The sequence below is a fragment of the Anabrus simplex genome, chromosome 1 (assembly GCF_040414725.1).
Source record: "Anabrus simplex isolate iqAnaSimp1 chromosome 1, ASM4041472v1, whole genome shotgun sequence".
Taxonomy (NCBI): Eukaryota; Metazoa; Arthropoda; class Insecta; order Orthoptera; family Tettigoniidae; genus Anabrus; species Anabrus simplex.
Window position 1 is genome coordinate 999,310,130 of NC_090265.1, and position 72,089 is coordinate 999,382,218.

At 39.9% G+C, this 72,089-nt stretch overlaps 1 protein-coding gene across 1 annotated transcript; it reads right to left on the reverse strand.

Moving 5' to 3' along the window:
• Window positions 1-3,135: 3,135 nt before the first annotated feature.
• Window positions 3,136-58,452, reverse strand: LOC136857884 (RNA-binding protein MEX3B). Its single transcript, XM_067136919.2, has 2 exons — window positions 58,117-58,452; window positions 3,136-8,714 (listed from the first exon to the last, which is right to left on the reverse strand). The coding sequence occupies exons 1-2, from the start codon at window positions 58,367-58,369 to the stop codon at window positions 7,516-7,518; spliced, it is 1,452 nt and encodes a 483-aa protein (XP_066993020.1). The 5' UTR covers window positions 58,370-58,452; the 3' UTR covers window positions 3,136-7,515.
• Window positions 58,453-72,089: the final 13,637 nt, after the last annotated feature.

Below are 72,089 nucleotides of genomic sequence, written 5' to 3' on the forward strand. Positions count from 1 at the left end.
ATAATTGTCTGAACTAATTCAATGATATAGAAAGGAAAGGATACTTGGAATAATTAACACAGGTCAGTTACAAATACAATTTATTTTCTAGAGAATCATTCCTAGTGAATCATTTATTCACAAGTCTGAAAAATAAAATATCAGCAAACATGAAAAAATTAACATACATTATCTTTTAAGTACTCTTTTTTACCCAAAAAGGAGGTAATATGTTGAACTTCAAAATACATTTGTTCAAAGATTATCTTACGCACATTAAAACATGTATAATAAAAATATATGTGAAGAATTTTGCATGGAACTATCTAGGTATTTAGGCTGAGTATATTGTTCTCTTTGGGTATAAACACGTCTCCAAATAAACAAACCTAGGTATTTATGATTTTTAAACATTTTTCAATAAATACTTAAAACTTTTTTGTAAAATATGTGAAACACACACACACAACCCTGATAGTTCTGGATTTGAGTTTTAAAAAGGGAAAATATTTTCATTTTATACTGAGCATATGATGGGGAATAATCTATAACTTTTAATGTGGTAATTCAATAGATATATGTTATGAAAGAATGTAATCTATATGTGAATACGAGTGTAAATATATATATATATTTTTTTATATACGTTACTTACATACCATGAAGACAAACACTTCTTACCAGACTCACAATAATAAGAATAGGTTTAACAGACCTGCCCTCAATCTGTTTTATTCACAGATTCTATAAAGGGGAAATGGAGTGCCCCCTCCCACATTCTTTCTCTCAGACTATTATGAAATTTGCCAGTCTCATGAGCCAGTAGTACATCAACCAGCCTTGATTACAAGGCAAAGGAATCAGGAAATCTTTTCAAGAAACATTACCTAGAAAACTGCTTAGTGGAATGGTAGAGAAACTCTGGGAGTGTTGAGCACATTTTACTGGCTCATGAGCAATGGAATGTAATGAGGGGGGGGTTGAGTCCCCTTCCAGATTGTGGGCAGATTAGCCCTTCAGATCAAGATACTATAGAATTTAAGAGATAAAACAATGCTAGGCTTGGGATCTTTAGTTTTTAAAATATATATATTCACTTTATTTATTTTTGGCACCCGATTCATTTTAGAATCTGTGGTTTGAGAGTTACATACAGTCAGGTCATTCCAAAATGCACATGCATCCCATTCACTTAAAATACTTTGCATAGTTTTCTTTTTACTGAAAAACTAAGTTTACTTATACAGTTATCCCAAACCCAACTTTAATATCTCATTTATATATATAAAAATTAAGAATGAAAAATGTGATACTGCTTCTTTATGAAAAACTGTTTCTATACTCCTTAATTATATTAAATCTGAACAAGCAAACTTTTCTTGCCACAACAATGCACCTCAAGAACACATAAGCCATTGCTTTATAATTTTTTTTTCCTCGATCTAGTAAGTTACATATCTAAGAAATACCGTGATCAGCATTTTCTTTACAACCACGACAGGGAAAAATCTTAGCATAGGGGAAACAAGGGCAGAATGGCCAGACAATCAGTCTAATCAAGATTCTAATATCTCGACACTAAATTATTGCATACAGTGGTTTGAAGACTCGGGTGTTCTGGTCACAACTGCCCTACCCCACCACCAAGTTGTCAAATACAAAATACAGGACAATCAACACTGACTGCCCAGGAGAGTCAGTCAGGCTATTTTGCAAACAGCACAACCCTTTCTCAACTCTTCCAAAATCTGGGATAGTGCAAATATATATTAACTATATTTTGTATTAACTATGCTTCCATAAATATAAAAATGTTTACAGTACTTTTTTAAATGGCCATTTAAGCAGAAAATAATTGACCCGTCTTTGCTGTTGGCGGATGTGTTTTATCTTTTTAAATATATATATTTTTCATCTAGATGCTTCCTTTAAAAATGTGATTTGTGACATGGCTGCTTCAGAGGTGGTGGCTGCAAGAGACATGCGTACTCAACGTGTTTTCCATTCACTCGATAGTGAGGAACATAAAATCACAAATCTCTCCAATTCACAATCATTGGCTTTTTTTTTTCCATATTTATTATTTTCTATCTTATTATTTTTCTTCAAAAAAACACATAATCAGTCTTTCAAATCACAGTAAAGCTTTGATATGGGTATGTGTGTGTGTATTTGTTGCTGTGCTAAGTAAAAACTAAAAACAAAGCATTCAAAACAAATGCACAGGAAATAAAAATATAATATATTAAATGCCTGATATTCATGCATGCCATTCAAGCAATTATCTGCAATAAACAGGGAAGGAAAATATTTCTTGACCGAAGTCTTCTTACACAGTCACCTGCTAGTTTTCAAAACCATTTTAAGCCGTTAAAACCATCTTTCTGTCTCGATCCTAATTATTATAGTTCTCGGTGGGTTTACTGTGATCAATAAGCTACTGACCAACGAACTAAGACAAACAAAAAACAAAAAAGTTCAAATTAATCAGTAACTGTCCATTTTGTTAACACCTTGAACCAATGCAAGGAGCATTTCACTTATTAACTGAACTTCCCATATTCTTTTTTCCTAGCCAACAGCAAAAAGGTCTGAGAATTTCCTGTCCCCTGTTATAAGGCAGCAATATAATACAAAACACTTGCCAGAACTCCTGTGGACCTTGTGTTTTTAAAACTTGGCTTTTCTGACACTCAACAGTACATGAACATCGCTGTGGCAGAGCCGTTGCAGACACAGTTCCAAATTACAACACTTTGCAAACCCACTTAACAGATTATTTTCAAAATTGTCACATTTATATAAAAATTATGCAAACATTAAAAATGATATCAATTCAAAATTTTAAAAATATTACTTCTACTCTATGTATTATTTGTATTTGATATTAATTTCAATATGTAAGTGTATAGATAATGTGCCTACAAATATTAATGCTTCCCAAAACTATGAAATGAAAGGGACTGGTTTATGAAACACCATCCCCTGTCAGCTTGGTATAGTGACACTTGTCAGTACTGGCCAGGCCTATCTGGTAACCAACATCCAACTATAATCTGGACCTTACATGGAGCTGCTCACAGTTTAAAGGACATTGTATGCAGTGTTGTGAATACAATACCTTTATTCTATCACATCTTTATTGTTTGAGTTAAATATTTGAATTGATACTGCCAAAGAAACACACATTAACATAAATTTAAGTACAATACACATATACGAATCTGTAAGAAAAACAGACAAGATTCTTACGAAAGTCCAACTAGAGCTGCTCATAGAATATCTCAAGATTATACAATACGGAAGTAACGTTTATATAAAAAAATAATATTTGGGAATCAAAGCTACAAAAATATTATGCAGCATGTCAATTTTTCAAAGAGCAATTTGCACCTTTTCATTTTTCCAGATAATTTCAAGGTCACAACTCCAGGGATGCTCTGCTGTTAACTCGAACCACTAAATTAAATGGAATGAATACTACAATCGTTTTAAAAATGAGTGGGGCACAATTATATCTACAGTCAGTTTTCATCAGTCGAGACAGAGAAAAAGGTATAAACTGGTCAGAGGAAAGATTTAAACCTAGGTAATGAAATAATTAACTACATTTTTAATGGCATTCTAAACTATTTGTTAACAAGCAACTTTTAATCTCTATATATAATGACAGGAACTCAAATCATGATAGAAGGAACCACTTTGCAAAAGAGGCAGTTGTGGCCTTGACACTAGTCAACAGGAAGCATATTAAAAAAAATAAACTGGATCTCCAGGATTCAAATTAACACAAAGAAAACACAGCCCTGCAGGTGGAGTGTTTCAAATCAAAGAAACCACTTCACACCCTTAAAAATTATCAATACAAATCTAATGGAATTAACACACAAGGCTACATCAGCTGCCAAGTGGATATTGCAGAACATACTGAATGTATGTCCTAGGAAAAATTAGCAAAGGCTTTTTTTGGCATGCAGCATTAATTCGAAGAATCTTGAAACATTTAAGTATATATTATAAAACAAGACTTTAAAATTGTTATAGAGAAATACATATATTAATCCAACTGTAATTTTAAACTATCTTCAGTCCAGGTTCTCAAAACACAAGATCTACACTACAGTATACTTCTTTGTTTTTTTGTAACATTCTACACACTCACACACACAACAAACACACTAAATAGAAGTATCTTGTTTATATGTTATTATAATGCTGAGCAGGTTTCCTTCTTTGATAACTTTATACTAACGCCAGAGACCAGACTGCTGCTCCATCTATATAATTATTGCTTTCAGAGTTAGAAAAAAAGGGTTCCCTAACATATATAAATCTATATTATATATATATATGAATTTTGCAAGGCAGACATGGTAATGGTGATTCAGTTGAAAAAGCCACAACATTGCTGATTTTCTCCTTGTACAGCAGCAGTGTGGTCGTCTGCAGACTCAGTAGCGAGTTAACAAAATCAGACGTCTAAGATTTTATTATATTATATTATAAATAAATGTTATATATGTATATTTGTGCTTCCATGATGGAAAACACCATATTAACACTTCAAATTCTTTTTTAAATATATTATTATATATAATTAGGCCTGGACCTTTTTACACATTAAGAATGATAACAATGCTAAATGTTGACACCTTATCAGTCGAAAGCTAGTTGCGTGTACAAAGTTCTCCTTTGTATAGCAGAGTCTCCATAACACTGTTCTCTACCATCAAGTCTTCTCGGATCCGTTTGTTGACAAGTCAAACAAGGATATTTTGTTAAAGAAATTTGCTAGAATCATTTACATCCTTAAAGCATTGGTTGCATTTTGTAACAAATTAAATTATTTGCATATGGAGATCCTGCCCAATAATTATTGCAATGAAACTAGTTCCACTCTTTGATTAAAAAGTTAGCAGCACTATTTGTCGGAGTTCTACAACTCTGTGATCAAACTCCATTTATTCGCATCGATCTTGAAAAATAATCAACTTAATAATATTCAAAAACATAATCAAAACAAAGCAAAGCATATATATGAAAAGTACTCTTCATTAGAACACCTTGCAATGTCAACTCAAAACTTCAAAACCCTGATTTTTCATTAAAAAAAACTACAATGAAATATAAAGGAAAATGCAAAACAGGGAGGTATTTCAACACCTCCAGGAAGACCAAAATAGAGCTTTTACTTCGAAAACTCAAATCGAATCCAAGATGGCCACTGCAGTCTCAAATTAAAAGGTTCACTCTGAGCCTGTCACATTTTGAGCAGACTAACATAAAAAATAACTTCTCCAGTGTCACTAATCTCTCTTTTATAGCTACATCATATATAATATATAGTATAATATATATATAGGATCATAATAAAATAGAAAAACACTAAACTACTACTCTGAATGTTTTTTAAATCTTGTGCAAACTTATCAAGGGGAGAAAGAATTTGCCATAGTATACCACTTGCGATTGTTCCTATAGTCAAAAAGTACCTAGAAAAAATGCAAAAATTGTCTAATATAATGCTAAGCCATCATTTTACGAGGCTGCTTATAGATTATGTATTTTATGTTTTTTTAAAATATAAATACATGTGAACACATCTCTCGCATTGTCTATTTTAATAAGATGTGTGCTACAGAAATGTTTCTCCATTATTCTCAAACTCTGGCACTAGACTTCTAATCTTCACTTTTAGACCTGATATATAACTTCTGCCTAGCATCAAAATACATAAGTTACATAATGTATAACACCCCAAAACTAGTTTACATATATTATAACTATCATTGAAAAGGTAAAAAAATAAAAATGTTTAAGTTACAATAAGAAATAAAACAAAATAAAGATATTGTACATTTTACTATGGTGAACTTCCTTATCTCCTTTGTCATTTGATAATAATCTTACACTGGTTACAACTACACACATACGAAAAATAATATACAATAATTTGTAGAACATTAATAATAAAAAACAAATACTGAAACTTTTGTGAGGCACATCGCATCTCGATCCGGCAGAGGACAAGGGTGGCAATTAGTTACATTATTATTTATATATTATAAAAAATGTCAAGAAAGAACAATTACATCTTAGTACGCAAGACCCCTCTCACCGCCTATCCCGGGACTGCGGAGGGCACAATCTTGCAGGTTGGAGGGAGCCAGATGGGGAATAATTGAGCAGTTTATATTATAAATTAGAATATATTCTTTAAAAAATTAATGCGCGCACAGGATGTATTAGGGATATAGATCTTTTTAAAGTTGTCTGGCTGCATATATTTAACATACCGCACGAACTCTAGCAAATAAAACTTGTGCAAAAGATGCAGACAACAAACTTCTCACCAAGCATGGTGCTTAAAATGTAAAGATTACTCTAGATAAATAATTTCTTAATACTCTCAATAACTTATGGCTATATCACATGACAACAGAACAAATAACAGTGCTAACAAGGGATATGTCTTCAACTCCTCCTTCATCGTTAACATCCACAGATAATAACAAGGAATGCTCCATTCCACATTACCATCTACACACTTCCCACGAAAACAGTTCAGGGTGATCATAATATAACGTATGATAATAATAATAATAATAATAATAATAATTAAATAATCAGTTTATTGATCTCCGCCCCCTTTGGATACAGAACGGGCCCGACAACCGCTTTTAAGAGTGGAGGACACGACACTGCAACAACAGCAGCGCCGCTGATGGCAGTTTTAAGAATCACAGCCAGAGCTAGTGGTATTCCTGTCCTCTGTCCAACCGAGTGCTTGTATTTTTATAGTATTTTATATTACTTTTATTATCATTTAAATAATGAGAGAATTGCCTACATATTGGATTGGAATTCCCGCACACAAAAAATACAAGAAATAAAAGAAAAATCTCCTTAAGAGACATTTCTAGTCAACATATTTGTCTTTTTTTAAGATTTTTCACTCTGTTAAATTCTACATACACATCCACACATACACATAATACAAAAATCTAAATCTCGTTAAAATATTTTATAATACTCTTAAAATGTGATATCAATATTATCAATATATTATGCACTCTTCATTGAGATGAATGTTTATGCCATGAAATTACTCATGTATGAAGGTAGGGTGGGAACAGTGGCATGCATTATGTTTATTATGGTAGTCATCTTTCACAGAATGTACCAAAACATTGGTTCAGGGAAAGAGAAAATCACACCCATACATTCAAAAACTAAACATTCAAACAAAAATATAGTCAACATAAAATATAGATTTAAATAATTTATTCTTTCGTTGTATAAAATTTCTCTTTACTATATATGTCTCCCCCATCCACTGGCACCGGTACATTCTGTCAAAGCATATAAATCTCCCTGTGTGAGAACTATGGTTTTTAATTGTTTTGCTTCACTGAACACATCACAGCATTCACCGCAAGCTACTGACGAGAGCTGATAAGCAAAAGCATTAAAAACCACAGTCATCATCAATAACAAAAATGCTACTGTACTTTATTATTTATTATGGAGTGAGGTTTAGGAGAAGATTCGGATTGCCTGCCCAACAGGTACCTGGCACACAGGGCAAAGAGGTGGTTGTTCTCCCTCGCTACACAGTCGAGTGGCACAGTCCAGACAAAAGAGATTGTGTCCGCAGGGCACAAGTGCTGCATCTACCTCTCTTTCAGAGCACACTAGACAGTCGCGACGCGTGCCAGTAGCCGATCCAGCACCAGATCCTGCTCCCACCAGTCCACCCAGGCTTCCTAGGCTGGTCAGAGAGTCTGTGGGGGAAACAGATGCCGTTGGTGAAGGTCGACTCGTAATGCCCGTCCCCATGGGCACCGAGGAGTTACTGGAAGGGAACGACCAAATGCTGGAAGGTGCCGTCGAAGTTTCAAACGAAGGCGAGTCGCCGATACCCTCATCTCTGTCCAAGCTGCCATTCCAAATGGAGACAAGATCGCTCAGGCGTCCACCCTGACCGCCCGAGCCCGACGAGCTAGAGGAAGAGCTGCAGGAACCTGAGGAAGAGAAAGCCCCCGAACTGCCCGTCGAGGATGTCATGGTAGGAAACGACAGTGGGAGTGTTGGTGTATCACCTAAAGTGGCAGATGTGGACGTGGGAGCAATACTTGTATCCAAGTAGTTGAACAGAGAGCCCAGGCCAGACTTGTAGAGGGAAGCCAGCAGATCCGGTGAGTCATCGATGATACTGTTTCCGCCTAGCAAACTGCCCAGTCCTCCCGTCGTACCCAGATTGCCTGGGACATTTCCAGCACCTGTGCGCATGGCGATGTGTGCCTCGATCTCGCGTCGCGCAGTCTCCACGCTCTCGGGCAGACCCGTCACTTCAAACACTGGCTCCTTGTCGCGCGACGGGGTTACGATGTAGGTGTGCGTCTGGTGCTGGATGCGCTTAATGGTGGCGCCTTTGGGTCCCACCACCAACCCCACCACGCGGTACGGAACTCTGACCTGGATCGTCACGTGGCCCGGTACATTCGCAGGCGGACCTGGAGGCGCAGACGAATTAACTCCAAGCCCTCCACCACCGAGGTTATTCTTGCGAGATGCCCGGATCTGTGAGAAGTGTTCCGCTGCAGATAAGATTTCTCTCTTCGCCTTGGCTACATCTTCCTTCCTCCCCGTCACCACGAATACAGGCTCCTCGCCGCGAACTGGTGTCTTGATGTATGTGTTGGTCTTGGCACGCAGGGCTTTGATCTTGCAACCTGTAAGCACAAAGCAGTGGGATCAGACAAAGCGAGTGGCACGTCCTTCAGCGCGACCACAGTCCGGAGCCTCACCTTGGCACCGGACTTTCAACTCGCGATGGTGCTCGCCCACCTCCCACAACGCGCCTGTACATCGCGCTGGCTCGCCCGCCAAGGTCAAGCATTGTCTGAACGTCACTGTCCCCAACAAGGGGAAAGTTTGCGTGAATCTGTGATAAGGAGATCCATCCAGTAAGAACACAGAGCTAACTCCTTAACAGTTTCACGCTCACTAACCCCCGTTTTAAAAGTGGAACATGGGAAATATTCAATGAAATGAAGTTAATTTTCTTTATCAATAAATGTAAATAAAATGAAACTGATTAGCAAAAACGTATTTGTAATTTTTGGGTGAGTCTGCAGCGAGCCATTAAATAGTGCAACAAATTAAACAACAAAATTAACTCAAGGTCAGGGAACAGAAAGAAATGGTAATTACTAAAATAACATGTTTAACAACCAAAACAGTAATAAGCACAAATAAGTACATTTTAACATTTAAATATGAATGACAACAATACTGCAGAGTCAGGGGGAAGTGTAAAGGCCAAAATGAATGCCATGGGAATCTCCCATTCAGGTTCCTTGCATGACGAACGGCCCCAAATGAAAAAAATAATTTCAATACCAAGATATAGCTGTTCTCTCCGAAAACAGACCGTCAGAAACATACTGCGCCTACATTAGTGTACCAACAGTACAAAACACAAAAATCGTCGAATTAGATTTAGCCCATATGAAATGTAACAAGGAGCGCGCGAGTTTACTTAAATCTTTCGTACTATGCGATAAACTTCACCGTTTCGACAATCTGAGAAAAATATTTTTTTTTTGCTAGGGGCTTTACGTCGCACCGACACAGATAGGTCTTATGGCGACGATGGGATAGCAAAGGCCTAGGAGTTGGAAGGAAGCGGCCGTGGCCTTAATTAAGGTACAGCCCCAGCATTTGCCTGACGTGAAAATGGGAAACCACGGAAAACCATCTTCACGGCTGCCGATAGTGGGATTCGAACCTACTATCTCCCGGATGCAAGCTCACAGCCGCGCGCCTCTACGCGCACGGTCAACTCGCCCGGTAGAAAAAGATGTAACAACGTTTAATGAGAATATCGCACCCCCGCTTCAGAAGTGGCAACTCAAAATTTGTCTATTTGTTGTTAATGATGCAGCCAAAACGGGGAGTTGTCTCCTTATTCAGGTATAACGACATCTCAAATTGCAGTAATTTTCGACAAGTGGCAGTAGTGCGTGAGAAGTCGCAGAGGGTTGGCGCGCAAAGTGTGGTGAGGTGCGTACTATTTCGGAGCCTTCGTGCGAAGTGTGTCTTTCAGATTGTTAGCTAAAGGTGTCATTTTTAAAAATAATTACGTATAATTGCGGTGAAAATGGTTCTGAAGTGAATGAAGTTGTAGGGATGGGGACCGTTTCGAGTTGATTTAGTTCTGAAGCCGGAAGTAAGGACCCTTATTCTAATGGTTTTTATTTTCCATTTGTATCAATCTGAACACGAAACTGTGAGGTCTGCCAGGACACTGTTCAACGAAATATCAATAAAATAAAATGTTTGTGTACTTGCTGTGGTAAGTGCCGAGCAAGATCTTCCCGATTGTGTTAATACCTACCTCACCTCATTTCCTCTGGTACTTATTTGTTTTGCTTTTAGTAGCTTGGGTTTTCATCTCTCTTGAAACAATGTTGTACATCGGCATTCAAATAAAACTACCGATTCTTCCGTAAATGCCTACGGTTACTAATAACACTTAACTATTATTGTATCTTACCCACCCAGTCCGCCTGGTCTTACTATATTAAGATTGAAGATGTCAGAACGGAGGAGGGATACACTTCCGTTCTCCAGTTGACTCGTAATTTCTTTCTTTTAGTTTCGTATTTCAGGATTAAATACACTTCGAAGTTGAGGCTCAACTCAAAATGCCGATCAAGAAGCATCAGGATAGAAATGACAACTTGCCTTCCCCGTCCCACCTTAAGGTTGATGAATCTTAACAAGTTGTGTCACAAAGAACGACGTTAGACTCACGCTACGGATATTGAATGAAAAGTGAACGTGAATTAATTACTTCACCACAGGCATTTCAATTTCAAGCGATTTTGTCTTGCCTTTTATTGACCATTGGTGAATTCTGAATAATCAATAAAAAATATATTTAAAAAATTGGTGAATTCTGAACCGAGCTCGATAGCTGCAGTCGCTGAAGTGCGGCCAGTATCCAGTATTCGGGAGATAGTAGGTTCGAACCCCACTGTCGGCAGCCCTGAAGATTGTTTTCCGTGTTTTCCCATTTTCACACTTGGCAAATGCTGGGGCTGTACCTTAATTAAGGCCACGGCCGCTTCCTTCCCACTCCTAGCCCTCTCCTGTCCCATCGTCGCCATAAGACCTATCTGTGTCGGTACGACGTAAAGCAATTAGAAAAAAAGTGAATTCTGAGTTGTCACTTCTGAAGCGGAGGTGCGATATGATTTGCAAACGATCTACTAAAGCACAGAATGTGAGGTATGTGTCTATACAAATGAAAAAAATCTGTATGAAGTTAAAAAATTCAGTGTTCTATGAAACTATCTTCTCTTAGAAGAAAGAACGAACGTGGACATGTGATAAACTACAGTCCAACAAATTTAGGAGCCACATAGAAAAAAATCAAAATTCTATAAATACTACATCCGACTGCAACCATAACCTCTGGTACACATTTGTCTGGAGCCTGCACCCGCACACGCTGCGAGCTGCGTGACTGAACATAGGTCAGTCGAAGACTTTCAAGTACACTGCCGGGGGAAGCCATAGAAAGGGCCTGTCCGGAAGAGCTGGTTCACATCTAAGAAAATTACATCCATTTCTTCGATACCGTTTCCACCAACATACAATGTCTGTCTCAGTTTACGGAATGAAAACGCAAACATATTCCCGAACACCACCACCTTTTTAATACCGAAGATTGGAAAAAATTCAGTTACAAAGGGCCTGAATGGTACTGAACGTGGTACAGTAAGTAGTAGTAGTAGTAGTACAGCAAAATAGATATCGAAAACACTGAGGAAAAAAGAAAATTCCAAGTTCAAAACTCACAGCTAAACAATACTCAAGAAACATGAAAATTAAAACATTCACAGTGACATCAGGAAGATTAAACGTTCACGGACACATGAAAAGATTGAACCCTGAGACTGACAAAACAAATACCTAGTCGAATTCCAGATAATACTAAGTATGTATACATATGAAAAGGATCCGTGAAAAGAAGAACAATCTTAGCAACTGGCAGGCATCACACAAGAAATCCAAAACAAGATTTTTTTAACACCTATAATTCACAAATGGCATGTTAAAGAATACAAACCGAAGAAAACAACCGGAACAACTTTGAGCGAAGAGAAAAAAGAAGCCCAAAGCAAAATTATAAAATAAATAACAAATATAGACAACACGGAAGGCAAAGAAAACTTTGTACTTTGCGTAGTCCTAAATGGACTTATCCATACATAACATTCACAAGGAGAGGCAACTGAAAGTTACAGACACATTAGCAGGTGCTGCCGTGCAGCTGGACTAAAGAAATGCTTACTCTATTCCCGAGTGACGGGGATTAGAGCGCACGGCCAGGGAGCGTAGCGAGCATGGTTAGCGGTAAGCGTACGGAATGTATGTTAGGTTACGAGTGTTCTTGTTGAACAAACATAATTAGCGTTATCAGTATTACATTCCTGCAATTTTTGAACGTTGAGGTAGGTATCCGTATACTGACTTATGGTAATGGACAACGGGTATTTCCAGTTGAGACATTTCTCCTAGAGAATAAATCTTATGACAGAATCGCTCATAAATTTCTGTGTCGTTTTCCGTGGCGCTGCAATGACTTCTAAACAATTCGAAAAGAGAGCACTACAGAAGAAGGTATTGACGAAGGAAAAGCTTGCAGATATTCCAAGCAAGAAAGTTTGTTAGCCCGAAGAAATATATTCACACCGACTGGCTAAGGAGTGTGGTATTTCACAAAGATCGGCGTTACGGGGACTGGAAATGCTACACTTTTCCCCATAAAAGTGTGCGTGGTTAATCATTTAAGCCCACGGGATCCAGCTGACCGCATAAATCTCTGTTGATGGATGCTGCAATATCTCCACGATTGTATTGTCTATCCTTTCCTTCAATTATGACTGACGAAGCTTATTTCTGTGGGTGTTGAATTATCAGAATTCACAGTATTGGGACACCGACAATCCTCATGTAGTGCATGAAATTCCTCTTCACGATCAGAAAGTCTTGTGTGGCATTATTGCACGCAGAATTAGACCTACTGTATTTTCCATTATGGTACAGTTAACTCGGAACAACGTAATGTGCAAAGCATACTGCAGCCGTTTATTTTAAATGTTGACTGAGAAGAAAAACAGTACCGATATGCCTACTTACAGCAGGATAACGCCACTGCCCATCCGGCTCATCAGTCAATGTATGCATTAGAACAGGTGTCCGATGAGCAAATAACCTTAGTCGTAGACTATGTCCCTTTCGTTTCCCCTGATTTAAGTGTCGGCGGTTTTTATTTGTGGAGAACGAGCGAGTTGACCGTGCGGTTGGGGTTGCGCAGCTGTGAGCTTGAATTTGGGAGATAGTGTGTTTGAATTTCACCGTCGGCAGCCCTGAAGGAATTGCGGGCAATCTGTTCCCCGGGATCCCCTGCATAATACGGCAACTTTTCGCCGCCTCGCCCCCTATAATCTCAATAGTCGTAATACAGGTCTTTTAAACCCGAGACTTGTGCATCAACTTTGACGTTTCGTTCGCATTAAAAAGGTATCGCTACCGCCAACTATGCTCTCCCCAACAGCTTTATATAGACTTGTAACAATGCCGAGATAAATTTACCGAATGAACAGCTAATCAGTGTAATTCACCTGCGTTCTTGTACACGACTATATGAATGGCATGGCGTTCAATGGATTTTCTAAGTCTTAAAAAATCAGTCAGAATCGAATCTGTGACCTTCGACACAAAAAGTATACATGCTAACCACTCAAATAACGGTTCCGTTAGTAAATCTATACACTACATTTTGAACATCGGCATCTGCTCCATTCAACCAGTGTTATCTACAGTATAGGCTATACTGTATACCACAATGAATAATGTTATTGCTTTTACGTCCCACAAACTACTTTGACGGTATTCGGAGAACGCCGAGGTGTCAGAATTTTGTCCCGCGGGAGTTCGTTTACGTGCCAGTAAATAGACAGGCACGAGGCTGACGTATTTAAGCACCTTCAAATACCACCGGACTAGGCCTAAGCCAGGATAGAACATGCCAAGTTGGGGTCAGAAGGCCTGCGCCCCAACTGTCTGAGCCACTCAGCCCAGCATACCACTTTCAGATGCTGGTAACGATTCTGTTGGGACTATAACACATGACGCAAAACGCACGTAGGGGGAAGTGAATCAATAACAGAGGAGCTACTTGGAATGGGGACTACGCCCCTGCAGTGAAGCATAACAAGCAGCTTCCTCTCCGACAGTACCCACCGCTGCTCATAACATACTCAAGTCAACGATCCCACCACCTAGGAAATACGTATGGGTCGCTGCCAATGGAGGTCATTAGCCGCACCGAAACTATATCATACAAATAACGAGATAGGGAGGAGGTGAAGGTTGTACCGCCCGGCAGCCTCCTACAGAATGAGGCACAACACTTCCGTTTACGGGAGCGCCCACACATCAAAAATAAGCTTTGCAAGTATTATGACGCACCAACTAAAATGAGCCCTATGTTCTTCGTGTTATTTATAAAAGCAAGGAACACATCTCTCGCAAGTACCAAAGGGGAACATAAGCCGTACAGCCCAAACGGCCGTTCACACATTCATATATCAGGTTAGTATCCGTTCTCCCCGCTGGAAGTACAGTTGAGGAACTCTAAAAATTCGTAAATATCCATGAAATAGAACACACTTCATTTCTGAGAAACAGGTTTTTAAAACATTCGCTAACGACTGGTAGTCCGGTGCCACACGTAACAGAGCTAGGGAGATCGCCAGTTCGAGCATAAAAGAGCAACGGTAATAATAATAATAATAATAATAATAATAATAATAATGTAATAATAATTTAAAGGTGTGTTTCTTGCCTTATGATCCGGCTTTTCGACTGAATGGTCAGCATAACTGCCTTCGGGCCAGGGGTTTTTAAACCCTATCGTTCGACGATTAGGTGTCTTTTCTTCTAAACATGCATCTTTTTATTTATACAGAGCACATCACACTACCAACCACCACAGAGAGACGCAATAGCGAAGACATCCCTCTACGTGAGAGTGGGGGTCAGGAAATGCATTCGGCCCTACAACCGGGCCTAATTCACATATAGTGTGCAAACTACAAAATGAGGCCACGAATAAAAAGATTGCCTTTCTATGAATTATTAGAATGAATTAATGTTTGGAAATAACTCTAGGATATGGAATTTGACTATATTTCAGAGTAATCCACAACTGCAGCATTTTACGGCTTAGAGAACCATTTCAACAAAATTAAAGTTTTTTTTTTTTTTTTTTTTACAACAAACTTCCTGAACGTTTGAATTTACTGCCGACTTTGCTACACAAACCTCAAATAAATGCACCTTTCAGCATGTATATATCTGGCATGCTACAGAGGCAGTCACATAATTAGTTCTATAAATACGTTCAAAAACATCCAATACTGATGAACATTGTTTTACTTTCACATAAACAAATCTAGGGGAAAAGATGAGGAAATTACATAGCTCGAGCTCTCGAACACGTGTGAACATTCGCAATACGAAGTTTCTTACATACATCATCATTATAGACCGTTATGCCTTTCAGCGTTCAGTCTGCAAGCCTCTGAATTTACTAAATGTCGCCACTAGTGCTGTGGCCTCATTTAGTTATATTCCTCTTAAATCGTTAGAAACTGAGTAATCATCCGTCGTCTTGGTGTCCCTCTACTTCTCTTACCTCCCATAACAGAGACCATTATGCTCCTAGGTAACCTATCCTCCATTCGCCTCACATGATCCCACCACCGAAGCCGGATGATGCGTACCGTACAGGTGGTGGTGGTGGTGATTATTGTTTTAAGAGGAAGTACAACTAGGCAACCATCCTCTATATAGCACTAATCAGAGAAAAAAAACAGAAGGGGTCCGACACTTCGAAAAATGAAGGTATCGGCCAAAGGAAGACAAGGGCCACAAAGGGCGTGAAAATGAAAGACTCCCTAGCCCTCGCGAACCTAATAGCGTCGGGGTCGGAAAAGAACAAGAGTTGACCAAGGGAGGTCGGATAGGATAGATGAAAGTGAGGAGCCTGGCACAAGTTGAAGCAATGCCAGGACTCAGCTAAGGGCCCCGTGGTCGCCAACCCACGGTCCAAAGTTCAGAGCCCCTGGGGCCCCTTTTAGTCGCATCTTACGACAGGCAGGGGATACCGTGGGTGTTATTCTACTGCCCCCACCCACAGAGGGGGCGTACCGTACAGCTTCATCTATCGAGTTCATTCCTAACTTAGCCTTTATCTCCGCAATCCGAGTACCCTCCTGCCATTGTTCCTACCTGTTTGTACCAGCAATCATTCTCGCTACTTTCATGTCTTATTTCTAAATTGTGAATAAGGTATCCTGAGCCCACCCAGGTTTCGCTCCCGTAAAGCAAACTTGGTCTGAAAACAGACCGATGTAAAGATAATTTGGTCTGGGAGCTGACTTCCTTCTTACAGAATACCGTTGATCGCAATTGCGAGCTCACTGCATTAGCTTTACTGCACCTTGATTCAAACTCACTATATTACCATCCTGGGAGAACACACATCCTAAATACTTGAAATTATCTACAAGTTCCAGCTTTGTATCACTAATCTGACATTCAAATTCTGTTGAATTTCTTACTGACATCAATTTAGTCTTCGAAAGGCTAATTTTCATACCATACTCATTGCGCCTATTTTCAAGTTGCAGGATATTAGACTGCAGGCTTTCGGCACAATCTACCATTAAGACCAAGTCGTCAGCATAGGCCAGATTTCCACCTTCAGCGTAGGGCAGACTGGTTACTACATTTTCACCTAACTGAATCCCTCTCTGCCATTTTATACCTTTCAGCAGATGATCCATGTAAACTACGAACAACAAACGTGAAAGATTACAGCCTTATCTAATCCCTGTGTCCCCCCTGTGGGTGGGGGTGGTAGAATAACACCCACGGTATCCCCTGTCTGTCGTACGAGGCGACTAAAAGGGGCACCAGGGGCTCTGAACTTGGGAGCGTGGGTTGGCGACCACGGGGCCCTTAGCTGAGTCCTGACATTGCTTCCACTTGAGCCAGGCTCCTCACTTTCATCTATCTTATCCGACCTCCCTTGGTCAACTCTTGTTATTTTCAGACCCCGATAGTATTAAGAGTTTGTAAGTACCCTGAACCAAGAACTCATTCTACCATCAATTCTCACTGCAGCCCAATTGTCAACATAAATGCCTTTGATTTTAATAATCTACCCTTAATCCCATAGTCTCCCAGTATGGCGAACATCTTTTCCCTCGGTACCCTGTCATATGCTTTCTCTCGATCTACGAAACGACCTGACTATTCCTCTCGTAGCATTTTTCAATTTATAATCACCTAGCTCTTCCTCGTTATCTACCCTTACCAGAATATCGCTTACTCCTAGGGCCTGACCACACCATGAACCAGTTGTTTATTTAAACTTTTCGTGGGAAGGAAAGTTATTTACATTGATTTTATTCCACTAAAAAACTACTTCGACGATTATGGAATATCGAGGAGACGCCTGCAATGCATCGTATGAAAATAAACCTTCGCAGTTCATGTGTGATCAGGCTGTTACCCATTTCCGAACATGGGAATTACGGTGTTCCTAGACTAACAACCAGCCTTAATATTATTAAATTATTTATACCGAAGACTGGGATTTCGGACTTTAAATTACACTATCCCAGTATTCACTCGGAATGATAGGGACATTCTCAGAAGAGTTACAGTGGTAGGATTCGAACCTCGGATCTCTAATGGTTCTACTGTGCAATTAACCGCTTTACTACGAAGGATACATTCAGGGTGAAAAATCCAACACTGAACTTCAGTAGACAGCATAAAGTTAGAATCATCCATGCTACCGTACATCAGATTCAGTTGATTAAGAATGCACCGAAATGAAATGGCGTATATGGCTTTTATTGCCGGGAGTGTCCGAGGACAAGTTCGGCTCGCCAGACACAGATCTATGTTATGACGCCGTAGGCGACCTGCGCTTCGTGATGAGGATGAAATGAATACTACACATACACCCAGCCCCCGTGCCAGCGGAATTAACCAATAGTTAAAATTACCACCCTGCCAGGAATGGAACCCGGGATCCCTGTGACCAAAGGCCAGCACGCTAACCATTTAGCCACAAGATACGAGAGACTCCAATTACCACAATAAAATTAAGTGGACAGAGGTAGTGGTAAATAAAGCAAAGTAATTCCCATACAGGTCAAGAAAGCCTTCGGAGGAAAGGAAGGTAAGGTTTCCATTATCTGTAACCTCAGTACGAGTGCAATTGAGTGGTTAACTATGCCCGTGCTCCTTTTCCCCGAGAATTAACCAGGTACACACGCCACGTATCTCTTCAGAAGTGGAACTCTTACTTGTTCTTGGCGGGGAATCGAATCCACGTCCTTCAGGCGAACCGAGGACGCTTTTACCACCTCGGTCAGACAACCCTTCCAGTGACAAACCACAATAATAAATACGATTTTCGCTCATATAAAACGAGTAGGGCCTAAAGAGACTTTCTCATGATATAACGAGACAGACCCTTCATTAGTGTGAGCAGCACTGTTTTCAAACACACAACTGCACAATATGTTTTAATTCCCGCATGGGAATACAAGACCACAGCAAACATGTTTCAGGTCGGATGCAAGGAGAAAAGTTATTTCGCCCCACCCACACTGAGAAACAGTGCCGAATCGCAGCTGGTCTCACTAACCATTCATAAACTTGGGTTAGTTGCCTCTCGCCACTTCATATCCCCTCTCTGAAAGGTAAGTAAGCACGGCGACGCCGTTGTACTGTACTAAACTTACCAGACGTGATAAAAATAAAAGGGCGCTAAGAATATCAATCCATAAACTTTACCTATATTTTAAACAAAAGTTAAAATACAACTGTGTTCGGGAGATAGTCATTTCAAATACTAGATTCTAAAGAATTTCGTACCACTGTACATAAGTACACTACAGGCAACTATTGGATGTTTTAGGGATTTCTTTTTTTGTTCATCAGTCCATAGACTGGTTTGATGCAGCCTCCCATGCCTCATAACGGCATATTTAATTTCTACACTAGTATGGCATCCTACATAGGCCTACTTATATTCAAGTCTTGGTCTCCTCTAGCCATTCTTACTCCCTGCACTTTTCTTAACAAAATCAACAGAAATGTCCTGGTAGTCTCAACATCGAGTCCTAACATCCTATCTACTTGTTTAATTATGTCAAATCGTCCTCTTATCGGCGATTTTAATCAGCACTTGTGATCCGATCTAACCATTCCACCTTCAGCATTATCTTAGGTTACCCACCTTCTTTGTTCGTGGGGTATTAAAGTAAGTCATTTGCTAGTAGATGGGAGTGTTTCCCAACCTTTAAGCAAGTTGTAAATTTAGAACCCATTATCGTATGACATTAAGTGAAGAGCACAATTTACTAGATGGTGCATTTGAAGAATTTATTCTAATCTCATGGCACTTTTATTTCTTGATGGACGCAGTATTTTTGCTTCCGTTTCTTGGTACAGGCCAGAGCAAAATGTAGCTTCCACCGAAGTCCCAGCCTTACTCATGGCAGTGATAGTATTGGAAGCTGCTAAGTAATGATATTCAGAGTATGACTAGTGTCTCTTAGTGTTATGAAAAGTGTTATGTTAGGACTCGATGTTGAGACTACCAGGACATTTCTGTTGATTTTGTTAAGGAAAAGTGCAGGGAGTAAGAATGGCTAGAGGAGACCAAGACTTGAATATAAGTAGGCCTATGTAGGGTCAGTCATTCTGGCCTAGTGAGGAAAGCGATGATGAACTACTGAACTTCTCGTCTTTCCTAGTGTGCCCCATTTTGGTGTCGCCGTCAGCATAACCTGTTGGTTCTATTTGAGGATCCAACCAGCCTCTGGGATGATCTAACAGACATGGCGCTTAGACCGTATAGACTGGCTTCGTAGCGTTGTCAAGTCATCTACGATCAAAGTTGCAGGAGCGAATCCTGACGCAATGGATTGGATTTACGAGGCCTTACATGCGAGAGACTCTTCTCAGTTAACTTACCGATACTTCGCCATGACTGAAAGATCGTATAGTTTTATTCATCTCTCTTGCGAACAGTGATTGCTATTATCTGATTCTCAGTACAGTGAACTCAGGTGGGAAGTTATTTTTTTCAGCCTGTCAATCAGCGCAGAAAGAGTTAAGAGAATACAGCACAGGTGGATAATTATGCGTACTGAATAGAAGTAGTTAACCCTTAGTGATACAAAGTGGCTGATTCACAATGGTAAAAAGCTATCGTACGAATGTTATTCGTACAGCACCTATTCTCCCTTAATGCAGAATAGATGAATAACAAGATGCAAATTTAGTCCAAGTACGCTTTCGTCCCAAATCGGTTTCTGCTCTCGCTGGTAATAAGAAGTGTACAACAAAAACAAAATTGTGTAAAGAAACTATCTCAGGGGCAACGGCAGGGTCAAGACTAACTTACGAGTACTATACACACAACCGGTGATATTTCAGAGATGTAATATTAAATCCTTAGTACTTTCCAGTAATACAAATGCAGATTTGCATAAAACTGTTGAAATTTGGTGTGCTTTATGGATTTAGTATCACTGTATTTTATGAACATTCGTTATTATACCACCACCACCAGTTTTACATCCTACTAAGCACTTTCACGGTTTTCGGTGACGCCGAGAGCCTGAATTTAATCCCGCAGGAGTTTAACGTGCCACGAAGTCTACCAACACGACGCTGGCGTATTTGAGCACCTTCAAATATCACCGCACTGATCCGGGATAGAATCCACCAATCTGAGCTTAGATGGCCAGTGCTCTATCGCCTGATCTACTCAGCCCGGTGCATAAATATGCATTCGTTAAATACTGTATTATTCTCTTCGGCTCCATGGCAGTGACCAATATCTTGGGCTTCGGGACACGGGGTTTGATTCGCAGCTGGATAGCGAGATTTTAATCACTAACGGCTAATTTCCTTGGGTCGGGGACTGGGTGTTAGTGCTGTTCCCGCCATTCCTGTAACTTACGCAGTATATAAAACTCTTCTTTACCACAATAACACACGGTTTCCAATACATGGCAGACACCTCCCACCCTTACCGGAGGGCTGCATCTGGCTGTATTATTACAAACGTATATGCGGCGTTGTTAGCAAAGTGGCCAGCGGGCAAACGTCCTGTGCTTTTGGAAAACCCACAGTTGGTCAATCTCATGATGGAATGATGACCTATAACAGAACCCTGGTGTACATCTCATGTGTACAGTAGTCAAGATTCAAACTTTTGTGAGTTCTACAACGTTTACAAGGATGTCTACATTATGCTACTAGTAGAATTGATGAAGCGTTAATTACAACTGTGCCACTTAGTACATAGCACGAAAATAATGAAATTGACGAGGCAGTTGAGACCACACTATACCATCATTCCAGAGACAGGTAATCCATTTTCGGGATCGATAACCAGTTGATGTCATAATCTCAAGAGATCGTTTACAGTTGTAAACAAACGAACTGGTTAAAAAAAAAAAACAGCTGAAGTAAGAAGAATTCACGGAAGATTTTATGTTTTATGTACGAAGACAGCTTTGCCAAGAAGCTAATTTTAGATGGCTGCCTCCTAACACCGTGTCTTGCCCAAAATAGAACGTCGTTTTTATGAAGAGGTTAGGGAGAGAGAAGTCCCTACCCAAGAGTCGATGACTATAATAGTCTGGATCTCTCGAAGAGACTCTTCTGTTCTATCATTAAGTACGGGCAAGATGTTAAAATGGCCTATTCTTGTTTTAAGTCAGGGAGATGAAAAAGATAAGAGTTAGCGTCACTGTATGGCTAAAATGGATATCAGTTACGAGAAATTATCCACGATAACTGTGTGGGAGCAATTAAGCCGGAGTTTTCACTCTTAAAAATAATTACGTAGCGTTCGGTTAACAAAATGAGTAATTCACACGCTTAAGGCCTGTTTTCACATGTATGACTGTGCTGCGACTGTGCTTCGACCGTGCTGTGTCGTCCGCAATCGCCAAACAGTATATAAGAAACTAAAATGAGTAAGTAGTAGCCTACCCTATCCAAAAGATTCGTTAATTCTCCATGTCTTACAGTTCCACTACCCGTATTAATGTAGTTTAAAAACGTCTAAAATAAAACATGAAGATCATTCCCTAAGAAAACCATGGTTGGGAATGTGAAAAAAGCACGCTGTAAAAAAACCTATATCTAGTGGACTTGAACAACAACTGCCGACATCGGTAACAATCTGGGACCGTGCTTTCGATATACTTGTATTTTAAGAAATAGCTATACTACACCATGAGTAGTCACCTAAAACGTTCAAAAACTAATTGCAGTCGTGGAAAGAAATATGCAAGCCGAAGGAGTATTTCAAGAAGACTCGCGTTCAGCCACTTAACTCTCTCAAAAGAGAATGTACGTCACAGGGAATCAATCCCTGATCACTAGGGTAGAAAATCAATGACCTAACATTACAGTACGCATGCGCCCCGTGTACAACAAAGACGAGTTCAGCTCTTAAGCAAACATGAAGGAACCAAAGGTAGCAACCAAAAGAATTGCAAAACTACAGTAACCTACATACGACATGGGTAGACCTGGATTACAATGCTAGCGACGATTATGCCTTAGATCCTATTTCGTGACAGTATACCGCACTACTAGGATACCGATAAAAGTTATATTTACGAGTTACGTAACTTCTAAACCAGGTACCATAATTTGTAATAACTAGCATTAAAATTTGCAATCTATGACCTTTCAAACGATCACACTATTTTTTCTTTTGGTTGCATTCTATATTCGTACATAAATTTTGCACTAGTCAAAATATAACGATTCAAGCAAAAATGCAAACTCGTGCTCTCTTATTCCTCGAGGTGATGCAACTCGTTTCAGGTACACCCCCAATGGAGGCGAGCTGTGTGCAACTTAAGCAGCATACGATCCCTCCTGACAATACAAAATCTCGGGAAGTACCGAAAATCGAACCCACGCCTCCAACGACTGCAGCTAATAGCGCTAACCGTTACACTCCAGAGGTGGACACGACAAACGTTATGCCCGGTATCTCAGATTCTTTAGTAATGCGCAAAAAATAAGAAATATTGGAGGAAGTAATACCACAACCACATACTGTTTTAGACCTGGATACCTAAATAGCAAACTCCGAAGAAAAATTCATGCTACTAGCCTAAAATTTTACCCAGAATCCGAATCGTGGACAACAAACAGAAAAAATGCACAAGTTGGCCAGGATTTGTACGTCACCTGGATAGCATGCTAGCGACGATATCGCCGTGCTATTATGCCTTGGATTTTATTTCGTGACAGTATATCTATTGCGAGACAAGGCTGCAGTTTGTCCCCTCCCCTTTTCAGCGTGTACACAGAACAGGCGATAAAGGAAATCAAAGAGGAATTTGGAAAAGGAATCACAATCCAAGGAGAGGAAATCAAAACTGAGATTTGTCGATAATATTGTTATTCTATGAGAGTCCGCAGAAGATCTGGAGGAACTGCAGAATGATATGGACTCGCTCTTAGAGGAGTACAAGATGAAAATAAATAATCAAAGAAATAAATCCAAAACAAAAGTAATTGAGTGCAGTCGTATGAAGTCTTAAAAGGAAGTAGGCCTAGATGAATATTGTTACTTGGGTAGCAGAATAACTAATGATGGCAGAAGTAAGGAGAACATAAAATGCAGACTAGCACAAGCAAGGGAGAGCTTTCTTAGGAAAATAAATTTGCTCACTTCGAACATCGATATAGGAATTAGAAAGACGTTCTTGAAGATTTTTCGTCTGGAGTGTGACAGTGTACGAAGTGAAACATGGACGATAACTAACGTTGAAAGAAAGAAAGAAAGAAAGAAAGAAAGAAAGAAAGAAAGAAAGAAAGAAAATAGAAGCTTTTGAAATGTGGTATTACAGAAGAATGCTGAAGGTGAGACTGCGAGATCGAATCACAAATTAAGAGATACTGAATCGAATAGGCGAGAGGAAAAAGATTTCGCGAAATCTGACTAGAAGAAGAGACAATGATAGGACACATCTTAAGATACCCAGGTCTTGTTCAGTGAATTTTTGAGGGAAGTGTAGACAGTAAAACCGGCAGGGTTTTAATACGACAGATTAGAGTAGATGTAGTAATGCAGAAATGAAAGTGTTAGTACAGGATAGGGTGGCATGGTGTGGTGCATCAAACCAGTCTATGGACTGATGACCCACATTATTGTCTGACACTTTCATCCCGACATCCTGAACAATTTCTAATGGTGCCTGGGCTAATCCCACAATATCAGATAAGCTAAGGTCAACTGGCCAAGGACTCCGATGGCCATCCGTTGTTATCGTTTGCAATGCCGCCATTCTCTCCCTTTCTCTCTGCCGTAAATTGAAACGGAAATAGCTGCTAGATTTATACTCCCTTCCATTCTCCACTCACAATCCATCCACTCATCCCTCATCTTTTCATCATTAATACCCTCCTACCATTGTTCCCGCCAGTCTGTACCAGCAGCCCTGGCTGCTTCCGTGCCTTTTAACTCTAGCCGAGACAAGAGATGTATTCATAAACTCTTTAAATGGCGACTTTATAGAAAACTTTGAAATTTAGGAAGGAAAGTACAGTAATATCTTAAATGCCATCACAGTTGCAAAATGCGCACGAGTATGCTAATGACATTTTATTTGCATTTCTGGCTATCTCGTAAGAGAAGATACACGATCCCACGTGCAGAGACTTCCATTTTTCAGTTATGGGCACTGCTGCTATAATTTAAAACTTACGGGTGGTCACTATCTGCTACACGCCGATGTCTCTCAAGGCTGCCTCTCTGTTTGGCACATGTTTTCATTGCAGGGAATGTGTAAGATGATGATGCTGCTTTTTGTTTAAAGAGGTACAACATCTAGCACAATCCTGAATCGATGATGCTTGTCTAAAGGGGCCGAAAATCCAGGTCACCGGCCCCTCATGATAGTACTTATCGCTAGAAGTAGAACCATGGTATTTGTCACGTTGCGGCACTAATCAAACGTAGCGTAGACTCGCGGTATTCCACACATTATGGTACTACTCACAGGTAATGTAATACGCACATGTAACGCAAACCTATGATGTTTCTATATAGGTGTACTAATCACAGGGACTCTTACTATCCCGTGGTGTTCCTCACATAGTGGGTACTAATCATAGGCAATGCAGACCCGTGATGTTCCGTATGTAGTGGTATTAATCATGGGTATTGGAAATCCCATCCTCATTCACACACTGTTGATACTAATCACCAACCTCTTGTGTACCTAACATAGTGGTACTACTCGCAAGTAAAGGCGACCTATGATGTTCCCCGCGCGATGGTACCAACTACAAGTAGTTTCATGGTCTTAATTCGATCATCCTTTGGTCGACCCTTTTAGTCGCCTCTTACGACAGGCAGGGGATACCGTGGGTGTATTCTTCGTCTGCGTCCCCCACCCACAGGGGGTTGTGTGTTTGGTCCACGAGATCTATTTTATTTCGCTCAAGTCCGCCGGCAAGCCGGTTAAGACCCCCCCCCCCCCCCTTAACGCCACCTGAGACGCGCCACGTGGTCGTATCACCTCTCCCCCTGCTGCGCCAGCGTAGTACGTTCATGGAAATGTGTAAGAAAATATGGGCATCGAGTACGAGTCAATAGGGAGATTCTGCATTGCTTTGACCATGCATTATCGTATCCTTGGCGGCTGCAATGTCGGCCACACGCCGATGTTTGTCGAGATCACCTCCCGCCTGACGCGATTTGGTTCCAGTTGAGTAATGTATTTATTATAGCAAGTGTACATGGATCGCCGCGGTGTTAAGGACATATTAAGCAAAATGCCGTTACTTATTATTCCTGTTGATTAAACTCCTGTAAGCAAGCAATTAGGATAGTAGAGCTCCATTTCAACAAACTGTCCGTAGAATATTTCGGAAGGCCAAGAGTTAAGAGGCAAATAAAAGCGAAACAGCCCCATCCTGTTCTTATGATAGGGGCACGAAACCTACAAAAAAAATTATCCAAATTCACCACGGAAGTTATTTAGATATTAAGTGCAACGTAGCCGGAATCTCAAGAACGAAAGACCTAGCGGAAAAAATAAAACTCCCCACGCGCTGATTGCAGTCCAGCAATCAGAAAATCCACCTGCGAGCGGTTATGGCAGTGCAGAGCACTTGCAGACACAAACAGTTATGGGCTGAATATTTCTTAAGTCTCTGGGTACAAGCAGGACTGAAAGGAAGGAGCACATTATCACGTATTTATCGACTATAGTCTGTATCAAATAGGAAGCTGCTTCCATTGCGGTCATTTTTTTAAGTTAAAATATTTTGGCCTGCTGTTTGAAAATCCATAGCCTGTTGCCAGTCATTCAACCGGGTCAAGAATGGAATGAATGACGCCCCCATCTAGCGGCCAGGATAGAAACTGTGCCGGCTGCCAAAGCCTGTCTCACTCCTCTGGGGCAATGATTAACGAATGGCAGATGAAATGATATTGGAGTTGCTGGAATGACAGGGAAAACCGGAGTACCCAGAGAAAAACCTGTCCCGCCTCCGCTTTGTCCAGCACAGAATCTCACATCGAATGACCGCGATTTGAACCACTGAACCCAGCGGTGAGAGGCCGGCGCGGTGCCGCCTGAGCCACGGAGGCTCTTTGGCCTGATATTTAACGCAGTGAAAATTTCCACGGAGCGCAACACATTGGATGGATGGGATAACGCCACAACTTAGCAGCCGCTTGACTGGACAATTCCGAGCAGCTTCTCGAGGCCAAAAAACTTAGCCATTTGAAAATATAAATAATATAATGTGGTTTATCTTCATTTTGACAACAAAATGGTAGACTTACAATATATGCTTTTAGAATAAGTTTCTGCGGTAACGTTCGCTACAAATTGCCTTAAATGCTACTTCATTTTTCAAATAAAACAAAATTATGTTATTGATGAAATGAGGGCATGAGAGAAAGAACTCTATAAATTTGAGTTATTGGTACCACATCTTTCAGTGTGTAAAATAACAACCGTAGGCTTCCTCCCTCCTTTCTAAAAAAATCTTGCTTAATGTGAATTGCTCATCTCACGTTTATACTGCGGCAATGAACTATGGCAAGCAGATAAAAGAATTCATGAAGTACGCTACTTGTTCAATAGCTGCGCCTGTTCTGAAGCACGTGTTAGTTCCTGTATGTACAACATAACTGATAGTGAAGGAGAAATAATTGAGTAGTAGTGAGGAAACCAAAAATAAATGATAAATCGAAAAGAAAAAGGGTTTAAGTATGTAGAAACTTAGAATTGAAGGACATCAACCAGTGCCAGCTAATGCGAGCTGGTATAAATACCACGAATTTATATGAACTGAAAAATAAGACATTCTGTGTTTTCTGTAAAACTGGCTACTATAATGCACGGAATGTTTTTTATTTGAACTGATGAGTCGGCAAGAATGCAGTAGCATTTACCCAAAATAATTACAATCCAAGAAAGTACATACAGTCATAGTAAGAAGTATTCCTACACATAATACTGGAAAAAAAATACTTAGTACATTCGTCATGTACGTTGTATAACATCAATAGGTTAGCTTTCAGTACACTATGTAAATATATATCACAAAACAAAATTGATAGAAGTCTCTGTTATTAATACAAAAATAAATGAAAATACCACGATTTCAAACTCATAAAAAGTATTCGTACAGTCCGGTTTTACTTTCATTCCCCACTGATTTTAGTGCACATTTAGTATTTTGCTGGCAATTCTTTTTGATTTTACAATGGCCTCAAGCCGTCTAGGCATTGAATGAACTAGCTTGGAGGTGAAGGTGGGCTCAATCTTACCCCATTCTTCCAAAAAGAGCCATTTTCAAAGCTGTCTTTGATGAAATATTTCTTGTGCTCAGTCTCTTTTTAAGATAAGCCCACACATGTTCAGTCGGATTCAGATCCGGGGGATTGGGAGGGGGGGGGGTGTTACCATATTTTTGGGTGTGTGGGTGTGTTTTATAAAATCCACAATCGTGTATCAAGGTCCGTATACTTTGGATCATTATCCTGCATGAATACATAACTATCCAGAAGTCCCCATTTTTCGGCACTAGATGCTAGATGTAGCTTCAAATTTTCAATATAGTATTTACGGTCCAACTTATGAATTCTAAGGAACCTACTCCAGCTGAGCTCATGCACCCTCAAACCATTTAAGAACCTCCACCATGCTTCAATGAAGGAAGCAGACTTTTTCCTTCGAGTTCTGGGTTCGTTTTCCTCCACACCTTTTTGCCATGTTCTTTAAAAACAGTGAACTTACTTTCATCCGCAAATATAACTCGATCCCAGAATTCTAGAGAACCATGCTTATAGTCTGTAGCATATTGTAGTTTTTTCTTCCTATTTGCTGGGGTAATTAAAGGTTTTCGCCTGGCATTTCTACAATGATACCCATTCGTATATACAAACTTTTGAATTGTGGAAGCACAGATATTAAGTTTTTAAATCATTTCCTAGTTCAGACCTCAGTTTTTCAGCACTGATTCTAGGATTTTTCTTAATTTTCCTGAGGATTAGTCTTTTAGTTCGATCGTCTAGTTTGTACGGACGTCCACATCTACGTGCATTTTTGAAAGATTTTCTCTCACCATAGCGGCCAATAATTCCCTGAATTGTAGAGCTTTGTCTCTTAACAAGTTTCGATATTTCCGAGAGCGATTTACAGAAATTATGAGCCCGGATTATAATTCTTGTCTCTTCTGCTTCTTTCATTTTGCGGCCCATCTTACTGACTGAATGTATTACTTGTTTATAACGACTGAAGCACAACTGACTTTGGACAAGGCGTGACCTTTACTGCTTACCTGCGTTGCAAGGGATGCCATCAAGGTCTTTGATGTGAAGATAAACGACCTGTACGATTTTTATGCACCTATATTTCGAACTAATTGGATGGTACGTTTGTTAAAACAAACATATCTAAAGTACTATTGTTATTTCCGGTACGTATTCATATTCTTTCGCGAAATACCGAAATACAGAAAAGTAGTGAATTTCTAGCAGCTTATGGACGAGTCAACTAAAAAAGACGACACTCCTTAACGTTTATAAGGCGTACATATTTCCCCCCCCCCCCAATGACTATCTCAAATATTCTGTGAAAAATTCCTATCTTACAGGAAGAAAAATTAATAAGGTACTGAAATATTTTGTTTACCATGGCATTAGTTCCAATAAGGGATTTAACTGAAGATTTAAGCACCTTGTGTGAAGGAACAAGAAATCTATAGTAATCGGGTAATGGTGAGTTTTGGGTAAGTAGGCCTTACTTAGACTGACAGGTAAATGGCTAGACGGATGGAAAGATTGAATGATAGCCTTTTTCCAATCGATATCTTAATTAGTTGGAGGAAAAAACTTCGTTAAAAAAAGTAGACGGTTAAATGATTGAATTACATCCTGTAAATAATGTTCCTGAAGAGATGGAAATGTATACTTTGAGACTGCGAACAACAAAGTATATGTTAACAGGAATACTTTTATCTTTATTAGGGCAAACACGAAACTCAAAATATCTCTGTTCCATCTAACTCTTGCATAGCTCACTCTCTCTCACTCACTACCTCAAATGTAATGTATACATTTGAGAGTAAGACTAGTATTTTATTACTAGACGAGAGACGACGTACAAGTTTGACGCTCGTTCTTCCATACATACAAGAATCCACTCGGTTTTCGTGCCAGGAAGTGATGGTGATTGTTTTAAGGGGAAAAACAACGTGGCCAACAGGGTCGTGTTAGGTAATGTACAGCTGATCATGGTAATGCATTATGTTGTAGCTGAAGAATTCAAATCCCCGAGAAAACTGAAGCAGAACAGTGTTGTCAGTGCAGTCTACGCTTGAAAAACCTAATACCGTACATAGCAGTGCTTTGGGTACTAAATGAAGAACTGTATTCGACTCTTGAATAGAACAACATTTCCACGTGGCGGGCACGGCCTTGTATCATCGCCAGACCGCGCTCCAACCAGACACTCATTGGTATGTCCCGGCTGTTCCCCGCCACATCCGGCGGTGGCTCCGTTTACCTTGCTCACAAAAACCAGCTACTTCCTCCCATGCTTATGTCTCAGTGGCAGAAGAATTTCAGTAGCCCATATTCTTCTCGCACCAACGCATTACCGAAGTAAAAGAAGTTCAGCACACGCATGTGAAAGTGACAACAGTTCTGACCATGTTTAAACAAATAATTACTTCAAATTTTAAATCTTTCTGAACACACTTCACTGGTGTGCGCCCAGTCAAGGCGTGCATGATGCTCTCAGAACATCATGGTTTCGATTCCCTGTCCACTTCCGGAACGATACACGAGCCTAGGGTTACAGCTTATAACAAATACTGTATTTTACCATGATTAATTCCCCGTGGGAGGGGGGTGCCTACGGAATTTATGGCCATAGGCGAAGCTCACTGCTATTTTCCACATAGACTTGAGGTTAATGAAAGCCTCGTTCTCCCAATCCTTTCATGACTTACGTGGCCACTGCAGACGTGGCTTTATATTAAATTTTAAATTAAACGTGTTCCAAGATTTGTAAACATTCTGTGGACCATAATTGTAGGGTGGTATTTTTAAGCCCCTTATTGCAGAGAGACTTCATTCTTTTGGACTATTCACTCTACAAGGCAGCGCATGTCTTCGTGAACGTCCGTTTGTACTGGCCTGCACTCATAAGGATTTTTCTTTCTTCTCATCCTCTCCTCCGAACTTTTCGTTCCCAGACGAGTACTTCGCAAGGCCAGCAACAAAGTACATTTGCATGTATCTAAACCACCCAGACCTCGACAGTATATGGGAGTTCGACTCATTATGGAATGAAAAGCTTTCTGCTACACGATCCGTACCGCGAACCCAACTACCTCGAATTTATATCCTCATAATAATCTAAATCTCCCAATGCCTAGCAGAACATGATATAGCCCGACAGTTAGTTTTAGCTGTCTTTAGCTCGTTTCATGAACTTGAACTAGATATACAAGTCATCAGTTCCATGTGGGTCATGGTTTCTGGAAGTCTGCTGCAGTGTAGCGTTTAACTGTCAATATTCAAGTCGATAACTAGGAATCAAGTGAGACTTGAAAGGATCGCAGCCTTTTCATCACACTGAATATTTCGCGGAAGTGGAAGAAGTCATAACCTAGAATTGAACTACTCAAAACAATCTATCCTGTTATGTGTATGAAATAGGTATGGGAAGAGGTTGCAAGTCTTTTTCCACTCGAGACTAACACCTTATTTATTTCAGTTCAAAATATCTCCAAAACCATCGGCCAGCTCCACATCCTACGCTAAAGCCCGTACTGTAATATGGCACAAGAACAACACACCCCCACATTCTTGTATCATATTGTTATGAAACTAGGCAAGACCTGAGGTAACCTGCATATCATATTACGTGATTAATTCTGAAGTTGACGTACGATTACAGAGCTAACCTGTTCCTGGCAGTGATACACACAAGGCTTCTTATTCTAGACCTCCACATGTTAAAAGCTCTAGGACAGAAGACGATTTTAATATCATTGATTATTTGATGGACGTACTGAAGAAGAGTACAACTTAATCGAAAGTCCTGCGGGCTTCCTTACGATGACTAAAAATTGCCGGATATACTTTGCTACCAATGTTTTTATATTTCTATACTGGTATGTGTACTAAAGTCGACAGATTTTCGAAAATGTGTCGAAATTCTACTGGATGGCTACAAGCATCGCGGCTTTCAACTTGGGCTTTCTAGTTGTCTCACAGTATATTCTTTAAATGGTGCGGCTATGAGGACCATTTAGCTGAAATAGCTTACACTTCAAGTAGAATTCATTCAAACTTGAGCCACCAGTTCCAAGAGTTCCCTGTAGGTAAATACCGACATTTTTCAAATAAAAATGACGCATAACACCAAAATGAAGAACTAAGCCATACAATGGACTAACTAGAAAACCAAAATTGCTTTGTCCCTCCATACTTTCTAGGTAAATGCTGGCATAAAACGTTTAACAAGTCTCCACACATTTCTACATTTTCGTTCGTACGATCACTTCCTCACGATTTTATTTTTTACCCATCTTCGAAGCCAAGTGGATTGCATCTAAAGGGACTGTTTTTCACTCATAAAATAGAAAGTCATAATTCATCTTACAATAACATTAAAACAGAAAATGAAACCATATCGTAAGAGAAAAGGGACAATAGTGGAATAACAAAATCTCAATATGGTATGAAGAGGAGCGCATTAACAATAATTACCGACGATAACATAAAAACATACGGTATATAAAAAGAACTATTCTACAAAACAAAATTCTGTAATTCTCCGGCCAGTTAACCAACATCCGCGACTTTAAAATCAGCGTGATAGAAAAGGTCCGTACATTTGTGATATGAGATTGTGGACCAGTCTGTAGCGCCCACAGCGTTCACCGACGTATGAACTTCAAGTTGCTCCCACTGCAGCTAAAACAAATGTAGGTTAGCTCATTATCCTTTAAACCTAAGCACTCTGAATAGGTTGACGAAAGAGAATTAAAAAAACCTTCACTGTTGGAAGAATTCCAATTTGGACGAGTTCAGAATCAAGACTGGGGCCTTCTTACGGAGAGTAGCGCTAATACAAGCCATTTAGAGAGAAAAAAGCGAAAGTTATTGGTCGGCTGGCCAGGTTTCATACGCAACCTCAGACTCGCTCGACCACTTCGTGCTGTATTGGCCAAGAAATGGACACGAAAATTCAATATGCTGTATGACGAGAGGGATCAACATCGGGTGCAAAGAAAATTAATGGCTATCTTTTAAGCCCCTCCTTATAGAACTCAAGATACCGCTTAACTATGCGCAAACCTTTCAACGACCATGTTATTGCAGTAGTTTATACACTAAAAAATCCGCTGCCAATGAAGTGTAGAAATACACAGTAGCTGATCATCCAGTTGTTCTGGATTGGATTTTCAGCTTTTGACGCCATTATTAGCTTTCCATCCATATCTCGCTACTTTCGTACGCACAAATGTGCACAACAATTCTTCCCTAATTTAGATAAAATTGGGACCAGAAACATTCGGGCACCTTAAAATACCACTGGACTGAGCCGGGATCGAACTATGGACTCGAAAGGCCAGCACTCGACCACTGAGTAACCCAACACAGCATACTCCTTTAAAAAAAAAACACGTCCTATTAAGTGATTTAAACAAAAGCGACCCATCAACTATAGCTACTTTATAAGATACGCAATACTTTTATGAAAGCAAAATAGACAAGCACAAGCCAGTAACTGAACCACTCTGCTATCTCACCTCCTATACTTGCATGACATGGTATGAAAAAATAAAACTGTTTACACCTTGTTACTAATCTAATCATTAGCCCCTAACAAAAGAGAACAAGCCAAATTCATATATCACATGTAATAATTTCAAAAAGATGTTTAAAATCTCAGCCAAATTCTCTAAAAATCAGCTCACAAATCCTTCCTAATTTAAGAATGAGGGTCATTACTTCAAAGTCAATACCCAAGAAGATTGGGAGTATATGGCTCATTTATATTAAAGATTAGAAACTGAACCTATTAAACCAAAAATGCTTAGGAATAAGAATCTATAAAACTCGTTCAAGCAAACAAATCGTGTGCTACCACAAAGTCTACTTACTGTATATAAACGCGGTAGTTCTTATGCGATACGTAGCAACCTATTTATCACAATGTCAGGACTCGCCAAATATTGGTGAGTGCATTTCAGATGAGTACCGGACAAAACAAAGACTGAGAGTTTTCTTCAGTTTCCTTCCTCGACTTTTCTTCTCTGTAATGGGCCTCAATACTCCACTTTATCAACGCTAAGCATTCCGTGCCCAAACATTTGTTAATGATATATTGTATAAATGAAGTTCTGTAACAAACTTCGTAAATACAATTAAATAAAAACTGAACTGAGAATCACTAACATCTGTTTGCAGCATAATTCTGAGTTATTCACTAAATATTTCTTTACCGTCTCATTTTGGGAACTTAGAATATTACTATCAACGGCCTTTTATATGGGCGTACGAAATCAGTCTGTTAAAGTGTGCTGTCTTCTGGAGTACTTAATTAAAACGGAGGGACTGTGGCCTTCAGAAGGCAGCTATTGTAGAATGTGTGTCATATTTTCCGGAATAATAAGATGTCACGAAATAATACTAGCTTCTCAGGAAATAGAGTTTCAAATTTCACGGGCAACCGAAAATGTCCGTTAAAATCCACGACAGAGGATAACTGAAAATGTAACAAAGCTTAATAATTTCAAATAACATATAGTCTACATTGTTCGTCTATGCGATGAACTGAATTGGATATAGCAAACTTACTTCGTATGTTCATTATGAGGACGAATTAAAAAAGAAAACTAATTTGTAGTTTGATGAAGAAATTCCCGAATAACAGGGGCGTGATTACTATAGATTTTAGGATCGATAAAAACTACCTTACTCCTCATCTTGCCTAGTACGCCTCATTTTAGCTCCGCTTTCGGTTGTTGCGGTTTCCCATAACCTCTGCTAGTGCAACTTGAGGATCGAACCAGCCTTTGGACTGAACCTAACAAAATGCACTGATGGAGGTCCATTATTGGAGTTCTCATGCATATCGTTTATTTACAAATTGATTAAAGCAATAGTGTACCTTGAAATTGAGTTACGCTTTCTATTATAAGTAGTGAAGATCATCCTGTGCCACCAGTCACGGTGATGGTCTGGAGCACTGTCCTCTAACCTTGAAACTGCAGAGCCCTTAGTCCACATCATGCACAGGAAGAAGACTGCACTGACCTAATGCGGAGCGGAGCAGAAAATAATGAACCATCGCTACCAAATTATGGCTGTGATATGTAACAGACTAGCGGAAAGAACGACACTTTACAACGATTAAAAAACCGAACAGCACACGGGCTGAATCATGGCAATACAATCACAAATATACAAAACTATACTGTAGTATCGAGCGAGCTGGCTGCACGGCTCGTCCCGTGTACCAGTTAAATTACATTCGGGAGATGGTGGGTTCGAGAACCACTGTCGACAGCCCTGAAGATGGCTTTCCATTGTTTCCCCCCCCCCCATTTTCATACCAGGCAAATACTTTGGTTATACCTTAATTTAGGCCACTGTCGCTTCCTTCTCAGTCCTATCCCATCGTCGCCGTCAGACCTGCGAGTCTGTGCGACGTAAGAAAAATACTCTAGTATACTACTGAACAGTGCTTAATCTGAGACTTGTGAATAGCAAAAATAATTTGGAACTGGCATTTGTTTTATTCATAACCCTGTAATCACATCTTCTAAACATGCAATAACATTTTGAACCACACATGAAATATACTTTCCAAACAAATAGGATTAATCCTAAGTTCAAATCCCACAAAGGCAAGGCGACACAAACTGACTACTCACTGCATTCTCAGAAACTGTTTTTTCAAGCAAGTCTGCAATTACATCAATGTCGTATTTATATGTGCAAGCTTTAATCAGTGCCGAAGTTCAGACAGCATAGGGAAGACTATACATACAGTTGTACGTCTGGAGATCTCAAACTCGAGACGACCTGGAAGAATCCACTCTCATCCCCGAAACCCTCGGTAGACATTCACTTCCCACACTGGAATAGTACAAACAGCAGAGTCCATTTCCAGTGCCTTGATAACCATATAGGAGCTACTCAATGAACACAACGTGTTCAGTTAGTCTAATACTTGGATGAGAAATTCGGTAAATCAATATAATTAAAACCAGTATTTTTAATAGCGATTACCTCCACATAACGGCGAAGATATCTTAAGGCAAAGAGCATTTCTTACCAGGAAAGGTCGCAAATAAAATAGTTGTATTACAAGTAGTACTGAACTTCATGAGGGGGCTGAAACAACTTAACCAGGACCCCCACAGCAGTCCCCTCCCGTTAACTATTTTGTAAGGCAACTGGCTACCCTCCCAACGGAGTAACGGTCTCTCAACAAAAGGACAGCAAGCTTTCATTATGCTTTCAAAACGTGGCAGGTGAAGAAAATTCCACACTGCATACAACGCACTTACAAAATCAAATACACAAGTGCCGAACAGCAGTGCTAAATCCTTGATATCACACATTTATGGTATGTCTATACATGTTTATTAATACTTGTTCTGTTTCGTATCTCGTCACAAAATAACGCCATTTCAACTAGAAACTCTTGCTCTCTAGAATAAAAGCTAAACACTGCAACCGTATTTGCGGGTTTACAAGCAAACCACGTTGTCACTGTTTCTTTGACATTTTTACACCACTATGTGATTTTGTCCGCTCTATTTACTGGCGAGACACATTTAATCGTAGGTCTTTTTGGTCACCGAAAGTTGTAATTTTCATTCAAATAAAACATCAATACAATATCGGCTACACAGCACTATTCTAGATACTCTTATCAATCCCACTGATAAAAAAAAATATTCTTGAGAACAGATATCGACATGAAAGACAGAAAGCCTTCAAATCTCTTTCACATACATACATACATACATACATACATATTCATTATAGACTGTTATACCTTTGAACGTTGTCTGCAAGCCTCTGAATTTACTGAACGCTGCCCCAAACAGCTATTTGTAACTAGTTTGGTGGCCTGGCTTAGTTCCATACCTCTGATTTCTAAATCGTTAGAAACTAGAGTCTAACCATCGTAGGTCTGTTCTCCCTCCACTTCTCTTACCCTCCATACTGAGTCCATTATTCTCCTACGTTAACGTATCATTTTCCATTCGCCTTACATGACCCCACCACCGAATAATAATAATAATAATAATAATAATAATAATAATAATAATAATAATAATAATAATTTACATCTCATTAACTACTTTTACGTTTTCGGGATGCGCTGAGGTACCTCGCAGAAATTCTTTTATATGCCTATAAATCTACAGCAACAAGCTGGCGCGTGTGAGCACATCAAATATCACCGGACTGAGTCAGGATAGAACCCGTCACCTTGGGATGAGACATTCCTCGCAAACTTAATATTATCATAGGTAAAAACTTACTTGTGTCAGGCTCCTCGCTTTCATCTATTCTATCCGACCTCACTAGGTCAGCTCTTGTTCTTTTCCGACCCCGACGGTATTACTTATGGAGGCCTAAGGAGTCTTATTTTCATGCCCCTCGCGGCCCTTGTCTTCCTTTGGCCGGTTTATGCGTACAGCTTCATGCATTGAGTTCATACCTAACCTAAAGACTTGATCTCATTCCGAGTATCCTTCTACCATTGTTCCCACATGTCCCAGCAATCGTTCTCGCTATTTTCATGTCTTACTTCTAACTTATGAATAAAATATAGTGACTCCACCCAGCTTTCACTCCCGTAAAGCAAAGTTGCTCTGAAAAGAGACTGGTGTAAAGGAAGTTTCGTTCGGGAGTAGACTTATTTCTTACATAATACTGGTGATCGCAACTGCGAGCTCACTATTAGCTTTGCTGCACCTTGATTCAATCTCGGAATATCACCTTGGAAGAATACATATCCTCTATTTGAAATGATCTACCTGTTTCAGTTTTGTATTCCCAACCTGACATTCAATTTTCTTAGGTTTCTTCCCTAACATCAATTTATTCTTAGGAATGCTAATTTTAATACCATACTTGTTGCACACAGTCTGCCATTAAGTCATCAGCATAGGCCAAACTGTTTACTACTTTTCCACGCAACTGCTTACCTTTCTGCAGATCTATGTAAACTATGAACAACAAAGGTGAAATATTACAGCCTTGTCCAACCCTGTTTAACTACCTTGAGCCATGAACTCATTTTGCAATAACTTTGTGGCCCAATTGTCATCATGCCTTTTGATTCCGTGTTCGCCTGTTTTCCCTATGGGTAGGTAGTATCCCCTGCCTGTCGAAGAGGCGACTCCTTTCCAGGGGCTCTACACTTGGGAGCGTGGTTTAGCGACCATTGTTTCCCTAGCCGAGTCCTAACACTGCTTCCACTTATTGTGCCAGGTTCCTTACTTTCAACTTTCCTAACCGACCTCCTTTGATCAACACTGTTCTTTTCAGAAGTTTGCGAGGCCTAAGGAATCCATTTTCATTTATTTACTTTTGCCGATACGTTCATTCTTCGAAGTATCGGACTTATTTCATTTTCATTCTGATTAGTGTTAACAGAGGATGGTTGCCACGTTGTATATCCTCTTAAAATAACCACCACCTTGACTAACTGTAATAACTTCCCCTAATCCCGTAATTCCTCTGTACGTACGGCTTAACATCTTCCCTCGGTACTTCCCCTGTCTAGATCTACAAAACAAATAACTGTCTAATCCTCTTGTAGCATTTTTCAGTTATTTCCTACAGTTTGAACACCTAGTTCCAAGCAGCCTCTCTGTGGTCTTAAACCACAATGGACTTCAACTTACTCTGAACCATTGATGGCACCCTCCTTTCAAAAATGTCACAGAACACCTTGCCTGGTATAATCAATTAAATTCCTTGATATTCTTGCAATCCTTCCTGTTCCCTTGTTTGTAGACAGGTGCAATTGCTGCTTTCGTTCCGTCAATAGGTAGTATTCTATGCTAATCCTACTTTGAAGTCATTTCATCCCCGCCTTCCCGCTATATTTCACTATCTCAGGTCTAATTCCATCTATCCCTGCTGCTTTAAGACACTAGTTTATTTACTAATCCTTTCTACTTCCTCTAGCGTAATTTCACTGCTGCCATTGTTCTCCTCCCCGTAACCCTGTTGTTCCCAGCTTCAAGAACAACAAAAATGTTGAGAAGTTTCAAAATACTCCTTCCATCGATTCCATTGATTCTCCAGAATCTATTGAGTTCACTTGATTTACCGAAAGCACTTAATCCCGCCCCCCCCCCTTAAATTTCTAGGTAGATAATACGAACAGCACTGCTTAAAGAATGTCGTGGCAGTTTCACAGCCCCGTTTGAATATAAAAACGCTTCTGCAGGTAGCTGTATTACGTATTTTGTGCTACAGTGAAAGCACATTACATTCAATTACAAAACAAAATAGCTTGTTACATTTAAGACGTGTGTACAGCTCCATCATTCTCACTGTGATGGATTGACATTTCTATTCTGTAGAGAATAATTTAGTCACCTTACTACCTCAGAATCGAGTGCGCTCTCTTAGTGCACAGGCGCCGCACCGGTACGGTTCACTTGAGGCTTATCTGTCCTCTCTCCGAGCTGCGCTATATAACGTAGATTGCCAAGCAGCACCATGACCCTTCAGAGCGGGAACATGCCGGCCACTGAATTAGACGAACCAAGAAATACCGAGAAAACTTTCATACTTCTACAGCAATCGCTTTTATTCGACATGCAGATGTCTTGCATAATTATCACACTTTCATAATACATGTGATTTCTTATAGAGAGAACACTTAAGACAGTTCATTATCACAAGAAATCTCATTGAAAAAACAACTTCATAGCTGCTTCAAAAGATGAAAGAAGAAACATTAGCCAAATTAGATTTCCAATTCCAATCGCCGACATAAGTAGATGGACAGTCAGCGGTACAGCATTATCCGACACCCATCATATTGTAATCCAGGCAATTCCAGTAATTTTAAACATCCAAAAATGGATTACACAGCGAGATGTACATACAGTAGAATGTAACAGAAGTAGTCTCGAAACAACTGAACGGAATAAGACCAGTTAAGCGGCAACCATGTAGTAAACTGCTCATAAAACATTATGGATGGCGACCCACACAAATTACTCCAACACAAGGAGGCGCGTCACGTAAAATTCTACATAACACAACATGAAGAGCACACCGAGTTAGCAATACACTTATCCTAAAACAGACTCTGCATATAGAATATCTTCTTATAGTAAATTTAGGATCTTGGAACATTATTTACAAGTACAGAGATGCCAACTTTCAAGAAAGGCAATTCGTAATGCAGCCGCTAAAGCGGGGGGGGGGGGGGGGTAATTTTTTTTCTTTTTTAGAGATCTTACAACAGTTTGGAGTTCATATTAGCGCGGGATTCAGTCTTGTTCTTCCTCATCATGCGCATCTGAAATATTGCGGCTACACACACTATAAAAACACGTGTGAATTAGATTTTGAGGAACACAGTGAACAGGGCCATTCTTTCGAGTATTCCTCCCTAAATTTTTGAACTATTTTTGGTTTATTACTAGCGTCACTAGTCACGGTAACATAATCAGACGTATTTTCCTGCACAAGAAATCGCTTCATTATTTCAAACCTTTCGCATTTCGTACACACGATTACCATATATCCCAGAAGAGCAATATATGTAAATTTGGCAACTTAAATAGTAATAAATACTTCAACAGTCACGCACACAGTATTCACAATTAAACGGAGTTTGTCACCACTTTGCCGCCAAAACAGACAAAAGAACTCGCATACTGGCATGGAAGTCTGATCATGCGAGGAACAAAAACAACCACTCCGCAAGATATACCACTTTACAGGTGCCTATATTTCCGGTACTGGAAGCACACACTGCGTTCGGCGCATGAAAACTCGAAATATTCTTAATCGAGGGACAGGAAAGGGGTATAAATGATTACTGATAAATCCGGAAATAATATTCTGAGAATTCAAGCTGTAATGGCATTCCTTGTGTATCTTTTTCAACACTTCATACACTTAGATTTAAAAATCAACAAACAATCGTAATTTGTGGTGTGTGATTCGTAAAGGCGTAATTACGATGGGTAATTCGTAATTATTACGATTGAATCGTAATAGTTGGCATCTCTGCAAGTACTGTTGTGTAATGACCAATCTGCTTGTTAATGCGTCGCAGTACGGCAACTACGAGTATTTGAAATAAGGATTGCGATTTCTGTTCCGGGACCCGAGTAATATATCCGATTTCCTGGAGTGGAATATACAGAGCTTAGGATAGCTGCCCGGCCCTTCTACAGAACCATGAAAATAAGTTGCAACATTCTACGTCGCACAATTTTCCTTTTCGAACTTACAAGAAACCAGATGGACAGATGGTTTGATTTGGATACAAATATGCATGCTACCTTTTGGCTCCAATCTTCTGGCAAAATTAAAATCTACAAGCAAAAACACCACAAAATACTTACAAATATATAGTTGGTCAGAATCGCTAACCAAATATAAACTGAACACAAAAATAAAACTAATATCAGTTACGGTAACTATGTAATAAGAGTTCCAATGTACTAAGAAAAGAAATCTGGAAAGATGCATTAGAAATTTTGTTAATGCACTTCATTTAAGGGGCTTACGACAACGTGTACCTAAGAGTGTAAAAAATGTGAACTACAACTAGGAAGGAAACGTACACCTTACATTCTGAACGAATTATGTAAGCAATAGAAACCTATTTTCAGGACAAACCAAACCCCATGGCCCAACGAGCCTTGAAATGCCTTGGCCTACCAAGCGACCCCAACTCAGCCCAAAGGCCTGCAGATTACGAGATGACGCGTGGCCAGCACGACGAATTCTCTCAGCCGTTAGTCTGCTTTTTAGACCGGGACTGCTATCTCACCATCAGCTAGCTACTCATTTTTCTCCCGTAGTAGCGGACCGCGAACCAGCCCTCAGATCCAGATAAAAAAATCCTGACCTGACCAGAAATCGACCCGGGGGCGTCCGTGCAGGCTCGCTACCCCTAGGCCGTGGAATTTTAATGTTATTAGTTTTACGCCCCACCAACTGCTTTTACAGTTTTCGGAGACGCCGAAGTGCCGGAATTTTATACCACATTTCTTGTACGAGCCGGTAAATTTATGGAAATGGGGCTGACGTATGTGAGCGTCTTCAAATATCACCGGACTGAGCGAGGACCAAACCTGCCAATTTGGGCTCAGAAAGCCAGCACCTTAGCCGTCTGAGCCACTAAACCCGGCAAGTGGAATTTTAACGCAGTTCCCTTCTCAGCTAAATTAACCGCGAGGATTAGCTGGGAATCCAACCTAAGCTAATTCCGCGAATGGCTACTAAGCTACGAGGTTCTAGGAGCACAGCGCCGCGCAGCGCCGTGGGGTGGAGACCAGAGCTATCCCCTCCATGCAGTTTTCCTAACTCACTTCACGGCACTCTGGAGCAGGGCCAAGGTCAAGGATCTTTCCTGTTCCGTTCCGCTAATCCAAGACATGCCAATTACTGGAGGCAGGGGAAATTAGAAGTCATACAACGCTTTACGAGTACATCAAGTCACACTTGGTTCCTAATACATCCACCCATCAATACTGTAATGAAAAGCGAAAACAGGGATTCACAACCAGGGTTGCCAAGTTTTTGAAATGCCAATAAGTGACAGGTCGTCAACACGAAATAACGAGATTTGCTCAAGAATACACTGATAATTTACTGTACTGTAATTACATTGTAGGCACAAACTATATTAAAGTATTTTGCCGTTCCAATTTCTACATACGAAGTTTAAACCCGGTATTTTTCTTCGCTTTAAGATTTTTTTCTTTCAATGATGCTGACTCTCTCTTAATCAAGTCATGACATTTCTAACAACTATGATCAAACTTAAGTGAGGTTTGAATTTCCGACTCTCAGAGTTGTGGAACATCTATTCCTTTTTTCATTCCATTTGATGTTTTCATGAACGATGAAAAATCTTTCAACATGCGCATTCGAACCAGGTATACTTAGAACATAATGATACCAACAATAGCATATTTGGAGCAGCATCTAACTTCGGATATTAAATTCACCTATTTTGAGTTCACATTGCAACTCTGATCACTCTGTATCAGTACAGGTATATCTAGATCCAACATCACGCAATTCAATGTATTTTATTACAAGTTGCTGTACGTCGCACCGACACAGATAGGTCTTATGGTGACGTTGGGACAGGCAAGGACTGGGTGCGGGAAGGAAGCAGCCGTGGTCTTAAGGTACAGCCCCAGCATCTGCCTGGTGTGAAAAATGGGAAACCACGGAAAACCATCTTCAGAGCCCCCGAATACTGTATACTGGCCGCGCTTAAGCGACTGCAGCTATCGAGCTCGGTAATTCAATGTTATGGGAAGAAAATTCTGCATAACAGCTCTCCAAATTAAAATCTGGACAAATTTCAGTAAATTTGGAAGAATCTCTTCAAAACCATAAACATCTATCAAATGTAAAGCCCCTAGCTTCTTAAAAATATTAACATTGCTGGTCATAAACGTTATCCAGATAATTTATTGCAGCATTACCTAAGCGCTTTAGGTTAATTTTACTTTATTCATTGAGAAGGTTTGGAAGGAGTTGATCTATTAATGACTTCATTCGCCACCAAAAATCTTTTGAACAAATCAACAATGGAAAAATGTATTTTTTCAAGCTCAAACACTGCTTCATTAAAAACTACTGTAAACAGATAATTTTAACCATGGCAGAAGCGAGTTGTTAAAGTATGAGGAAAAAAGGGAGTCCCGTACGCTGTTTAAAGCGGGGCAGTACTTTTAAGACTTTTAAATACAAGAAATCCCGTATAATACGTTCGGAACACCAGGCAACCCTATTCACAGCTGAACGCTAAGATAGGTTGTTTAGGAAATTTTTGAGTATCATAAAATATAACAAGAGCAGGAGACCGAGGTGGTGATGGTTAGATTGTTTTCCGTTATTTAAACATGAAGACACCACACAGATAATTGAAAATTGACGATTGTGGAGACAAGTAATTCACAAGGGATTGCATGAAGGCTTGTTTATTTATTACTTAGTGTGTGGGCTTCAGTACGATGTCCCACAGACTATGCCGTGAAACGATATATTCACTTTCACTGCTGTTTATATACTAAATTGTCATATGAATTTCACATGAAGAAGTCACTTCACAGGTTATGTGAATGTTATTTTAATTTATTTAGCGTATGTCTTTTAGTGCTGGGGATGTCAGAGGTCATGTTCGGCTCGTCTGGTGCAATATCTTCTCAACGCCCATTGGCGACCTGCGCGACAGGTTATGTGAATGAAGGGCAGGTATGCCACTTTTGTGTACTTTACGGACGTCGCCTTGTGCTATACAATCATTAAAACAAGTGCCTGCCTCTTAGGAAAATAACCTGATAACTTCAAGTTCAAAAACAGAAATCTGTATTATTACACACAAAGTAATTAAAAGTACTGGACAGAAAATATGTACGACAATAAAGTCTTCCACACATCCTCCAGAACATTTACGGAACATTTACGAATAGTGATAAAGTTTCGTACTTTTTAGCCATGACCCTTTGACGATATTTTAGCGGCTTTCCTCATCATACTTTGTTCCGAAACCCCTACGCAAATTTCTCATCAAAATCGATGAAATGAAATGTCGTGTGGCTTTTAGTGTCGGGATATTCCAGGATGGGTTCGGCTCGCCAGATGCAGGTCTTTCTGTTTGACTCCCGTAGGCGACCTGCGCGTCATGAGGATGAAATGATGAATACAACACATACACCCAGCCCCCGTGCCGTAGGAATTAACCAATTAAGGTTAAAATCCCCAACTCGGCCGGGAATCGAACCCAGGACCCTCTGAACCTAAGGCCAGTACGCTGACCGTCCAGCCAACGAGTCGATTAGTTCTATTAAGTCACTCCACGTCTTTCAAGGAAAACTAATTATTGTATCACGGGAAGAACTATTACAGTCACTGCTCAATTCCTTACTTTACTAAACTGAACAACATACTTTTAATTTTTACAACTCTCGGCGATGACAGTAAAAAAAAAAAAAAAAAAAATGCATTAGCGTGCAAACATTCAGATTTTGAATGAGCAATAACTTTCGATGGTAGAATGCGGGAAGAGCCGACTGGTCGGGCCTGCGTGTTAGTTCTACGCTAGCTTAGTATTGATTGTCGTACTCCTCGTGCCCTCCCAGTCCCAGCCACACCACACCAGCCAGAATAATAATTGGCATCACAAGAACCGTGGCTCCAGACGTCCACCCTGCACCCAGACCTACAGCAATGCGCTAAATCTACTTGATTGCGGAAGATACCCAGAAAACCAGTTATCAAAATAGAAACTATATAAGATAGGATTACTTATGAACAGCTTGTGTGACCACCATATACGGTACCATAATATGAATAAAAGCAATGTTAGAACTTTGTGTCAAAGGCCTAAATGATATCAAGTGCACTCTCCCAGTTTTCCATAATCAAGTCGAGTAAGAGCCATCTTACGAAAGAAAGTAGTCCAGCATTGCAATGTCGTTATAATCGCTCGTGATGATAGTATTTTCATAAGCATAAAACAGCAGTCGCCAGGATTCGAACCCAGGTCATAAGGGTGACGAGCCAGAGCTAAGCCACTACGCTATCACGCTTCCACTTCACACGTACACCCCGAGTTCAAAGGGATAGCACTTGCCAGAGGTTCTAAAAGTCGGGGTTACTTACAGGGAGCTGATCAATGAGTCCTTAGAGGTCGGTTCAGTTTCAAGGCTCGTCGGTACAATTCGAAGTTACGAGCTAAAGAACTTAAAAACCATTAACTTAACAGACTCACCTTAAATTATGCAAATTACATCCATAAAACGGTCGCATTTCCAGTAGAGAAACAATGATCACAAAAAGAAAATCTTGAAATTCAATTTTATGAAAGCATCTCATTCATTTTCGCCAGACACTCATTCTTTCGTGTAGCCTTCGTTAGATTTCTTCGAGCGTATAAAACTGACGAGGCCTCCCTTATCTCATGACTTTTTATACGATATCTACGGTAAGGTTCAGTGTCTCTGAAATTACCTAGGACCCTCCCCCCACCAAACACTAGTAGTCAAATTAGTATGTGCCTCAAGTAATTCAAGAAGCTGAACAGGATTTAGACTGACGCAGTGAAAACAATGGCGAATGGATTTTTTTTTTTGCTACTTGTTTAACGTCACACTAACACAGGTGTTTGACAACGGAAGGGTGGGGAAAGGGCTAGGATTGGGAAGGTAACGGCCGTGGCCTTAAAGTTACAGCACCAGCATTTGCTTGGTGGTAAAATGGGAAACCACCAAAAAACATCTTCAGGGCTGCCGACGGTGGTATTCGAACCCACTATCTCCCGAATGCAAGCTTACAGTTGCGCGACCCTAACCGCACGGCCAACTCGCTCGGTGTGGCGAATGGAGTTACCGAATCACAATATGTACGGTTTCCTCCGTACTTTCATGAGGTACTTTAATAATAATAATAATAATAATAATAATAATAATAATAATAATAATTCCAGCTACAATAGCAAAACACAAAATAATACTTGCCTCGTACATTATTCCTTGTTGCTTTTGTCATATAGCAAGAAGAGCATTTTCGGATCAGCCAACCAGCAAAAGTAAGGGACCGCTTCATTATAACAGACAACCCTCAGCCTTAAAAGCACTGCGTTACTCACGTGACACCCTCAAGCCCGGCATATCATATTCATTATAGAACGTACACCTCTTGGAGCCCCTAAGAGACCAGCGGTATAGCATGGAACAAACTTGCTAACATTGAGCGCCATACAGGACAGATACCCTACAGCCGACGGAAATAATGGCGGTGTAAATTTTAAGTGAAAAATCTCTATATTTAAAATAAAGAGTTTGTACATTGCTCAGAATTTTTTAAAAAGAATGGTATTTATGTCGTTGTCACCAGTAACAAGGAAATGCACTTTTTAATTTTCCGTCATCCCGTCTATTTATGTATGGGCATCACGAGAAAATTCCTGAAGAGAATTTAAGAAGAATCTATATGTTAAGTCGGAGAATGATTCAGTACAATCTGAGCTATAAATACTGTAATTTTATTTACGCTGAGTGGAATGGTAGTTCAGGGGAAGGCCTGAAATGCAATTCTCAATATTTATGTTTTTAATGGTCCTATCGACAAATACTACGTAACTGAAGTTATATAGAATTAAATTTCCGATCATTTATGTCAGACAATTTTACCGTACCGGTTATGATAACACAGATATCCGTGAATTTCGATTTTTGTTGCTAAGTCCCTATCAACGCCGAATTACGAGAAAATGAGAACAGAATTAAATAAAAATCTGTATGTACAGTCCGGAAATAAGGTGCTACACCCGGGATATAAGTAACTTTTATTCACGCTGGATGAAATGGTAAAAAGTAAACTCGTATGCTCATATGAGATGGTGCAGCTCTTTTCAGGCACATACCCAATGAATTGCAGGTACCATTTCAATTACATACCAGCCCTCAGGCCATTCTTGAATTAATAGTAGTAACGGGAACCGAACCCGGGCCCCCGAGGACGGCGGCCAATAACACTAACAGTTACGTTACGAAGGCGGACTGATAAATGGTAGTTATGGGGAAGGCGACTACATTTAAAAAAAAAATACCTATATTACTTGTCCTATCGAAAAGTAATACAAAAGTTAAGAGAACACACGTTTCAACCATTATGTCTTATGCGGTCTTACCGTACCGACTATAATAGAATAATGAATTTAGATTCTTGTTACTTAATCCATATAAATGCCAAGCATTGTTAACATGAAAATATTGTTTAATCGTGTTAACTGGCGATGGTTTTTGTCCTGATTGTCTTGAGGTGTAAAACCGCGTGATCATCGGCCCCTATCGACAAGGAAAAATGTGAAGATTATTAAAAAATTAAAAAAACCGCAAAGAAACGCTCGCTTGAAGAATGAGACAAGAGGGAGTAGTGAGAGAAGGACTGCATAATATTAAATGCTCTAATATCCCAAGAGTCTGAAGAAAAATAAATGTGAAGGTCTACAATATCAAAAGCTCATAAAACTGATGAACACCACCATCACACTGACCATTGTTATGTGATTCGTCTCTTTTGCTGCCACTCGTTTCCGATAGATGGATTACTGGTTCGTTCCGAGTAAAACAGCATGCCTGAATGTTGGCGGAAAGTAGCTAGGGAGTATAACTTTGTACATTCTATATGACTGTGCCGCCAACGACGGGTACTGGAGCTAGAGTAATATAATAAGTTTGCTCATGCTCTGAAAATTCTTGAACAATATTAGTTTCTTATAATTAACTATGGACATTAACACTGGAAGAATCTGCTGCAGAGTTTCAAAGCTTGAAGATCAACAAGGTATATTTCTACGTCCGGTATTTTCTTTACATTCATGTTTTTTTTTCTTTATTTGATACCCTCTTCCTTCGAAACGGCTTGGCCTGAACATTTCCTGCCGTCTGTCACAGAACTAAGATTATGGACGACATTACACTTTTTGAGGGAAGTCACAGTTTTCCACAGCGAAATAAGAAAAGTAAACTAAAATAATGTGGACTCTACAGTGAAATTTAACTACGTTGTTTCTCAACATCGTCACCAATGTCGTGTATGAGAGCGAGCATTGCACTAAACTATAATACTCTCACAAGAGAGAACTTCAGAGAAAATCAAAGCTCGCAACAATGCACCCAATGCAAGCGAGTCCACCTGACCAGACTAGATGTGAGCGACCCACCATGGCCGCCGGTATAGTGACCTAAGAATGAATCCATCATTTCAAGGTTAAAGGAGGCTCTTCCTGGAGCGCGCGCCGCGCAGCACGTGACAGACTGGAAAAGCATCTTCCAAATCTTACCAAGGTACACAGAGAAAAATCTCTTCTAATTATTTTCTATCAAGTTCCTCAAAATCTGGCAATGAACCATTTGTTCACACGAAAGGAAGACCCAGGGAAACCATTTGTTTGTAAACAAAGATAACGTCGTGAGAAGCAATGCCTAATCTCCGCGACCTTGACAAACAGCAACCTACAATCTCAGATCCACGAGTTAACGGTCGAAAGTACTGTATATAATACAAATAAATATTACATACATGCATAATCATTATAGACTGTACCTTTCAGCGTTCATATTATGACTACAAAAATCATTCCAAAATATAAGTTCTCCACTTTACTATTTAACCAACGATAAGTTCTTCAGCACGCATTTCTACGAACAAAAACTGTGACTTACTAGGGTGAACATCGGTGCGGAACTGATCGACTTAACTGCAGTCATTCTGCTGTAGACGTTCCATACCAGCCATGGACATTAACCAATGATTAACTTATAACATGCGATTAATTCATGATAATCCCCCCAACATAACAATACTGATTTCGCCAAGTCAGTTCGCTTTTTCATGTTAGTTCACATGTGTGACAAGGGATCATCCGTGGTTCATTTTTGGTGAACAATTATTATAATCGTGGAAGAAGGGGGAAAAGTTGTTTAGCGTAATGGTTTAAGTCACTATTTTTCCACCCAGACGACTGAGGTTCGAATCCCGCAAGGCTGCCGGGTGGAGTTTTCATTTAAATCACATATACCCTACTTAACCTCTGGCAGCGAGATATTAGCGATTTATTAGACGACTCCAACACTCAGCACTAACCGGACGGTCGTTACCTAATACAGATACGACTCTCAAATATGATATAGGGGAAATCCCCGTAAGTCACTTAATCAAGAATCTAAACCTTACTCGTCGAATACATCCCTTACGGGATGAGATTTATTCAGTATACACTACGTGGCTAAATGGTTAGCGTGCTGGTCTTTGGTCACAGAGGTCCCGGATTCGACTCCCGACAAGGTGGGGAATTTTAACCATAATTGGTTAATTTCGCTGGCACGCTGTCGTCTTCATCATCATTTCATCCTCATCACGACGCGCAGGTCACCTACGGGTGTCAAATCAAAAGACCTGCATCTGGCGCCGAACTTGTCCTCGGACACTCCCGGCACTAAAAGCCATACGCTATACGGACATTATAAAAGGACAATCGTCAAGTTCCACACTTCGCACCGTACGCGTAGTGCTGTAACAAAGGAATATTTATTTGTCCGACATCCTCCAGGTTAGGTCAGTGCAAGTTGAAATCATCTGCCTCAGTAGGGTCTGCCTTGCAGCTGCTCTTGCACCTGTCAGGACATCTGCTTCAGGTGGAGAGGCGCTGGGAGAAACCAAGGATTTTGGGCACCAGCAGTCCCGTCACACGCATACAGCAGGGCAGACAAGGTCAGTCGAACGTTCTCAGGAATGTCTGCTCTCGGGCGCGACTACTAAGCCAACATCCACACTTTAACATCACAGACATACTAGAAGAAAAAACACGAGGAATCACGAAAGACAGCTGTAAATGCCTTCCCGAAAACCAAGCAGTTAACCATCCTTTGGGACAAGAATAGAATTTATAAACTCACGGAAGTACAACATGGAATACTGTTTCTTTATCATTTACGAACATAACCAGTCACTAAACTGCAAACATTCTCATCGTTTCTACAAATCTTAACTGAAATTAGATCTTACGGAGATAAAACTAACAATGTTTTCATTAACAGCAAAGACTGACAAATAAAAACAAATCCAGCGATATACTTCGCAACTCAATCGCAATCTACTCTTAGCTCTGAGGTGTAGCGAACACTAACTCTGATTTCTATTACGACCCAGACTGTATGCATGTATGCATGTCCAACCCTTGTCCTGTTTCTCTACAGGATCGGGTATGAAGGAGATGAATTTTCGTAACAAGTTTTTACGACAGGATGCCCTTCCTAACGCCAACTTTATCCGAGTTAATTAATGAGATGAAATGAACCCAGCCAATGTAGTTCGAATTTCACGTTAAAAAAGGGAGGTCCCATGGCTATGATCACAATAAAAATCCACAACCTGTTTCCAGTCATATGACCGAGTCAGGAATAGAATGAAGCCCCATCTAGCGGCGAGGATAGGAACTGTGCCGACTGCTGAATCCTGTCGCACTCCTCTGGGGCAATGATTAATGACCGACAGATGAAATTATATTGGAGAGAGTTACTGGAATGAAAGATGACAGGGAAAATCGGAGTACCCGGAGAAAAACCTGCCCCGTCACCGCTTTGTCCAGCACAAATCTAACATGGAGTGACCGGGATTAGAACCACGGAACCCAGCGCTGAGAGGCCAGCGCGCTGCCGCCTGATCCTTCTTATGATCACAATATGTCGCAACAATACAGCATTATTTCTGGTTATAACTACCCTCACCATCCACACCGGCAGCACGGACTGGAGAAACTACGCAGTTGCTGAGAGGAATCCCTAAGATAGTCAAATCAAGTGGTAGGAACTCACTCATTTACACTCAACCATCGAAGCTGCCAAATATGCCGAGTTTCATCCAATATTTTAAGATCGAAAAACGAAAATGTTTACTTCAAGACTGCTGGCTTTAACAAGAAAACAAAGTCTTGAATACAACACGGTCTTCCCTATTCGTTCACACCTAGGCCTACGTGAACTAGGAGCACGGCAATTATTCCGGTATTACAAGAAAGTTCTGAGATAACTAGTACAGGATGGATGGCTATTATCAAATTCCGTTCACCCTCTCCCCTTCGTTGTGTTTAGCCCGAAGGGAGCCGACCGACCCTCGGCTAGGTTGGCACACGGACTGTACAAGGTTGTCACATCGCTCGGCTACCACGTGGGCCGCCACACCACGCCGACATGCATACCCATTCCTACTTATTTTTAGCGTTCGGTCCGTCTCTGCTCGATGTAAGGTTCCAATTAATGCCATCTACAATAAACATTCACCGCAGTACGTTAATGCATCCTAACATTGACGATACATACCAAAAGAAAAAGAAAGTACCAACGATACCGACAACTTACTACACACTTGCCTTTGTATAAATCTCGTATTATGCACTAGCCTAGAGAAAAGAAAAGCTGTACTCTACAGAGAGCTCAACATTACCTCATTTACTGCACTATCATAATATACAGATTACAGTTAGAATATGCAAGTTGCAAAGAGAAACATCACACATGCCTACCAATAGATGTCAATTAGAATTTTATCAAGTTAAATCATAAATGACGAGGAAATGCAGTGGAAAAAACGCGTTACTTTAGACTCGAAATTACAAGATATTTAGATTAGTATCTCAATCTATCCTACTTATTAATATGATTGATGTAACTAGTAAAATAATAACTAGTACACACTGAACTTACATTTCACTGCTTACAACCATAACTAAAGAGCTTTACTGTGCAATGGATTACCGATTACAATTAAAATATGCATTATATTGAAAGAGAAAAACTAGAAAAAGGGTCCTACCTAGCAATATCCTGTTAATCAGAATTTGAACAGGTAAAACGGCTCGAAATTACGTTTAGATCACTATATTAATGCAACCTACTTATTAATCCGATTAATCGAACTAGTAATTTAATGTCACAGAAATAGATACGCCCATATTATTATTATTATTATTATATTAAATCGATTATCCTGTACTTATAAATGGAGGAGTTAGAACAAAATGAGTACCGTTTCCCGATGTCAAACAAGGCAAATACGATTATTATTATTATTATTATTATTATTATTATACGACAATTTCGAATTCATATGAGGTAGACAGGTTCCCAAAGTACATTATGTAATAATCATATTTGGTTATCGGAAATGAGAATTTCTACAATAACGTGAAGCAAAGGAAGTGCTTTAACCGTTGTTTTTTGGTTGAGTTTTCTAAACTATTATCATGACGATATCTAAAAATACAAATTCTTACATACTGGCGAATGTTACTTTGTACGACTCACACTTAACTATAAGAGCGTATGAAATCACAAGCAACAAAAGAATGGTACACTAAATGTTCATTTGAGCATTCATCTAATTCCCAGAGCAGGTGCATAGCAGGACGGTCGTGAATTAAAAAAATAAAAATAAAAAAAAAATCAAGGAAATTGCCACACTCCAGAATACAGAGAGATACAAAAAAACACAGTAACTAAAACAGCTGCTCTCTAGCATAGCTTAAGTGAGATCTACCATCTACGATTTCTACCATTTATCTTTCTCTAAAACTATTCTAACAAGGAATGCAGTTCTAAACCAGCTCAATTCGGAAAAATGAAACTTCGTGGAATTGCAAAATGGAAATCTTACAGTGCGTACGAAACTATTCTCAGTGAAGGTTATGGTACTTCAAGTTCAAGGTCAACCTGTTTAGCTGCCATGTAGTGCGAAAGTGAGCACCACTGCACTTGTTTAAATCTTCTGCGAATTCTACTTACTAGTACTTAAAAAGCGCCACAAACTGCAAGCAACTGTGAAAAGAATGAGCACCACTGTCAACAACCAATACCGCTTTAGAACATTATATATTATACCAACAAATACACCTTACTTATTATGTACATTATTAAGGAACGTCAATTACGATTTTTATAATACTTTCACTGACAACGCGGCATGTGGTACGTTAATAGAAAGATTTACAGAAGAACTTACAAAGCACCATATAGCCATTAACTGGTACTATACTCATTAAAGACGAATCATTTTTGAATAACCGCGACACAATATCAGCCAAATGATTAATCCCGAACAGCGAAGAACTTAAAATGTCTGCTCAAGTTGAGGCTTATTTCTTCCAAAAGTGGTCGAAAATGAAGAACCAATCAAAATATCCCAACCTTGAGAACTTTTTCTGACAAGTTGCTTTACGTCGCACCGACAAAGATAGGTTTTATCGCGACGATGTGATAGGAGTGCTAGGAGTGGGAAGGAAGCGTCCGTGGCCGTAGTAAAAGTACAGTCACAGAATTTGCCTGGTGTGAAAATTGAAAACCATCTTCAGGGTTGCCGACAGTGAGGTTGGAACCCACTATCTCCCGAATACTGGCCGCACTTAAGCGACTGCAGTTATCGAGCTCGGCAATTTAAAAACCAGTCCGAATGTTTTCGGACAAATCTTCATGGACATTCAAGACACCAACAAGGGAATGGAATGAGCAGGGGGGAGGGACTATGCAATTACTTTCCCGAACTGCCTGAATTGCCACAAATACCTACTAGGTCGTCTGAAATTCCGTGTTGCCTTGAACTGTACTGATGTCACAATACCAATGAACGAAATATGAGCAATGACATCAAGTCTCCCCCTTACGGCAAATTCGTTCTTCCTGTCGAACTACCACGCTTACGACCGACTCCTTGGCTAAATGGTTACCGATAATATACTGGTTTGGTCCAGAGGGTCACGGGTTCGATTCCCGGTCGGATTACGGATTGTAACCTTAATTAGTTAATTCGTCTGGTTCGGGGGCTGGGTGTGTGTGCAGTCTTCATAATTAGACATCACCTTGGGTAGAGCTCGATCCTCATAAGGCATTCAGGTCGCCTATAGGCCGTCTACTAGAAAAAAAACCTGCAGACCTCTCTGGAGGCCATACGCCACTATTACCACGCTTACAATAACATTGCCACAGTACGAGCTGTCACCAAGTGCACCACGTGATTCGTCAGATGGAACGTTGAACTTCGCTCTTCTCTACGCACTGCATATATTTATCAAAGTACACAACTAAAATGTAAATTGGAGGTAATCAATAGGAAAGATCAGAAATAACACGGCATGATACCAACCAGAGACCCCAGGACATCACCCCTCTAATATGCATGGTGAAAGAAAAGCATGATCATAATCATTCCTCCTATCTAAACACAGCTGGCAACCTTTCCAATCACTTCAATGGCAATTCAACATAGGAACTCATGTTTCGCATCTAAAAGAATTCGGGACCAATAACCGCGTTATTTCTAATAAGAACCTTTCAATAATTATAATTCGCACTAAACTGTTAATTTGATATTGTCGAAACTGTCGAAAAGATATTAATTCCACAATCCTGCAATACAAATGAAAAACAAGACCAGAGCAAGAAACTGAAAGCCAAATTTCAACAAGATCGCATTACAGATTACGATTTGATCGTTTTTAACCACTATGGCCTTTAGGCAAATCTTAGTTTATAAGGCGTTCCAACTTTTAATACAATCCAACGGAACGTACCATCAATGAAGTCTTGTAATCAGTACACCCAAACAAAATTAACAAGTTACCGAACATCTGAACTCCGAAGAGTGATCAGCGTAACTGCTTCCGAAAAATACGTATAAATGCCAATTTTTAAAAAAAATCTTCTAGAAACTCAGTTTTTCGAAGTTTTCTTCCACAATTCATGCTTTGGACCAATTAAATTACACCTGATCTGAACAGCCTATCTATACAAATACGACTGGTCAATAAGTGCACTTAGTTTCATCATATAGCCGGAAACTACAACAAAAGGGTATCTTAATTTATTGCATATCCCATCAATTCTTTTCATTTGTCGTGGATTATTTCTACAATGGTAGAAGTAACTTTCTTTCAAAATAAAGAGGGAGTCATTGCTATATCAAAATATGGAAAAATACCTCTACAGCAGGAAAGTTTTAAATAAATGGAAGAGAATAATGTGATTAAGGTTATCACTTTAATGCTCAACCATAATATAATAAGCGCCCCACATTGCGATGAAAGAATAAATTACACATCTGATCCAGGTATATTTGAAATATGGAGTGTTATCAGGAAACTGCAGATGAAGCCAGCAGCATCCCTTCCCCTCCTCATCCCCGGCCGGCCGGGCTCCACCCTCCTCCAGGCCCAGAACCCGGGCCAGGCAGGGATGCTGGGGAGAGCAAGAAGGGGGTTGCTATAGAAACGCGGTTGCTAGACCTGTCGTTATGGCAACCGACGATATACGCATACTACGTGACGAGACAGAAAAATCACGTGATTCTATCTTTAATCTCCCTCTCCGCTCTCGCCCTTTCCTACTCATTAAAAGAAACGAATAGCTCTCCCTTCACACGGAGAATACAAAGTCATCGACTGTGGCGTCTAAACACACAAGGGTACTCCGTGTGAACTTCTACACGAGTCAAAATTACCAACAACAGAGGGAGTCATAATATACAGGATAGAGGCAATGAACTAATACAGTGTTGCCAAACACTGCACCCATACACACCCACTATTCAATTATCATTTGTACAGCACTCTCACAGCAGATTTGGAACACAGCTAAGCGGAGACCATGTGTGAACAACTGCTCGTGGTACTTGCTGAGTTTACTGTTTAAACTTTCCATGTGACAGCAAAATTAATATGCACGCCCATTCTCTTGATAACACGTCCCAAAGAGTTGACTCATTGAATTTTCTCTCGCGTCGAGGTAACATAATCCTTGAGATAAAAACATAACAGGAAGTTCAAGAACCAGCTATTGCATTCCCAGTTAACAACGCATTAGAATACGAGCTGAGCCACTATGTCCCCATACGAGTGCAAGCCAGGTCCATAACGAGACCATTTGTACAAGTCTTATTTATTATATAGAGGACACTTGTCCTCGCCGCCTTGAACATCAACATTTCTTCAGAACAGACTTCGTACTGTCAAACAATTTCAGAAATAATTAAATTGCATTCTGAACTTAAATTTAAGAATAAAGTAAGTTTCCTCAAAACACTCCCGACCACACCTTCGTAATTTCTTAAAAGTTCTTAAACAAAGGAATGCCCTCATCCTTACAGTCTCCTCGTTCTCACCTCGACCTTGAAGGCATAAAGACTGGTTTGTGGTTCAACGTTCCACAGAAAGGGAAACCAAGCAGGCGAGACCGACTGAACGAATTCAACAAGCTACGACAATACTAACATGACCTAAGTCAAAGCGTTTTTCGTTTGGAGCCCAGATATAAGTATCAGATTGCCTATAGACTGTATCAAAACTAATAAATGTTATCTTACTCGTACTTAACAGAAGACACTAAACTAAAAAATGTGTGTGGCTTTACCACTTCAACCTATCATTCCATATAGTACATCCTGTAGCCTACTGTCAGTCGAATGACATGGCTTTGAGACCGCTAATACTGACGCAATTATAAATTCAGCAAAACTCAAAATATGCATTTTCGTTATACTTGGGCCTCGATAATATCAGTAGCACACAAACGAAAAGTAGAATCAGACAATAACAGACCACGTAAAACATTGTTTTCAACCCCGTGAAGTAACAATGAAATAATCTACTCCAACAAACGGTCTCATTTTTCTATTACGCATATTGTCGTTTATTGTTCAGGACTGTACGCACATTCAACAATTAAACTAACAAATTTTCACCATTTATGCATTCCCATAAACTACATATTAACAGGGATGTATCTTACTGCCACTCCTCCAGCAAAGGCTGGGAGATGCTGTACGTCCACGAAAAATAAAAGAGTGGGACAGGAAGACGGGAGGGTAACATCTGCTCTAGTGGCCCCTTTGTTCGAGTTTCGTTGATCCAAAGATCGGGGCAGCATATCGTTTGCCTCGGGCTCTTCCGGCCAGCTGCTCCCTACAAAATATTCTTTGTTGTTAAAACTTGTCCCTTAATCTCCCATTCACAGGTTACGGAACAAACTTGTGCCAGTCAGTATTTTACATTATTATACCCACGTTACCGAAAGATTTTATATACTTTCGTTTCAAAGGCTCGGTTTTTAACAATATTAGTAATTTGAACTTCAAAGTCACATAGGAATTTTTCAGTTGTACTATCGCTTAGAAACATCTCAAAAGAAAAAGTTATGTTGCGATCAAAGGGGGGAGTAAATGAAGTACGGCAGGAACCGAACATTTAGAATGCCAGTCCAAATGCATCTAGATTAAGACTACAAGGGAAAATTCTCAGAGAAATTCACGTTACACATTTACATTATCTGATCTATTCAACTGTTCGAAATAAATGCTTCCAAGAGCGGAAAAAGATTACGGGAACGCAACAATACACAGCAGCTTTCCATGCCAGGAAACACGTGGAGCGATGGAGCATCACAGACTAGCGAACAGCGTTAGTTCACTATCTTCAAAACATGTGACACAGTCCTACTCGCAACACATACAGAATTATGCATGAAAAGCCGGGAATCCCACATGTATTAAACACACTTCCACCTGATGTCACGACTTAAAAACAGGTAATTCTAAGACAACCTACGTCTAATACTACTGTATGTCGATACAAAGAACTTTACCTTGTCTTCCCACGATTTCTGCTACATGCTCCGAACTTGGCACAGGCACACACTCCGTCATGTTTTGGCTCTTCTTGCCTCGGTTCTCGTCGGGAAAAGCAGGCGTGAGAGCCTCGCCTGTAGAAGGTTCAGTCGTTGTAGGTGAGGAATCATTGAATCCTAGCATAGATAACTCGAATGCTAGTTGTAGTGCTCTTTGGTCTTCAAGACCGCTATTACTTCGATCCATATCGGAAAACAGACTAGCAGGCATCACAGGATTATAAAGGAATTATTACAACATACAATAAAAAGAACACTGTACAAAAATAAAACTCTACTCTTCAACGCCGCTGTATGAACAATGCTCGGCTCGTGCGCCGACACAGTGTGGCCGGCTATGCGACTGGACTGCAATGCCTGTTTAGGTTAAAGGCATGTGCTCAAACAAAACGTCACGGACCTTTGGCGCAGTTTCTTGGGCGGTAAATTTAAATACCGCTCTTCTATTGGTCGACAGAAACCATGTGACTCTCGACGACTCCCGCAGTGTAGTTTCCAATTGGGCGTCTGCTCCCCTCTTTCCCCACCCGCGGGAACCGGAGTGGGAACATGGCCGATGCTAAAATTATCAAGCCGGCCGGCCAAGCGGTGGTGGCGGTGGGTCGAGGCGCGGTGGCTAGACAAAGGAAACTGAAACACGTGTTCTCGTGGCTCTCTCTTGAGTCACAGCCGGCACGTAAATAAAGATGAAAATATTACCTTTAGAGTGTAATGTACTGCAAGTATGTACCTGTCAGATAAGTAGCATGTAACCCTCTCAGTTTTATTGCATGAAATATGAAAGACTCTAACGTTTTAAGTGTCTGTCTCAGTCCTTGAGTTGAGTTGCACACCTATTGACGGCTAGAAATACACTGTTCGATAGTTAATCCGTAACTAATAATATTTCAAAGTAAACTTTCAAACTGTTAAATGTAACTGGTATGTTGGTTTACACCGTTGACCACTTTTTTCTGTGAGTATGCACTATTGACTCCTCATTGTTACGCAAGTTGGGATTCTGAGCGGAGTTTGTTAATAGTAGTGTTCATTTCAATTATGCTCCTTTCGCAGCGCCCAGGATTGGTTAACTTCTAGGATCTCTACAGCTCCTGTGTTTCAACATGATAATGCATTTTTTTCATCTGCTCCAATTTCTAAAAACAGTCGTCTACTATTTAAAAAGGTTCGAAGCCTACCGTCGGGAGGCCTGAATATGATTTTCTGATAAATACCGGCTCTGTACCTTAATTAAAGTCAATGGGTATAATAATAATAATAATAATAATAATAATTGTCCGGCTTCCTGGCTGTATGGTCAGCGTACTGGTCTTCGTTCAGAGGACCCCTAGTTCTATTCACGGGTGGGCCGAGGATTTTAACTGCGTATAGATAATTCCTCTGGTTAGGTGTTTGTATGTTCGTCTCAGTATAGGCCTACTTCTCTTCATATATACGCTACTAACTACCACCGAAACACGCAATAGCGAATAGGTACATCCCTCAATATAGAGTTGGTGTCGGGAAGGGTATCTGGCCGCGAAACTGGGTCAAGTCCATATCAACTGCTTACCTCAATAAATTGGGATAATGATTAGGAATAATACTCGCCGAGGTACCGGAATTTTGTCCCACAGGAGTTCTTTTAGGTGGCAATAAATCTACAGACAAGAAACTGGCATATTTGAGCACCTCCACGTATCACTGGACTGAACCGGTATCAAACCCACCAACTTGAACTCAAAAGGCCTGTGCTCTACAGCATGGTCCACTCAGCCCGGCAGTTAAGATCACTACTTTCCCAGCCCAGCCTTCCCCACTTCAGAATATCGAAAATCTAAACCTGTTACTGTGAGTTTAAACTGCTAGGACGAGAAAGGAAAAATACGATAATTTATTTTCAAGCGGATCTTGGCCGCCAAGGTACGGTACACACTAGATTAAGCATCGAAGATCTCAATTATTCTAAACATCTCTACAGCTGATATGACAAATTATGGTGATTTGTTAATCTCTTCAAGACTTTTAGAAATAATAATAATAATAATAATAATAATAATAATAATAAAAATAAATATAGGCTTAAAAGTCCCTGAAATTTTGTAGATTTAAAGACTTCACAATGCCGGAATTTTGCTGAGAAAAGGAGTTCTTAATATGTTAGAAAATCAACTGACATGAGTCTCTCTCAACGACGTGTGCTTCCTAGAGAAGTTCGTAAAGTTTAGAAAGATAAAAAGAGAAAAAATCCCATTGTTATATCATGACTAACTGATATGAGAATGAATTGATGTTATTGATTGCAAGAAAACAAGCATTAAGTGAACTTCAATAACATTTGTTGTTTTTTCTATTAAAACTACATAAAATTACCTTGGGTACTAAGTTCGGGTTTTCACAGATTTGTCGCACCACTGGTAAACAAAGACTAAAAGTGAAGCCGATGATACAGAAAGCGTGAGAAAAGTGACGGAAAAAATTAAATGAAATGGTGTATGGCTTTTAGTGCCGGGAGTGTCCGAGGACAAGTTCGGCTCGCCAGATGCAGGTCTTTTTATTTGACGTCTGTAGGCGACCTGCGTGTCGTGGTGAGGATGAAATGATGATGAAGACGACACATACACCCAGTCCCCGTGCCAGCGAAATTAACCAATTATGGTTAAAATTCCCAACCCTGCTGGGAATCGAACCCGGGACCCCTGTGACCAAAGGCCAGCAGGCTAACCATTTAGCCATGGAGCCGGACAAAGTGACGGAAAATATACTGAACTCCGGAAGACCATTTATTTGCCTTTAAATTTACACTTCCGTTGTGACTCTACATATGGACATTTTGAACCTTGGCAATTTATAGAATTTTCACAACGAATTCTGTTCGCAAGACTTGAATCTATATAGGGCCTATAAAATAAGAGTTTTGTCTGTACATTGCTCAGAATTTAAAAGGGATGGCATTTCTTTATCGGTCGTGTCCGTAGTTACAATGCACTTTTTAATTTTCCGTAATTTCTGTCTATCTGTCTGTATGTATGTACACGCATCACGAGAAAACGGCTGAAGAGAATTTAATGAAAATCGGTATGTAAAGTCCGGGAATAAGTCGCTACAATCTAAGCCATAAATAATCTTATTCGCGCTGAAAGAAATGGAAGGTTAGGGAAGGCCTAAAATTTAATTCTCAAATATTTATGATTTTAGTGGTACTATCTTAATGAAAATATGTATGCAAAGTGAAAGAATAAGTCGCTACAAGCTAGGCCATAAATAATGTTATTCACGCTAAGTGAAATAGTAGTTTAAGGGAACGCCTAAAATGTAATTCTCAAATATTAGTGTTAATAGTGGTCCTATCGACAAATACTACGTAACTAAAGGCATATAGTATTAAAATTCCGATCGTTTATTTCGTATACATTTTTACCGTACCGGCTATGATAACAGATATTTATGAATATGTATTTTTGTTGCTAAGTCCATATCAATGCCGAGTCACAAGAAAATGGGTAAACCGAATTTAATGAAAATCAGTACGGTATGTAAAGTCGGCTCTTATATCACAGAGTCGAAAGAAAACTAAATATGAAAGCCTACAATATAGAAAGCTCATAACATTGATCAACAATAACATTACATTGACCAGTGTTTGTTGTGGTGTGCTTTGCGTCTTGTGTTGCCACTAAATCAATCAATCAATCAATCAATCAATCAATCAATCAATCAATCAATACTGATCTGCATTTAAGCAGTCGTTCAGAAATTTGCTTTATGTCGCACCGACACAGATAGATCTTATGGCGACGATGGGATATGAAAGGGCTAGGAGTGGGAAGGAAGTGGCCCTGGCCGTAATTACAGTACAACCCCAGTATTTGCCTGGTGTGAAAATGGGAGACGATGGAAAACCATTTTCACGGCTGTCGACAGTAGGATTCAAACCCACTACTTCCCGGATATAAGCTCACAGCTGTGCTCCCCTAACCGCACGGCCAACTCGCCCGGTGGTACTGAGTATAACAGCCTGCCTAAATATTGGCGGGAAGTAGCTGAGGAGTTAGATAACTTTCTTCTTTAGCATGCCATTCCTCTGGTTCACAAATTTTCTGTTACTACTGGTACGTAACACACTGGTTCATCATAGCATTCGAACTACTCAACCCCTACTCTGTGGCACTGACTGGAATGAGCAGTGTGCATATTTAACGGAATAATGGCAGAGGAGTGTTCACGGCTGCCTGCGGCCTGGTCATTCCAGCAATGGAACTTTGGACTGTTAGATCGGCACCGCAGTACTGTTCGTTAAAAGTGAGAAAATGTGCGGTTTTTCATTTGATCGAGTATTTTATATTAAAGCATTGCTTTTAATCTCTACATTCCTACTGACGTTTTTGCAATGGCCTAAGTTGACTTCAGGTAGGAAAACCACAAAAACAGTCTTTCTGAGAATCCCGTAGCGAAGCACGGGTACATCAGCTAGTCTATCATTATAATGCTATGCAATTTTCAGTAGGCAGCAAATCTGAAATATACCTATGAAGGGTGCAAAGGACATTGTACTATTATACTGCCTTACGTGGTCACATGAAATCATTATCATATAGCATCATACCTTTAAGTACGCCGTTTACTTGAGGTTGTGGAAAATTAACCAAACCATTGCAGCAACACGAATTTAAAAGCCCATTTACCATTTCCGCAGCTAAATATTGTGCTTGGCAGTGCATATATACAGTATTTCATTTAATAACCATACACTAATAATTCAATGTAAGTTCCATAATAAAGGGCTTTATTTTAAATTATTATTATTACTATAACCATCTACTGGACCGTTGCCTACGAGATATACAAGGCCGGGACATAGCTACTAATTTGTCGCTGTAAAAGCGGCCCAACCGTGTTCACGGTTTGGCCGCTAGATGTCAGGTTTCCGTTCTTTTCTTGGCGGACTTTAACATTGTGATACGCGGAGTAATTGTGACGCTGTGTTGATTTTGTGCAATTTATTGTGATAATTGTTTCTGTCGGTGACTGTCTGTGAGGTTGAGAAGAAGGTGCACTGTTGTGTACCTCTCTGTATTTCGGATGACACTAAAAAAGCATTAAAATTGATGTTCCATAGTTTCCCTTCCGAGTGCGGTTTAAGGGAGAAATGGAAGCAAACTATTTCTAGGCAAGGTGATATAGTAGGATCTCTTTAGGTACCTAGCAATTCTTCTCATAAAACAGATTTCAGTGTAAGCACATCAATCAAATTTCCTTCTGTTTTTATTGTGTATCCTGTTCACAAACAGGAAAATGTCAAACGCAGGAAGCGTCCAGCTCCCAAAAATGATGCATTGCCATCAAAATTTAGTAATAGTTCCGATTCAGATAACGATGAACATACCATATCTTCATACGTCAGCCACAAACGAAAAAGGAGTACAAGTCTCGTTTCTATATCAAGAAAAGTCTACAAGTATATCTGTTAAATCTAAAAAATAAACGGAGTGAAAATTAAATACCAGATTACAGAAAATAATCTGTAAATTGAGAAGTAGAATACGGGTAATGAAATCAGAAAAAAAGTTTTCCGGTATCTGAACTTGACCAAAAAGCAAACCAAATTGAAAAGCATGCTAAAATTGGTCATTTAGGAGCTTTATTCCTGTTAGAACGAATTTAATTTTCTTCTTTCTTCATCCGTTTACCCTCCAGGATCGGTTTTTCCCTCGGACTCAACGAGGGATCCCACCTCTACCGCTCAAGGGTAGTGTCCTGGAGCACCAGACTTTGGATCGGGGTATACAGCTGGGGTGGATGACCAGTACCTCGCCCAGGCAGCCTCAGCTGCTATGCTGAACAGGGGCCTTGTGGAGGGATGGGAAGATTGGAAAGGACAGGCAGGGAAGAGGGAAGGAAGCGGCCGTGGCCTTAAGTTAGGTACTATCCTGGCATTTGTCTGGAGGAGAAGTGGGAAACCACGGAAAACCATTTCGAGGATGGCTGAGGTGGGAATCGAACCCACCTCTACTCAGTTGACCTCCCGAGGCTGAGTGGACCCCGTTCCAGCCCTCGTAGTACCACTTTTCAAATTTCGTGGCAGGGCCGGGAATCGAACCCGGACCTCCGGGGGTGACAGCTAATCACACTAACCACTACACCACAGAGGCGAACACGAATTTAATTTTACGGGAAAAAAGAAAATACGGTGAAACGACGCTAAATATTTGCGTAACGGGCATAACATCGTTCACCAAACAGCGGCTTCAATACGAATGTCAAAATATCAGATGTGCGGAGGAAAAGATTGGATCGCTGATAATTGGTGAAAGGGCGATTAAACCCAAAGTTATTTATGACCGCAATCTCGATCCGCTTATCGGATACTCTGAGGCACAATTAAAGGAATCGGTAAGAAGTGACAAACTCGCTATCAGATTTCTCAGCTTCTTTCGTGAATTACTTATTTTGTTTAAGCATATTGTAAGAAATACGTTGTAGAAAATAAGTCAAACAATTGCTCTTGGTCTATCTTTGATCTCATATCTGTTTGCCGCCTTCTGAAAATACTAGTTTTAATGAATGTTTATAGTTATTCATATTCGAACGTGTTGTAATGAGCGGGCGAGACAGATCAGTAAAGAGAACTCTAGCGGCATTTGCCGAAAGTATCTCGAGGACGAGTCTAGTGTGTTGTATTGCCCGGCCTTGTGCATCTTGTAGAGAACGACTGGACAAACATAGAACGATCTTTACAATGGCGAAAAATGAGAGTATCCTCCTATTCAATACATCATATATTCCGTCATTAGACGGAGCAAACAAATTCAAACATGTTTCGGCTCGCTTGAGCCATCTTCAGTGAAAAAATTAGGGGGGTTGGAATAATTTACATAATATAAGTTGAAAAAATGCTAAAAAACATAATGAAAGAGCAAATGAAAAAACAAACAAAAGAGAGCCTAGACGGAAACAAAATTAGCACAAATATACAATATTTACATCAATATGCAGAGCAAAAAACAACTTATTGTGACAAAATTCAGTGAAACAGGTGTTAATTTAAAATAATAATTGAAACTAAAAACTGCGTTAACCTAAGAAACAAGGGAATGAGAAAACAAATTATGCAGATGGAAATGAATAATAGTAGCACATGGTGAGGTTGTGAACCTCATAGTTTACAAATTATTGGTTTAGTAAAAATGACAAAACAGCAATTACAAACTATTTTGTATTGATTTAGTAAAAATGACAAAACAGCAATTTCAAACTGTTTTGTCATTTTTACTAAACCAATAATTTGTAAACTATGAGGTCCACAACCTCACCATGTGCTACTATTATTCATTTCCATCTGCATCATTTGTTTTCTCATTCCCTTGTTTCTTAGGTTAACGCAGTTTTTAGTTTCAATTATTATTTTAAATTAACACCTGTTTCACTGAATTTTGTCGCAATAAGTTGTTTTTTGCTCTGCATATTGATGTAAATATTGTATATTTGTGCTAATTTTGTTTCCGTCTAGGCTCTCTTTTGTTTGTTTTTTCATTTGCTCTTTCATTATGCTTTTTAGCATTTTTTCAACGTATATTATGTAAATTATTCCAACCCCCCTATTTTTTTCACTGAAGATGGCTCAAGCGAGCCGAAACATGTTTGAATTTGTTTGCTCCGTCTAATGACGGAATATATGATGTATTGAATAGGAGGATACTCTCATTTTTCGCCATTGTAAAGTGAAAACCGTCAATACGGAATGATTCTAATATCTTGTAATAGAAAGATCTGCATAGACAACTTTCACAGAGCCCTCTATCGGGCTGGCATAGAATGATCAGCGGATGCAACTTTCATAGAGCCATCTACCGGCGAATACAGTTAACTGCGACAACCTAAGCATTGTATTATTGGAATAAATATCTATTTTACGCAAATAAAGGACAAAATGAAATAAATACTATTTTAATAGTAATCCTGAGATGTAGCTCTTTATATTTAAAGTATAATACATAGGTGTTGGTTTTGCGGTTTTCTTACAAACTGTGTTACACGTTCAAATGATATAGATAATAATAATAATAATAATAATAATAATAATAATAATAATAATAATAATAATAATAATAATAATAGTATAGGCTTAAAGTCCCTGAAATTTTTGTAGATTTACAGATATTTCACAGTGCCGGAATTCTGCTAAGAAAAGGAGTTCTTAACGTGTTGGACAACTGACATGAGTCTCTCTCTCTCTCAACGAAGTGTGTTTTCCTAGAGAAGTTAGTAAGTTTAGAAAGAAAAAAAGAAAGAAGCATTGTTATCCCATAACAATGGATAAATATAGTGAGATTTTAGCAGAATTAAAGAAACTGAAGTTGCCGTAAATGACGCCTTTGCAATAACGAAGAATGAATTGATGTTATTGATTGTAAGATAACAATTATTAAGTACAATAACACACCTGTTTGTCAATTAAAATTACATAAAACTACCTTCGATACTAAGTTCGGGTTTTTACGGATTTCTTGTTCTGACTGCAGCATATACGGAATATAAAGGAATACTGGTCACTGATTATAAACGGAGCACACAAGTGGTCATGACATGGCGTATGGCTTTTAGTGCCGGGAGTGTCCGAGGACATGTTCGGCTCGCCAGGTGCAGGTCTTTTGATTTGACTCCCGTAGGCGACCTGCGCGTCAGGATGAGGATGAAATGATGATGAAGACGACACATACACCCAGCCCCCATGCCGGCGAAATTAACCAATTAAGGTTAAAATTCCCGACCCTGCCGGGAATCGAACCCGGGACCCCCGTGACCAAAGGCCAGCACGCTAACCATTTAGCCATGGAGCCGGACACACAAGTGGTGAGTTACACATCATACACACCTCTTAAAGCAACCATCACCACCACTAACTGGCATTCAGGAGATTTGTTTCCATTAAGTCTACGTCATTTGTCCAAGTTAGACCAAGTCGTTTTGCTATGTAGATTATAGGCGCTCAAAAAAAATGAGCTCATGGTATTGTATGTTCCCCATATTTAATATTTCATCCGACTTAATTTTAATTATTATCAAAATACAATTCGCCTCCCAGGTAAATACAAACCATGTGAATACCCACAACAAACATTATAACTATAACTTCAATATTGTTTCTGAAAAACGTACACCTGGAAGAAACTTACATAATACCAAGCGCTCATTCTTTTTCTTGAGCAACTGTACCTTATGTACTGGTTGGCCAATATTTCGAATACATTGCACTGTTCTTTATCAAGGAGTGCTCGATCAGAGATAATAATCAGTAGGCTTCGGATGTTGCCCAAATACGGGCAAATTTGCTTTTAAAATAGCAAAATGTGTGTATGTTGGGTATTCATCCCGAAGGCTGGTTTGATCCTCTACAGCTCCACCAACAGCTGCCATAGATAGCCTGGGTATCACTGAAGAGACATACTAGGGAAGTGAGGAGTGAGGTAGTTTCCCGTTGCTTATGACCCAAAATACGGAAAATATAACCAAATATCTGTACTTCCAACGAATTATTTTGGCCAGTAGTTCTTTTATATTAAACATCCACACAATGTTATTGAATTACTTCAGTTAATTTCCTTACTAGTCATTTTAACAAAATTCCACTAGTCTTCTTCTTAATCTGTTTACCCTCCAGGGTTGGTTCTTCCCTTGGACTCAGCGAGGGATCCCACCTCTACCGCCTCAAGGGCAAGTATCCTGGAGCGTGAGACATTGGGTCGGGGGATTCAACTAGGTAGAATGACCAGTACCTTCCCAGCCGGCCTCACCTGCTATGCTGAACAGGGGCCTTGGTGGGGGATGGGAAGATTGGAAGGAATAGACAAGGAAGAGGGAAGGAAGCGGCCGTGGCCGTAAGTTAGGTACCATCCCGGCATTTGCCGGGAGGAGAAGTGGGAAACAACGGAAAGCCACTTCCAGGATGGCTGAGGTGGGAATCGAACCCACCTCTATTCAGTTGACCTCCCGAGGCTGAATGGACCCCGTTCCAGCCCTCGTACCACTTTTTCGAATTTCGTGGCAGAGCCGGGAATCGAACCCGGGCCTCCGGGGGTGGCAGCTAATCACACTAACCACTATACCACAGAGGCGGACAATTCCACTAGTCTCTATCTTAAATTCATTATCTATATATTTTAAAAAGTTTATGAAAACTAAAGTCAGTCTGTTCGGCCATTCTATCCGGTCGATTTCCTTCATTTTTTTTAACTGAAAGGTATTCATGCACATATTTGTCATCAGGTACTATAAATCACTTAACTTTCGCCTTCCTCAAATTATTTGATTTTTCAATTTTTTTGTCTCTTTGAATTAATTGTATCTTTCGTTCTAATTGAGGTACGCAGTTCGTTTTGGTCTAAAACGCTCAGTGGATCAAGTGCCCTCTTTTGAGGTAATAACTACTTAAATTGGTAGATTATTAGAACAGTTATGAGTATATTTGTCTCCATGACCAAATTTTTTAGAAGGACTTTATAACATTTCGGCGCGTAGTGTTGTTCCAAGGAACGTTTAATTCAATTTCTTTGTGTTATGTATTTTCAAGTGTTTTGTTGACATAATAGTACATTCTATTACCACAGTAGATCATGTGCTTTATTTAACTCGAAACATTGCAAATACATCCGTGAGAATAGTAACGAACAACACCATACTTTGTACATTGCGGGCGGAGCCAGCGGGAAACTGCTAGTCAATCATTAAATTGTGGTCAGAACGGAAGATATTTTAAATTGATAATTCAGTCTTACACAATGGTGACAGAGACCTTATCGCTGCTCCTACAAACCAATGATTTGAGAATACGCCGATAGCCGCCATGGGCACGAAATATTTAATTGAAGTAAAATATAGAAAGAGAAAAGGAATACATACCTCTTAGTCCACATATATATCAGCATTTTTGTGTCTAGTAGTATTGCTATGCTGCTGGACATTGAATCGCTGTACTTTAACTTCGCACACATTGAAGAAGAGTATTTTTCCTTCGGTAGACAAACATTCCTCCCCGAACTCTTAACACAATTTCTTAATTTAGCACTTTCACTACACTCTCTTTAGGTATCCTTATGTCAGCTCTATCACTGCAATGTAAGTACCCGTATAAATCCTTGAAAATTGTCTCTGTCGAAAGTTTTAGGGGATGGGAGAAAGGTATAATTTAGGCGCTACCTGAAGTGGTCACGAACCAAGAGTGCTAGGGCAGATAAGGTGGTGTTACCTTGTCTCTTAACAAGGGTGACATTCCAGTGGACATAAATACCCGCACTGCATGTCTTATTCTAAAGGAAGTTGTTATTCTAGAACTAGTGATATAAACTCAGACGAGATACAAGAAGCGCCAAGTATTCAGCTTTGAGGCCCGAGTTTCAAGTTTCGTCACAAGGCGACCAACACATTACCCAAGCAATATCGGCCATCGCTTTCAAAGTACAGTACATTTTTTTTCGTGAACATATAACGACTATATGACCTCAAACAACTAAAATTAACGAAATATGACGAAAACAATTTAAAAATGGTAAAACGTGCATGTATATGCCCTATAAAATTCTAAAAACGCTCAGAAACCTCCGATTCGTGCTTAATTCTAACAAATAGCTAAAACGGAAGAGAGGGGGTCCTGAATAACCGAACCCGATTAATCAGTCTCCCCAATCAGTTACTCTGATCGAGCATATTATTCCTACGATATTATAAATACTGACTGACTCCTTCATCATCACCGAGCCAAAACTATTGGACATAAAGAAATGAACTTTCAGGGATACATTTATATTACGCTGAGTGCCCAAAAATCACGGGAAGGGGTGTCCCATTAGAAAATGTGCCGTGTATGAACCCTGAACGTTCCCGTTAGCTGCGGCGTAGCTGAGCAGTCTGTCACAAACGCCAGTGTCGTGAAGATGGCAACACGTCACGAGTTAGCCGATTCTGAACATAGGATGATCATCGGCGCAAGACGCTTCTTGTATCTCGTCTGAGTTTACATCACTAGAATAACAACTTCCTTTAGAATAAGACATGCAGTGCGGGTATTTATGTCCACTGGAATGTCACCCTTGTTAATAGACAAGGTAACACCACAAGGACTTATCTTGCTAAAAATATTGCAACTACAAGATGGAATGCAACCACATTTTTTATTGCAAGCTCATCTCGCGTTCTGTGGCGTGAGATTACACGCGAATTCTGGATTCCGAGGTCAACAGTATCGAGGGTGGATCTTCAATATCGCAGAACGAATGTTACCATCCGCGTAAACCGCCGCATGGTAAGACCACAGGTGTTTAACGAACGGACATTACGTCGCCTCCGCAGAACCATATTGGGCACTCGACGAGTTACTGTGAGTCAAATCACCGTCCAGTTGAATGTTGGGAGTCAGGAACTCATTTCTACCAGGACTGCAAGGAGGCAACTGCACCGCATAGGCTTCACCAGCTGACGACCAACTCGTGTCCGTTTACTGACTCCTCGGCACAGAGCTCAACGACGTACATGGGCCCGTGTGCAGTACATCGGCAGTGGACCATGGAACAGTGGTGGCGTGTTGTGTTGAACCCATAATTCTACCTTGCTAAAAAAATCCAACTACAAGATACAGTGCAACCATATTTTTTATTGCAAGCTCATCTCGCGTTCTGTGGCGTGATAACTCACAGTGGGGAGCAGCCTACAAATTCGAACGAGGTCGGAACATTTCGGAAGACCTCGGGTAATTAATAATGAAATTCTGGATAATAACCCTCATTGCGAGAGATTTCGGCACTGTCACTAACAAAGAAATATGTAATTAAGAATTTTGGGAAATATCTGAGGAAGCTAAAGTCCACAAGCTTGAAGTGTCTTTAATTAGGCTCGGTGAGAAGTTGGCATCTGTGTTGGCCGAGAGGAAAACAGTGTCAAGGACACACAGTAAAAATACGAGGGAATCCTCCTGTAAAAAAATTAATTACGCCCATTAAAGTAACAAGAAAATCAGCAAACAACACCATCATGACTGGAAAAATAGGTGGAATCTCTGGCGTGAGTTTCGAAGAAATCGGTCCAATGGTCATCAAATGGAATGATTGCACAACAGTACATAACACTAAGCAGAGCGTCCCTAGAAAAGGCTTAAATACCCCCTCCTCAACCAAGAGCGTCAGTCCTCATTCTATGTTCCGAGAGTGTGAACCTACGTCAGGCAACATTAAAAAGAAGACTTAAAGTCGACTAAATATACTTGTAAAAATCTCTAAAGCCAGTTGGCTTGAGAGATGAATATTTTACCAAGTGGTAAATAGTGAACGAAGACAAAATTAGCTATTGTAACATTGTAGTTACACCATCTATCAAGGTCGGGGAAGAAAATCGAAAGTTAAATAATTGTAGGATTCCTGAACTTCTGCGTAGGGAGACAGCAGATTCATAGATAGCTGTTGTGAGTTATTGCGGTCGATGTCATTTTGGTGATCGGTAAGGGAGAATTATTGTGCGCTGGCCGAGATAAGCTTGTGTCTCACGGTCAGTTACACCGGTGGAACATCTGGAGAGGAAGGAGATGGAAATTTCCACAAAATGCATTAGTTGAGTTCTCGACACGAAGTGGGGCGGTTTAGCTGTTATATGTGTATAGAAAAATGTATTATTTAAGTGTATTGCCTCAAGACGAATGCAGAATCTGTGTATTTATAAGATATTAACTTAAGCAAAGAATGTGTCCCGCAATTGTGAAGGGCTAAATTGGAGGTGGCTGGCACAAGATGGAGCCGACATAATGTCACGCCAGACGACTACAATTACAGGTCTAATTTAAATATTATGTTTTGTAGTTAGAGATGTAAATGCTTGTTCCTTTAAATGAATTAATACATAAATCATAATATAAGTACATCGCGTTGCATATGTGGCTTGTGTAATCAAGTATATTGCGATGATGGGGG

Bases quoted from the DNA above. Each gene is read 5' to 3' on its own strand.
- LOC136857884 (XM_067136919.2), bottom strand. From the start codon at position 58,369: ATGCCTGCTAGTCTGTTTTCCGATATGGATCGAAGTAATAGCGGTCTT. The intron at 8,715-58,116 runs GTAAAGTTCTTT...TTGTGCTTACAG, and splicing joins AGAAATCGTGGGAAGACAAG to GTTGCAAGATCAAAGCCCTG.